This window comes from Phaseolus vulgaris, unplaced genomic scaffold, assembly GCF_000499845.2.
Source record: "Phaseolus vulgaris cultivar G19833 unplaced genomic scaffold, P. vulgaris v2.0 scaffold_17, whole genome shotgun sequence".
NCBI classification, from domain to species: Eukaryota; Viridiplantae; Streptophyta; class Magnoliopsida; order Fabales; family Fabaceae; genus Phaseolus; species Phaseolus vulgaris.
The window spans coordinates 306,198-378,286 of record NW_027174086.1 but is presented as its reverse complement, the minus strand read 5'-3'; the positions used below and the strand labels follow the sequence as shown (position 1 = coordinate 378,286).

The 72,089-nt window shown below is 32.8% G+C and overlaps 5 protein-coding genes across 14 annotated transcripts; 2 read left to right on the top strand and 3 right to left on the bottom strand.

The window, feature by feature from the left end:
• The first annotated feature begins 10,858 nt into the window (after positions 1–10,858).
• Positions 10,859–13,401, top strand: LOC137817149 (uncharacterized). Its single transcript, XM_068620396.1, has 2 exons — positions 10,859–11,642; positions 12,922–13,401. Exons 1-2 carry the CDS (start codon positions 11,300–11,302, stop codon positions 12,936–12,938), a joined length of 360 nt encoding a protein of 119 aa, XP_068476497.1. The 5' UTR covers positions 10,859–11,299; the 3' UTR covers positions 12,939–13,401.
• A 9,088-nt stretch (positions 13,402–22,489) lies between these two features.
• LOC137817129 (uncharacterized) lies at positions 22,490–22,975 on the bottom strand. Its single transcript, XM_068620367.1, has one exon. The coding sequence runs from the start codon at positions 22,854–22,856 to the stop codon at positions 22,644–22,646; it is 213 nt and encodes a 70-aa protein (XP_068476468.1). The 5' UTR covers positions 22,857–22,975; the 3' UTR covers positions 22,490–22,643.
• A 19,599-nt stretch (positions 22,976–42,574) lies between these two features.
• Positions 42,575–43,075, bottom strand: LOC137817130 (uncharacterized). Its single transcript, XM_068620368.1, has one exon. It carries the CDS (start codon positions 42,991–42,993, stop codon positions 42,784–42,786), a length of 210 nt encoding a protein of 69 aa, XP_068476469.1. The 5' UTR covers positions 42,994–43,075; the 3' UTR covers positions 42,575–42,783.
• Positions 43,076–54,249: 11,174 nt separating this feature from the next.
• Positions 54,250–63,451, top strand: LOC137817127 (calmodulin-binding transcription activator 4). Of its 10 annotated transcripts, none has more exons than XM_068620361.1 (13): positions 54,250–54,598; positions 55,199–55,330; positions 55,464–55,579; positions 56,162–56,250; positions 56,519–56,564; positions 57,668–58,127; positions 59,427–59,575; positions 59,694–59,793; positions 59,882–60,105; positions 60,515–61,191; positions 61,748–62,321; positions 62,522–62,815; positions 63,130–63,451. In XM_068620361.1, the coding sequence occupies exons 1-13, from the start codon at positions 54,589–54,591 to the stop codon at positions 63,223–63,225; spliced, it is 2,967 nt and encodes a 988-aa protein (XP_068476462.1). In that variant the 5' UTR covers positions 54,250–54,588; the 3' UTR covers positions 63,226–63,451. The 10 variants fall into 10 exon arrangements, with proteins under 10 accessions (XP_068476462.1, XP_068476464.1, XP_068476463.1 ...); XM_068620363.1 differs by having other exon boundaries at positions 54,268–54,598; positions 59,697–59,793; XM_068620362.1 differs by having other exon boundaries at positions 54,285–54,598; positions 59,697–59,793; positions 59,879–60,105.
• Positions 63,452–64,080: 629 nt separating this feature from the next.
• Positions 64,081–66,224, bottom strand: LOC137817128 (nuclear transport factor 2B-like). The gene is made up of 2 exons (XM_068620366.1): positions 65,867–66,224; positions 64,081–64,444 (listed from the first exon to the last, which is right to left on the bottom strand). Exons 1-2 carry the CDS (start codon positions 66,161–66,163, stop codon positions 64,370–64,372), a joined length of 372 nt encoding a protein of 123 aa, XP_068476467.1. The 5' UTR covers positions 66,164–66,224; the 3' UTR covers positions 64,081–64,369.
• Positions 66,225–72,089: the final 5,865 nt, after the last annotated feature.

Sequence of the window (72,089 nt, the reverse complement as noted above, 5' to 3'; positions counted from 1 at the left end):
AGAAGACTTCAATAGTTCTCTAGGTCCCATCTCCTTAGCAGGAACAATTGGCGCCCACCGTGGGGTCGAGGGAAACTAGCTGAAGGAAAAAAGTAGATGGTCTCAACCAGAAGCATGGAGAGAATGACCGAAGCCGACCAGACGATGCTGCTGTTATCTCTCTAGAGAGAGATGGCCGAGATGAGAAGGAAGACCGAGGAGGCTGCTCAGAAAAACGAGCAAGAGCTGCAAGTTCTCCGTAGGGAGAACAAAGAGATGAAGAAGAAGTTGGGGGAGGGAGGACCCTCCGTCATACCGACGAATGTTGTCGGCAAGTGATACACCTCTCCCCCCGACCCAGATGTGGCCGAGGGGACGAGAGGCCGACCCCCTTCCCGAGACACCAAGATGGGCGACGAGTCGTGCCTAATCAGGTCCACCCGGACGACCTTGACGGCCGACCCAAACCGCCGACACCCCTTTACCAACACCATCATCGAAGTCCCATTGCCTAAGAAGTGGAAGGGTTTCAACCGAGACCGATATGACGGGTCGACCGACCCGGACGAGCATATGGACGCCTACACCACCCATATGAGTCTCTACACCTCGGACGACGTCGTGTTGTGCCGAGTGTTTCCCACATCCTTGAAAGGAGCAGCCCTTAGTTGGTTCACCAAGCTCCCACCCAACTCCATCGATAGCTTTGCCACGCTCGTAGCAAAGTTTGAAACTCAGTTCGCGACCAGCCGGCCGCACCGCCTAACCTCCATCGCCCTGGTAGGCATTTTCCAGGAGAAGGGAGAGTCGCTGAGAACTTTTGTGGACAAGTTCAGTAAAGTGGCAATGAGCATCCAGAATCTGAGCCCGGACGTTGCCATGCACCACATGCTGACGACCCTGCGTCCGGGGCCCTTACAGCCTGGACGAGCTGAGAAAGAGAGCTGCTAAGTACATGCAGCTGGAAGAGCTAAGAGAATTCCGTAACCAGGCCCGTGCCGAGGCCGGTGGGGAGAAAAACAAGGAAGAAAAGGATTGCCAGGGGCGGCCGAGTAAAAGAAATGACCGACGCCGGGACAACCGAGACCGACCGATTTGGTTCTCAAGATACACACCCCTGACGACCGAGAGGGGGAGGATTCTGGACGAGGCCCTCAACGCCGAGTTGATCCCTCCCCCAAGGAAGGTGGCCAGCCTAAATAATGCCGACCGGAGGAAGCAATGTCGGTACCACCAAAACACCGGACACTCAACCGACGAGTGTCAGGCCCTTAAGGATAAGATCGAGGAACTTATCCAGGATGGGCATCTCCGTCGTTTCGTCAGGAATAGCCGAGACCCACTCGGCCGGGTGGATCCACCCAGGCGGACGAGGTTACCTCAAAGCGGCCGAAATGACCAAGATAACAGAGGCAACCGACAACCCGCGAGGGCCGACCCCCCTCGAAGATAGGATCCCCCCAGGGAGGCCGATAGGAGAGATAACCGAGAGGTTATCAACACTATAGTCGGCGGCTTCGCCAGGGGAGGAAGCACGCACAACGCCCGGAAGAAACACCTCCGGGCAGTACACCAGGTAAACGTGGTGGCATTCTGACCGAGGATGCCACCCATCACGTTCACGGACGATGACTTTAAGGGTGTAGACTACCGCCAGCAGGACGACCCGATGGTGATAGCGGTCGACGTAGACCGATTCACCATACGGAAGACACTTGTGGACCAAGGAAGTTCGGTAAACATCCTCTACTGGAAAACTTTCAAGGCTATGAGGATGGCCGAGGCCGAGATGATGCCATACGACGACCACGTGGTAGGATTCTTGGGCGAGAGGGTGGGTACCAAGGGTTACATCGAGTTGTACACCACCTTCGGAGAGGGGAAGAACACCAGGACCATCAAAATCCGATACTTGGTCATTGACGCCAACACCTCCTACAACATCCTCCTTGGCCGACCATCCATCAACCGGCTAATGGCCATAGTGTCAACCCCTCACCTCGCAATGAAATTCCCTTCGAGGACAGGGGACATTCTCATAGTCCACGTAGACCAGAAAGAAGCACGAGAGTGCTACGTCGAGAGCCTCCGGGTGGAGCCTTTAAGGGCCGACACCTCTCCCCTCAGGGTGAGAAATTCCTTCTGAAAAGACCGCACCCCCAGGAAGGACCGGCCGAGGAAGATCCAGCCAATCGTGGCGCTGGTAGACCTCGATCCTAAAATGACTATAAAATTATATAATTATTAAGAAGTGGACTTTAAGTTTTTGCACCCGCTTATACTATGAAATGTCGTAATCTCTAGTCGTTGTGAGATCTCCAACACACACCCCTCCCACCAAGGCTACCAACTTGTGCATGAGACTATATATTATGGGTGGTTTGATAATGAACCGATAGCAGGTGGTCTGATAAGCCCAACAAACAATCACTAGATAGGCTCAAAATGACTTTGATACCATATTAAGAAGTGAACTTTAAGCCTAACTCAACCCTATCAAACCAGCTTATAAGGTGAGGTTTGCACTCACTTATATACTATGAAATGTCCTAATATGTGGGACCTCCAACAATAATTAAACTTAGCGTCACTGTTGGGGACACTACGTGAGAAAGAAAATGTGAGTAAATTGTTGCCATTAGGGATACTACTTGGGAAACAAATATTAGTGTCACCTAGACCTATACTAAATTTAATAAAATATTAACTTGCATCCACTTTCTGTTCCCATTGGGGACACTACCTGGAAAACAAATATTAGTGTCACCTAGACCTACACTAAATTTAATAAAATATTAACTTGCATCCACTTTTTGTCCTTATTCTCGACGTTGTATCATTATGCAACTTATTTTTTTATTGCATCTATATTGTGTCCACATTCTAGACGCTAACTTATTATTATTATTATTTTAATAATTTTTAACTTGCATCCACTTTGTGTCCACATTCTAGACTCAATATTATTCTGTCACTTAATGTTTTTCATTGCATCTACTTTGTGTCCCTATTCTATATGTTAACTTATTATTATTATTTTAATAATTTTTAGTGTGAGTTAGGTCTCCATTGTGGATACAATATTTGACATTTTTTTGTGTCCAACTTTAATAGACTTCACCCTTGTTAGTGAGTTCTTTTTTTATAGTCCCTGCTTTTTGTTTTTTGTTGGTATAGATCTTTCTTGTAGTTAATATACTATATGTACTTGAAAATTAAATACAAACATTAATTTAAAATTAAAATCCATATATTAATTTCAAATTTTTTGATGAAAAAAATAAATCACATTTAAATACATCAATAAATAAAACAAAATAGTTGATTAAGAAAATAAAAAATTCATTAAAAACATGGGTCATTGAGAATAAGAAAATACAAACTAAAAAATGCAAAAAAACGTGACTTAAAAAAACACGTTTAAAAGCACGATCATGTTTTATGTCTAAACCTACCATCACATTTAGTAGAATTATCTAGAAATCAATATAAATCTACTACATTCTAGAATTTACCTCCATCTTTTACATTTATTTTGAAATTTGAGCTGTTCTCCAGAGATAACCTGGGACAAACATCATTAGCTTTTAATTTAGTGATTTTGGTTCAGGCCTCATTCATTTGCGAGAAGAATAAGTTTCGATCTTTTCTTTTCCGATCAACCCAAATTCTACCTCCACTTCCATTACTTTCTTTTTAAATTCAACAATATTTTTTTTTTAGTATAGTAGCAAATATTATGTCTTCTTTTTTATTTTTAAATGGTGGTAGTTATTTGTAATAATTTGTGGTAAAATTGATAATTAAGATAAGTTTTATGATGTTTTTACTAGTGGTGACTACGTTTTTCGTTTGTTTATTATACAATTCGAAAGTTACAAAATCTAGAAAACAGAACTCTAATGACGTGCAAAAATATACAAAATTATAAAAAAAATGCAGAAGAAATTTTTGGTTATGAGGGTTCACAATTTGCTTGAGGTTAATCCACTTTTGTTTTGAATTATCTTCTGTGCTTAAGGTGAATTTCTTGAAGAGTAAAATTGGTGGGATGGAGGTTGATCAAACAACACTTCAGCGTTTTGTGACTATTCTAAATTGTGACGTGATGGTAACTCCTTTTACTTACTTGGGTATGTCGGTAGGAGGTGCCTTAAGAGAGGAGCGTTTTAGGGTGGTGTGGTTGAAAGATTGAAGAGTAGACTGAGCAGGTGGAAAGGTAGGTTTTTGTCAATGGCTGGGAGAATTTGTCTGATTAAGTTAGTGCTTTCTTCTATCCCGTTATTTTATTTGTCATTATTAAAAATGTCGTCTACGGTGGTAAATGAGATAATGAGAATTTCATAGTAACTTTTTATGGGGGTGGGGGTCGGAAGGGTGAAAGATTGCCTGGGAATCTTGGAAAATGGTGTGTGAACCATGAGAGGTTGGTGGTCTTGGAATCCTTGATTTAAGGGTTTTTTATGTCGTTACTAGGAAAATGGATTTGGCGTATGGGACAAATAAGGGAGGGTTGTGGAAGGAGATACTTGATTCTAAATATGGAGGTTGGAGAAGTTTGAAGGACGGTGGGAAAAATAGTAAGGATTCTCTTTGGTGGAAAGATTTGAAGGAGGTTTGACGGAACTTTGATGATGCTTTCAATTGGAAGATTGGTAATGGGAAGGGAATTTGTTTCTAGGAGGATAATTGGGTGGGTAGAGGTGCTTTGAAAAGCGTTTTCCTGAGGTTGTTTTCCTTGAGAACATCCAAAGTCTCTAAGTTGGCTGAGTTTAGGGGTTGGAGTAATGGTGTTTGGGTGTGGCGTTTAGCTTGGAGAAGAAGTCTTTTTGAATGGGAAAAGCCACTAGAGATTCAACTTCTACAAGAACTTCAAGGACTGAGGCTTGACTAGGAAAAGAAGGATAGCTGGGTTTGGAAGGATGAGGAGCTTTTAGTGTATTCAGTCAAATCGGCTTATGTTTCTTTAAGGAGGGATGTAGAAGGAGAAAATAAAATTGTGTTCGATAAGTTTTGGAGGTGCAAAGCTTTACCTTCGGCCCATGTCACTGCTTGGAGGGTGTTGTCAAATAAGATTGCTACTAGGGTCAATTTGGAAAGGCGTGGGGTTGTGGTCGAAAGTCTATTGTGTAGTTCGTGCGGGATGGAAGAGGAGTTTTGTCGTCATCTGTTTTTTGAGTGTAGAATGGCTTGGCTCGTTTGAAGTCAATGTTTTGTTTGGCTTGGTGTAGCATTCATAGTACACAATGATTCATTCTATCATTTTTTTTGCAATTTTTGATGAGTAGTGCATCTGAATATGTGTATGAAGTTTGAGGAGCGATTTGGATTGCTATAGTAAGTGAGAATTGGAAACACAAAAATAATGTCATTTTTAAAGGTGGTGTGGTTGATGTGTTAGAATTGTTCACTCTTGTTCAGTTAAAGGTTTGATCTTGGGTTACTTCCAAGACACCATCAACTATTTTTTCTTATTCTGACTGGTGTCTTGATCCTTTGGTTTGTATGAGAATGGTTAAATGATGGGTTCGTATATCCTCGAGTGAGTATATCAAATAATTGACTTCAATTTTTGACAAAATTGATCGTCTAAATAAACCATTCTTGATTGTGTTAATATGTTCCACAGTTCATTCTTACAATCTAAACAAATAAGCTCATCAAATGCATCAAATGATATACATGCACATTTCCCTGAATGGTTTACGGGTCAAGTTTGATCAGCTCAATGTGATTAAGTTATGTGTTATATAACCTAAAAAAATATAAATAAGTGAGTATATCTTGCCTTTGTAGGTTACAAGTGTGTCTTTAAATGTAAGAAACATACACTTAAGTGAATTGTCATATGGCCCTTTCACATGTGCTAATGAATGGCATACTTACTTCATCAATGGTTACAAATTTCACACTCATACATGGAGTAAGGGGGAAAAAACAATAAATAGTGGTGTTTATGTAAAGGGGCTCACAGAAGGAGGCCATGATGATTTCTATGGAATCATTGAACACATATATGAGCTAGAGTGAAATTCTCTGAGCTCCCCAAAGAAAGTGGTGGTATTTTATTGTCAGTGGTTTGATCCATCACATAGAGGTACAATAGTGGATCCTAAATATGGAATTGTGGACATTCACATGGAAAAAAGGTGTTTACCCTTTGATCCATTTATCATTGCACATAATGTAAGACAAGTATATTATGTCCCTTATCCGACATCAAGAAAGGACAAAAAAAGTTGGTGTGTTGCAATTAAAACAAAGGCTAGAGGTCACATTGAATCTCTTGATATGGAAGATGATGTTCCTTACCAAATAGATAAAATGTCACATGTAAATAAAGTAAATGAAGTTGAAGGTATTTCGTGATTCCAACATTCACAGGTTGATGTTGAAGAAGTGGACGAAGATAATGAATTTCAAGATTTCCAAGAAGAGGACAATGAAGAGGAGTTTGAAGATAGTGAAAATGGGGACACTGAAGATGATTATACTAGAGAGGATAGTGAAGATGGGCAACTTGAACAAAATGATTCAAAAGAAGACAATGAAGAAGATGAATTTGATGATAATTGAATTATGTGTTATGAATACATTATGTGATTGTTAGTGTTGCTATTTTCTTGTTTATGTAATAACATAATGATTCTTTTGTGAAAGAAATTTTTTATTATGTTATGTGTTTTTAATTGCAGTATGTTCCTTTCAATTATAATTGAGAATATAATTTTTTTGTTATAGATGTCTTCAGTAGGATGTGACCAATCAAAACCTTACTTATCTAGTCAAAATAAGGGAAAAAAGGATAATGAAGCGTAAAAGGCCACGATATGTGCTTAAAGTAAATATCCCACCCCCACCAAATGCACCTATTGCACCTGTACCTTCCCCATCCCCAACTCTTGCACATACATCTTCTCCTGCCCCAAATCTCATGCCTATCTCAGAAAATGTTGTACCTACAACTACACTTTCCCATGTCCTAGGATTGCAAACATACCCTCTCAATCAAGAAGAGACATTTCTCCCACCACATCTTCCCCAACCCAGTTGTGGCATCAACGCATTCTCCATCAGGTACATGACCCTCAACATCATCAGCACCATCACCATTTCCAAGGGTTACACCATTATCAACACCCTCACCGCTATTAGGGCCTTCTAGAATCAATGATTGTGCTATTGGGGAAGGTGCACAAATTTATCTTGATAGAGGTGATACAGAATCAAACATTGAGGATGACACTCTCTCAGTTGGTCATGCTCTTCCTATGATTTCACCTTAAGGTCATGGGTAAGTAAAGATCATAAATAAAATCTTTCACATTATTTCTTTTATCAATTTATTATCTAATAATTTCTTCATTACTTGTTTTTTTAAGGTTTCATCCATGTAGGGTTGCATCACAGGCAATAACATTCACCATTAAACAACAATATTGTTAGCCATGGCTTACATGAGGTTCAGTGACTGATGAAGACAGAGAAATCTTCTTCGAACGTTTTAAAGTATTTCTTCTTATATTTAATATCAACAATACTTGTTGCATTTAATTAAAATGTCCATTTGGTAGTGCATTTTTCATAATTGAATTCTCAATTATTTTTTCTTTTAAGTGTTGTAATAAAAAAATCTTCACATTTTTAACCACAAATTTTGTGTTTACATAGAAAAAAGTATGTTGGAAACCTAAAGATGAGGAAAGGATTAAAAAAAACTTCCACTCAAAAGTCGCACATAGGTTATCTGAAATGTTCATGGAAGCTAGAAAAAATGGGAAAAAGCCTATTTGGATGTTTGATGATGTGTGGACTTCTTTACTATCCGAGTGGAATTCACCTGACTTTCGTTCCAAGTGTATTCAAAACCAAAAAAACTGAACATCTAACACGAGTGGTTCTTTACACACAGGTGGCTCCATTAATACACATGAGCATGTCATTCGCATGGTATGTATTAACGAAACATATAAGTTGCATTGAACTTTGTTTGTAATTGGTTTTGAATTATGTTTTATGATTACATATTATTCTATTATACAATGTTTGAAGGTTAGATATTTGATAATACTCTCATATACGAAAAAGTAATGGTGAATTTGTTGATGAAAGATCGAGAGATACACACGTGAGTTACATTTTGTTGTTATTTTTCTTTATTTTAGTTATATATTGTACATATGACATTATTTTTTTGTATCAATAATAGGAAGAATTTCATAGTAGACTTTCCCAAGTCATATCAGAGGTTGCATCTTGTAGATCACAATCTGGATCATCCCCCATAGATTCTGCAGAGGAAGACAAAATTAGAATTGAAAGTTGGGTTCTTGCAGCAGGTGGCAAGAAAAAAGGTTGAATCTACGGGATTGGAGACCTAGCTCATAACTTTAAACGTGGTAATACTCTCACATATAATCAACCTTTGAATTCCTTTAAGGATTCACCAAATGTTTTGTTGCTAAAGGAAGAAGTTCAAATTATAAGAAACAGAATGATAAACTCACCGAGCATCCGAAATCATTGGTTAATATCATTCTTCCTTTCCTTCCTCCCGAAGCACATAGTTCCGTTGAACAACAATCTCAACAAGTATTGTCGCCACAAGAACCACCAAGGAAAAAGGAACCACCCAGGCAACAACAAGTTAACGATAATGATTATGCAGACTATTAGGATTATGTTTGTAGTTTTTTTTAACAACAAATTACATTACAAGTTCACTTGACTTGACTTTTGAATTAAGGAACTTTAGTTATGTTTCAAGTTTGTTTGGATTTTTAGATATTTCTAGTGGACTTGATTTTATATTATGTTATCTTTCATATGACGAGACTTCAATTATGTTATGTTTGAATTTGAAATTAAATGTGTGTTGGATATGTTAAATTATACAGATTTTAAAAAAGGCATTCATTTAAATGCATGAATAGACATTTTGATAGATGTACGATTACCTACGAATTTACCCATGAAATACAGTTAGTGGGTACTGTGTGTGCATATTTTACCTATGAATTGTTGTTCGTGGGTATTACCTACGAAATATTGTCCGTGAGTATTACCTACGAATTGTTGTTCGTGAGTATTACCTACAGACTGTTGTTTGTAGGTATTACCTACGGACTGCTATTACCTACGGATTCATATTTCATAGGTAAATTACTTACGTCAACATTACATAATATTGATTTCGAATCAAGATCCCAATGTTTCATCTAATTACATTATTATAGAAATGATAAAACTATGTAACTATACACATTTTTGTAAAATTCAAAAATAATATTAAATAAGTATTTAAATACCCATGATAATAAATATAGATATTTTAATAAGCTAATTATTTTTTTACCATTAAAAATTTTATGGTTTCTAACTTACATATACTTATTACCTCTGTTAATAATTTTTATTTAAATTTTTTTTTAGAAACAAGTGATAAAAGTGCTATTAATAAAAAATATTAATAATTAAAATATTATTTAAATTTAATTCTGAATTTTATTTTATTTTATAAAAATAAAGTTATTTTAAAGAGATAATTTTATTTAAATTTAATTATGTGGCGTAATTTAATTTTTTTAAATGGATTAATTTTATTAATAATAAGATTTTGTTATGTAGTTTTATTTAGAAATTTTATTTGAGTTCATATTTCAAAAATAATATTAGGATTATGTTTGCAATTTTTTTTTTAACAACAAATTACATTACAAGTTCACTTGACTTGACTTTTGAATTAAGGATCTTTAGTTATGTTTCAAGTTTGTTTGGATTTTTAGATATTTCTAGTGGACTTGATTTTATATTATGTTATCTTTCATATAACGAGACTTCAATTATGTTATGTTTGAATTTGAAATTAAATGTGTGTTGGATATGTTAAATTATACAGATTTAAAAAAAGACATTCATTTAAATGCATGAATAGACATTTTGATAGATATACGATTACCTACGAATTTACCCATGAAATACAGTTAGTGGGTACTGTGTGTGCATATTTTACCTATGAACTGTTGTTCGTGGGTGTTACCTACGAAATATTGTCTGTGAGTATTACCTACGAACTGTTATTCGTGAGTATTACCTACAGACTGTTGTTTGTAGGTATTACCTACGGACTGCTATTACTTATGGATTCATATTTCATAGGTAAATTACTTACGTTAACATTACATAATATTGATTTCGAATCAACATCTCAATGTTTCATCTAATTACATTATTATAGATTATTATAGAAATGATAAAACTACGTAACTATACACTGTAAAATTCAAAAATAATATTAAATAAGTATTCAAATACCGTGATAATAAATATAGATATTTTAATAAGTTAATTATTTTTTTACTATTAAAAATTTTATGGTTTCTAACTTACTTATACTTATTACTTCTGTTAATAATTTTTATTTAAACAATTTTTTTTAAAAACAAGTGATAAAAGTGCTATTAATAAAAAAATATTAATAATTAAAATATTATTTAAATTTAATTCTGAATTTTATTTTATTTTATAAAAATAAAGTTATTTTAAAGAGATAATTTTATTTAAATTTAATTATGTGGCGTAATTTAATTTTTTTTAAATGGATTAATTTTATTAATAATAATATTTTGTTATGTAATTTTATTTAGAAATTTTATTTGAGTTCATATTTCAAAAATAATATTTAATTATTTTATTTAAATTTAATAAATTGCAAATATAATTGACACATATTTTTAATTAATTAAATTTTAAACGGATGACTGTTCCTGAATAGCCCCATTGTGATAGTCGTATAGTTTTTCAAATAAAAATTAAATATTATTATTATATTATACCGCCCTAAAGTCTTCCCTTATCTTCCTAATTTATGATGCATTCATTAGAAGCAACGGAGCTGTACCAAACCTTTATGTAAACTTCTGGATATGCATGCATATTGATGAATAATCAGTTATTTTGCGAAACCAAAACCCAAACTTAACCCAACAACTTTTCCCTTCAATGGAACAACCCCTCTTATCTTCTCTTCTCTCCTTTCTCTCCTGTACTTTCCCTGTCTTCCCCCATAATCATGCCCATTCCATCACTCTCAACAAACAAAACGATAACGTGTAATTAGTTGCAAGATCACCAAATCAAATATCCCACAATTTCTCACTTCTCCTCTCACCAAATTCCAATTTTCCCCATCTTTTCTCGTTTTATTTCTCATCTCCCTCCTTTCTCCAAATCCCATTTTCATTTGAATTAAATCGCTTTCCCAAGATTTCCAATTATTGCATCTTTTTTTTCTTGTACCCTTCATTTTTTTTTATCAAAAATGAACACCATGAGAGGACAGCAAGATCAACAATCTAGGGTTTTCTGCGAGCTGTCGGCTCTGGTCTTCAACCTCCTCCGCTCTCCGCCGCTCATGCCGGACTCTTCGTCCAGGCGATCGCCGGCGTTGGCTCAGATAACGCCGGCAGGGTTCGCGTCGCTGCTTCTGGGGATTTCGGTGGCTCTCATGCTCTGCGGATCGGTGACATTTTTCATTGGGTTTATGCTGATGCCGTGGGTTCTCGGATTGGTGATGGTGTTCTACGTGGCTGCCGTCGTTTCCGCTCTCTCCGTTCTGGGGCGTTCTATTTTCTGTTTCGCCTCGCCGCGTAAGGATCTTCCTGGTAAGAAACATTATTTTTTGTTTCTTATTTATTTGCTACTGAAATTTAGGTTCTGTTTGTTAATCTTTTATCGTTAGAATCAGAGGAAATTGATGATAGATATTTTTCATATATGATGGTGTATTGGATAAGTTAAGTCTTTTTGGCTACCATTAAGACTACGAGTGTTTACTGATCTTTTTAGTTGTCTGATCTCTTTTGTATGTGTTCTATTCTGTGGGGACCAAAGAGGAAGTTTCCCAGTTAGTTTTTGTGTCCTTTTCCCCCTTTTAACCCCTCGAATTTTCAGACTTTTACCGTTGAATTTGGACGAATAAAAATGCGTTTTTTGAGGTATATGAAAAATTGAAATTGGAGTTAGAAATATGAGTGTTGTTTTCCGCAGTGTTGTTTTCCTTCTCACATCTGGCTTGTTTGAGAATTTGTCAGGTTAGACTTAGAAATTGTTACACTTGTGCCTTAATGGCTCATTTTTTTAAAGATTAAGGATACAAGCCATAGGATATTTCAACTTTACCTAATGAGCCCCTTATAACCACAGCTCATGGGGAATTGGCAATAGCCTTATCACAGATAGATAGGCTGCAATTCAGTATCATGAAGAATCTGAATTTGCTATTACCACACAGGAAAAGAATGTAGCAGATCAGCTGTTTGACAATAAAGCTGTGGTGAAGGTTTTTGTTCTTTCATTATTGTAGGTTACTGTAGTTTTTTTTGTGAAACAAATTTTCATACATTAAGAATTCATGCTTCATTGTAAAAAAATTAGGTTCAAATTCTATTGGGAGCTCCAAGAAGAGTGAAAATTATGAGAATAAGATAGTGTCTTGGTATATGGCTTTGAAAAAAGAACCCAATAAAAGAAATGTAAAATTCTTTTTCAATCAAGAGTAGGATCTGCAAGATTGGTTTGTTTTAAAACAGTGAAGAGTATAAGATACAAAAATTACATCCTCTGGTTTTGGACATTCTTGTTAGTAAATGACTGAAGGTATATTAATGTTGCTTGAGGCTGGATAAGTTAGCAAGTTCTTCCTTTTTTCTCTGGCCAGGTAGGCAAATTCTACCGTTGCTTGGCTATGCTACATAATTTATATGTATTAAACTACAATATCTTGCAAATTACTAATTATTAAATTAGCCTGTATGGAATTCACCATTTCTGTTGTTTATATTTGATTTAACAGCACAGCTTATCTCTTTGATCGTATCACACATTTTTGTTGGATCACGACTCACGAGTCTATGGGCTTCATTACAATTTTTGCTGTTTCAGAGTGGAAACTTATGTGAAAAGATAAATAATGGAGTTGACTAGTGCGATCCTGGTATAGACAACGAAGATTACCGAACTTCCCTCACCAGAAGCAGGAGTTTTGGATACTAGGCTTTTGTGAAAAGTACTAAAGTTTGTGGATATGGCTTCTCTTTTTATTACAATTGGCCAAGTTCTGAAGAATCAAGAATCGAGGACTTTCTTCCAGGTGCTGTCTATTACTGTCAATTATTTTATTTCTTTATTTTCACTTTTGTAAATTTTGAAGTAGAGGCTTCTGTTTACTTTTTTTTCCATTTCCAAACATGGTATACGTACTATAAAATTAAAGGGAAAGTGTGATATGATGACTCACGAGACGAAGGTTGTCTTATTTAGCAATTTTTTGTACATGTAAAATTGAGAATGGAGTTATTGAATTGGAGTTAGAAATTTGAGTACGCTTGAATAAATATGATGGAGAAAATAAAGTGTATTCAACTTACTGTGTTTTATCTTTTATATATATATATATAAAAGATATATACATATCTTTTATATATATATATATATATATATATACATACATATATACATATATATATACATACATATAGATAGATAGAGAGAGAGAGAGAGATTTTGTTTGTACGTATATATGGTTACAAAAAAAGACAAGGAATTTATCTTAAATTGCATTCCTGGATCATATATACCAAGTTTGGAACATATAAACAATTATGTATTAAGTTTGGAACATACATACTGAATCTTAGGTATTTTTTAAAGATTTAGTTAGAATGTGTGCGTGTGTTGTTTATTATATAGTTAACAAACTTAGTAAGAAGATCCCTGTACAACAACTTTTCTTTAATAAAGTGAAAATCACTCTATATATTTAGTTATCTCGTGAAACACCATATGGAGGCAATATGAAGAGTTTCTGGTTGTTATAGTATAACTTCATATGTTCACTTTTGCAAAATTTCAACTTGAAATAATTATTTAATTTATACAAGTTCCCATGTAATTATAGTCATAAATCTATATTCAGCCTTTCTATTCAGCTCTTCTATTACATCGGTAAACAACGCTTCATTTTTTACTTTTTCAAGAGTACACAATATTGTGTAATCAATGCGACAATCAATCTGATTTGCTTTTTACTTTTGGAGGATGAAAGATGAAAGAGCCCAACAATCAACTTATTGATATTGGACGATTGAAATGATTCATCCACTCTATCATTTTTGGATTCAATGGAATTCATAATCATAATATTCTAAGACTTCTCTTGTTCTTATACAATAATCTTTGTCTTGGGTTTCATTTTAGGTATCTAAGAATGCTAATTACAACATTTCAATGATCAATGTGAAAATTCGGTATAAATTGACTCATAACTCTCATTAGATAAGAAATATTAAATCTTGTTATAGTGGGATAAATGAATTTTTCCACCAAACTTTCTATATCACTCAAGGTTTTGCGAAATTGTAGCTTCTCATTAACTTCTGATTTGATTTTATAAGACTATTAATGGTCGTATCAAGGAAAAATATAAATTTTTTGACTAAGTGTTAAAAACACCACAGTTTAAACATGATCATACATCGTTTGATAGATGATTAATGTTCAATGAAACAGATAATGTAAGATACAAATGTTTCCTGCGACAGATGAAATAATATTGTGCAACATTTTCTCATGTTTGACATAGTGCTTACATAATCAAAACATACGCTTACAGGATCAGACGATGCATGCAAATAATATTGTAACTTTTTTAATATACATATTTGTGTTTGTGTACTATTTGGATGTAAGAAATGTCTATTTCTTCGTCAAAGAGATCCATTAAAGATGCAAGTTTAAGTTAATACCAAATTATCTCTTGGAAAAAGAGTTAGTATTTGTCACCAAAACCTCTTGACGTAAGAACATTTCAATTTTGACTCCAATTGTCTACCTTGTACAATATTCACTTTAACCATTAATTGGTGCAAAAGGATATGCTAATTAGAGAAATAAACATTTCTAATTATTAAAAATATTGTGTATGGACAAAATACATTAAATACATGAGTATTTTTAAGCTTGATAGACAAAGAAAAATCATCATAAAAACTAAAGTCGCACAACAAATATAAATAATCTTTCACGATTATCTTCATCATAGGAAGAGAGAGTGGAGTAGATACCATGTCAAATTGATGCTAAGATAAAAAGCATTACTTAAAAGTTTCAAAAGAATTAGTTTAGAGGCTAAAACATAAATGCTATTATCATAATGGATTAAAAACAATTATAAGAAAAACACTAAAAGTGTTCATTTAAACATATAGGAGAGATAATGCTTATCCACCATCATAAGACACAATCTCTTCCTAGAGTGAAAGCACATTTGAACTAGAAGAGAATACTTAAACATTGTATATTTGTCATCTATACCTATATATAAAGGGGATTCCCCTCTTAACTGCTCTTATTTTTTTTTATATTTTATCCTTATATTAATATTTAATTTTATTATTGTATTATGGTCATTGTGTCATTTCTTATTCTCCTCTTAACTACTCTTAATTTTTTTTTTCATTTTATCTTTACTTAATAATTTATTGTATTAATTTATTTTGGTTATTTGGACATTTTATAATTTTAAAAATTAATAAAATATTTTTTTAGTTTTAAAATTTATTTTATTTGTTATTATTTAACTGGAGATTGATTAGTTACTTTTCTATTTTAAAGATCTTCTTCTCTATTAAATAAAAAATCAAAGATATTTGTAATATTTTGTGGACCACTTTAGTATGAGAGTGGAGATTTGATACGTTACTTGTCTGATTTAAACTTATATTCTTTTTTTTATTAAAATTTTAGAATTTTAGAATTGATTTAAGAAACAGATTTTATGATTCTCCACTACACATAACCCACGTATCCTACTTCCCACTTTCTCTCTCCACTACACATAACACATTCTTTTTTTACCATACTTCTCACTTTTTTTTTTCTCTTTCCTTTTCACTTTCATGTAAAATCATACTTTCATTTCTTTGATTAATCTTTCTGAAATCCTAATTTGACATTTGTTTCATGAAATTGTAATTGAAGTTTGTGACTAGAGGGAACGGAAAGACTCAAAAGTTGCGCACTTCATCACAACAATAAGTAATTCTCTTTATAAGCATTTCAATTTGTAAAACACTAATTTGTCTTCTGAAATTGTGATTGAAACATGTGACTAGAGTGATAAGAAGGACTCAACAAGAGGAGACAGAGGTACATGATGAAAGTCATCATAAGACCCTTTTTGGTAACAATTTTATGGATTTAAATGAAATCATACAGAGCATTAACTAAATTATATTCTCATTTCCTCATATTTTACGAAAAAGTTACTTCCAATTTGATTTTTAAGTTTTTTGTCATCACCGTTTCTTTATCTTTGCTCTTCCTCTATATTTTCTTCTTTTAGGTTTTGATTTTTGAAATCATCTTAACTTTTCATAAAGTTATGATTTTAGAGGCCACCTTCAAAATAGGTTCTCTCACCAGAGAGCATTATGTTGAGAAAGCATTATGTAGGGAAGGTATGTCATCGTGTTCTTAAATCTATGTTTTACATGTTATACTAATATTTTGTTTGTTTTTTATTTGTTAATTCATAGCAAAGTAGAGGAATCAGAGAATGATTGTCGCGCTCACTCCCCAATCGTAAGGTTCTAACACGAAGGAACATTAGATTTGGGTGCAAAAGATGGGAACAATTTAAACGAGTCTCTATACTCTTTAACTTCTCATTTTAATGTTATTAAGAGAAATTGTTTTTGAAGAATAAAAAAATACTAAAGAAAGAGAAATAAAAAATGCGAATAACACTACTCTTTAACTGTATACTCTTTAACTTATCATTTTAATGTTATTAAGAGAAATTGTTTTTGAAAAAAAAAATACTAAAAAAATATAAATAAATAATGCGGATACATAGACACGTCAGTGTCTGTGTTCTCGCTAGTTAGATATAACCTCCCTGATTATCAGACCCAATGATTTATTAATAGTTGAAATACCCAACTTTCAAATGTTGGTCATGACTAGTTGTTTGACAAATAATATTCAAGGAAATAGCCATGAGTGATTTGGGAAAAAATACTTGTTGAGGTAGGAATGACTTGGGAAAGAATTCTCAAGAAATTAGGTAGGAGTAGCTATTAACCCAAAAAATACTCTAGTGTACTCAACATTAATCTACCTAGTTAAACTTGACTTATTGGTCAAGAACCAGATGTAGTTTGTTGTGAAAAATAAACTAAATTAAATGATAGTGAGTACTTCTCTTACTTATCTCCTTTACTTTGCATGTTATTATTATCTTCACTAACCCAAGAGGGAGACTTATTGTGAAAATATGAATCTAAATATTTTTATCTAACAATGATTAAAACTAAAAGTATTTTATTTGCATTTGAATTAGGTTATTAGACACAAGATTTGTCATTTGCACTTGTACTTATAGGATTTGTTTGGTTGGGGATGAGAGTGGAAAGGGAAGGAGGGAAGGAAGGGAGAGTGATGTGAAATGATTTTAAGATTGCACATTTTATGGTGACAAATTGTTTATGAATTTTTATTTTTACCAATTATGGTGAGAACCCTAAGAAGATTCCTACTGAACACAAACTTAACCAAGTGGTTAAGTAAGTGTGAATGTTCACTTCAAAATGACAAAGAGAAAAAAACAATAATATGGTGTGGATGATGAAAGGGCAGAAATTAAGGCAAGGATAATTAAAGAAGAAGAATAAAACAAAGAAGAAATTAAAGACTAGAAGAAGACATATATGGAATGGAATAGAAGGTGCAAATAAAGATAAAAAGAGGAAAAGTTGAAGAAAGCTTATGGGGGAAAAAAGATACACGTCACTTGGAGAAGAGGAGACTCCAAGATGAGTGGTGCAAAGAGCAGCCACTTGAGATGTTACCCACCCCAGATAAGACCCCAAAATGAAAGCTCACAAGTCCCACAAAGTCACTCCTGCAGAGTTTCTTTACTTCAAATTTATAATGTGTCAATACATGGAGGAAGGCACCCTTTATATAGAAAGGAGTGACTTGGAGGTCAAAATAAGGGAGGGGTAGGAAAGGAAGGGGAGAGGGACTGCCTAGGGTGTTGAGCATGGTCAAAACCATACCTTAGGCATAACTTCTAGAAGCTAGGTTAAAAACTCTAATTCTAGGTGCATGTGTCGTGAAAAGTGGGCTTGGAACAAACCCATTTTGCTAAGTTCACTCCTATTTGTGCTATGTAAACCTACTCTAACTTATTCTTCTATTTGGACCCCTAAAGTAAGCCCAATTTATTTACAAACATTTTGTCTTGTAAGAAGACCAGAAGAAAGAACATCTTATGCTCTGGTTTATGCCCAATTCTTCTTCTACTGAGGTCCTTTCGACATTTGGTGGGGTCTTGTCTTGGATGCTGAGATGACTTATCAAAATATGAAGTGTCTTTTGTGTCCTTGGTCATCTTCTTGGCTATTTGGGTCGTATCATGCCCCCATGTTGGAAAGAATTCGTCATCGAATTTAGAACTTTTGCAAATGATATAGTTAATTTGTTCACAAATAAGATATTGCGAGATGTCGGCTGTGAAGTAGTCTTATGTTCCTGAAACTTTGGGAGTTCATAGGGTTGAGTTCTATATACAGGTCATGTTTGGAAAGAATATTTGGGGATGAAATGACTTTTTGATGAGAATCCTGTTAGAAAGTGAGAACCTTTAGGAGGTGTTTGAATTTCATCCCAAAACTTCTTTGTCCAAGATGTCAAGTATTTAGAATTCTTAAGTAATGAAAAAAAGAATGAGGGAGTATACCTAGGAGGCGCATTTAGTTTTGTATGGGTCAACATTATTGCTTTGATTGCAAGATGAGATGTAGAGACCCGTTTTACTTTCCTCTTTTTTTTCACTTTCTCTTTTGGTTTTTATTTTTATTTGGTCCTCATGAACTTCTTTGGGAGAGAAGGGTTTTAAGATAACCTTATGCCCTTGGAAGTTGAAAGACATTTTATTGGTATGTCCATCATATAAAACTTGTCTATCATATTGCCAAGGCCTTCCCAATAGAATATGTGTTGCTTCCATTCACACAACATCACATAAAACCTCATTTGTATACCTTCCTATGGCAAAAGTTATGAGGACTTGTTTATTAACCATGATTTCACCCTTTTCACTAAGTTTATAGGGCTTTGTAAGAGAGATAATCGATAATCCGAACTTCTCTACTACTCTTGTACTTGCCACATTAGCACAACTACCCCATCTATTATCATGGAACATAACTTGTTGTTGATAAGGCAGCGAGTGTGGAAAATATTTTTTCTTTGGGTTTCATCCAAAGGTTTTGGAATTGTTCCCAACATTCGCCTTTCCACAAATAAGTCATCTTCACAAGGTAGTTCACATTCATATTCACTAGGGGTTTTTGAAGGGGAAGGGGAGTTAGACCTAGAAGATTGATCACTGTAGTCACTTACAACTAGTCCCCCCTTAACCATCATGGTTCTTTTGGTTGGACAATTGGCAGCTATGTGCCCAAAACCTAAACATTTAAAACATTGTGCTTGAGGTTTTTGTTGGCGATTTAGTCCTAGAAGGAGAAGGATTTTTAGAAGTTTGTAGGGGTGGATTCTTTAGAGGAGTTGGAAGGATTATCTTGTTTTGAAAATTTATTTTTACCCTTCCAAGATAAGTTATAAAATCCATCATTATGAGTATATTTGAAAGATTTTTTTCTTTAAAAGTTGTGATTCAACCTTAATGGCTAGGTGAACCAATTTTCCAAATATGTTTACTCATAAAGTTCTATAACATTTTGAATTTATTTTCTTAATCCACTCATAAATTTAGCAATCTTTGACTCTTCAGTTTCATGCATATTAATCTTTCTCAAAGTTACTTCTAAATCTTTGAAGTATTCATCTATACTCCTAGGTCTTTGATGAAGTCGTTGGAGCTTCAATAAGAGTTTCTTCCTATAATGAGGAAGAACAAACCACGTGCGCTAAATCATACCAAGAGACCACGATTGGCCTCTTGTTCAAACCAATGTCCATTACAGTTTGATGCTACCACTGCATGGCATAATCTAAAAACTCTAGAGAAGCTAACTTAACATTTTGGTCTTCTTGGACCTCATACACATTAAAGATTTGTTCTACTTTAGCTTCCCATCCTAAATACACATTGGGATCACTTTCCTCACTAAAGCTGGGCAATTTAATAAAAGGAAAAGAGGGCTTTGGTGGTGGGTGTTGATGGCACCTTTCTTCAAAGTTATGCATTCTCCAATCTTGGTCTTTTTCTTTACTCCCATAATGCGTGTAGCTTCTAGAGGTTTTTATTGGTTATCATCTCTTTTCTCTAGTTTGTCTCTCTTGAGTCGCTTCTAATCTTTGCATTCTTTCAACTAATTTCCTCATCTCCTCTTCTCTTTAGGCCAAAGTCCTTTTTATGTCCGTGGGTAATCCGTAGGTAATGCTAATTTACCAGATCGAATTCATTTTATTGATGTGCTTAGTAATCCTTGTGTTTACCAATTCTCTAATCAGAAACACCTTGTTTGCGGCAGATGGCTTCTCGTACATGTTAGACAATGCTTCCATGATACCTTTCGTTGTCTTCTCCTTTAGAATGTTGAACGCAACATTCTTGATCGACAAGAGTCGCATAACGGACATAACTTTCAAATCCAAACTTATCCACTATGCATCAAATATCTTTTCTAGCTTGTCACCCAAAACCACGTCCAAATCTTTTTGAACTAGCAAATCCTCAATTTGCATTTTCCACCAAATGAAATCTATCGAATTTTTCGATTTGGAACTTTCCGTCTTCTGCCACCTAAAACGACTAGACGAAATACTCAGTGCAACTAATTTCATATCTTGACAATGGCACAGGCGACGACGACGCCGCTGCAGATCCACACGACGGTGACGGTTCCTTAGACAAGTGACAGGTAGTCATGGTTGCGGAGCTAATGTGCGGCGGTACGATGCAGGTTCTGGTGCGCGATGCGGCGGCGCTGGCTGTGCGGGGCACGAAGGTGGCGGCTGTCGCAGGTTCTGGTGTGGCGCACAAGGAGAATTTGGTGCTCGACAGTGCAGGGCTGGCTGTGCGGGGGTTCTGCGTGTCTTTGATTAGTTTTTGCTGATCAGATCTCTAGTGCCTAAACAAACCAAGCTTTGATACCAATTGATGGGAAAAACGCACGCGGAAACAACACACTTAATCATAAAACAACGCCAGAAAATAAATGACACAAGATTTAACGTGGATCGTTCACCAACTACAACCTATATCCACACGGGCAACTATTAGGTTTTATTTATTTACTGTTGCATACCGAATTACAAGTACAATGATATCTTTAAATAAAGATTATAAAGTGAGCACAATGATTAAACCCACTCACTAAAGTATGGTAACTCAGTTCAATTGGTCTTGGCTTCACACTCAACAGTTACAACAAGAAACACAAGAACAATATTAATCTTTAACTATAGGAGAAAAAGTATTACAATAATTGAGATCATAAATTTAAGTGTATTCTTTAATTACGTACTATATGGGTTTTGAAACGATCTACTTAACTAGTAGGATAAATTTAACGACATAGATCCATTTACATTCTACATGTTTCTTATTAGAAGGAAGAAGGACAAACTCTCAAGTACCACTATTAGGAACAATAATAATAGACAAAGAGAAAGAAAAAGAGAAATATGAAAGAAACAAATGATAATTACTTAAAATATTATGAAGAGAATATGAATTACGAGTATTGAATTTCTTTTCTAATTCAGACCAAGCATAATCAAACTTAGGAGAAGGAGAGGGAGATAAAGGGTCCATGATATGGAAATATGGTGCGGGAGGATCTTGGTCACGAGGATTGATTATAAAATCTTAATAAACAAAAAAGCTATATTTCATAATAACAATAAATTAAAATAAATTACTTCACAAAACATTAAAATTTAAATTACTTATACACGTTAAATGCGTAACGTTTAATCCAAATCAAGACCGCAAAAAGAAACACACCCAAATTGGTTAAATTTAGGTTAGAGAATTGATCTGCCTAGGTAAGATTACATCATAAATCTAATCCAATATTGTTCTTAATTCTTTAACTTTTGCATTCCTCAGCATTTCATAGATGATAAATGATTCTTATTTGAACAAGTGTTTCTTTTGAATAAAATTAATTTTGTAAAATTGTTTCGGATATAATTAATGGTGTGGTGAAGTGATTTACTTTTAGATGTTTTTATTTTAAAAATAAAATCAATTTCAAAAATTGTTTCAACTCAAACACAATTTTAGCAGTGACCAAAGATGTAAATATTTACTTAAAATTAAGTTAACATTTCACCATGATTATGAACCATTCAACTAGACAGAAGACACGTGGAAATTAAGATGTTAAGGTGTAGAAAAACCTTTTTGGAAACTATGAAGATTCAAGTATTTGTCCTACATAAATGAGTAAAAAGAACATAGCTGAACATAAAATGAAAGAAGAAATTAAACCATCAATCCTTGATCACATCTGAAGAGTTACAAGAAGACAAAATAATTTAAAGAAGAGAAAAAGAAGAAAGGAAAACAGCAATGATAGAGAAAAATAAAAACAACATATAGTGGGAGATTGATTGGGGATGATTGATTATCCAGAGTAAATGTGCACACCAATGGCAAGTAGAAAAATGGTGATGAGTCCAAAGAAGATGATGGTGTGGAGTAAGATAGATAGGCCACTAGTTTGCATGCTCCCAAAAGCCACCACTTTGCCCTTGGCTGGAAGCTGAAACAATAGCCCTGGACTTAACAGCACAAACAGCACCACTGATATCACCACAGGACCCCAATCCGCTGCCATCACAACAAATGTAGCAACTAGTTTTAGATATAGTGATCACCACTTAACCAATCTCTCACTTTTCAATGAACTGAATGCTCCTATGTAGGTATAGGCTTGTTAAATAGGAAAGTGAAGACTGATTGTGATCTGGGTTTGAGGCAATTTGATTCAGCAAATTGAAGCAAGGAAGCAAGGTATAATTGAAAACAAAAAACATAGCACCAACTTCCTTGTAGGTTGATGCAATCTAGAGCATAACTTGTAAGCGCATCTTCAATCTCGCGTTACTTTTCGTTAAGGACAAGTTTTCTTCACACTCTAATTCTATGTCTTTTTTGCATCTCTTTATTCTTTTACTCCCCTTTTTGCTTTTCAATCGCCTCTCTCTCACATTTCTCCTTTTCCTTTAAATACAGGATCATTTTTTTTGTTTTTTCATCTGATTATATTTTACTAAAACGTTATTTTTTGTTATTGGAAGATTTTTTTCATTGTTAAAAATGACAAAAAGATAATAATTTGACTTCATTCTGGAAATATGTGTTTTCAAGCTTGCAAAAACATCCATATCACGGTTGGAATGGTTGTCGCAGTGAAACTTTTTTACGATTTATATATTCGATGGTACTTTAAGAGAAATAAAATATGAAATTTATATATGCATATTCCATTACCTAAATCAACCACCCTTTTTTCTGTTTAAACATGTGAATTTAAATTTATCGTAGGTGTGGAATAAAAAGTGATTTTATTAATTTTTTACTTAAAAGTAATGTATGTTGGGAAAATCGGATAATTTTTCCACTAAAACAAAACACTAACAGAGCTACCCGACAAATAATATTGAATACTATAACAGAAAAGAAAGTAGCATAATACCAATAAATAGAGTGGAATAATAAAAGAGATAAAGAGGAAAAACACACCAGAAAATTGTTAACAGAGTTCGGTCAGTTTAACCTAATCTCTGAGCACAGCTGAAACAACCCGCTTTTATTATTATGGGAGAAGATATTACAAATTGGGATATATTATAGTGAAGGAGGAGAGGTTAATTTATAACCCTCAGACCTCCTTCCCAAACAATGAACCCACCGATGTGGGAGTTGGGATTAAGCCAAAATCAACAAATCTCCACCTTGGATTAATTTCAAGTCCCACCTAATACAAATCTTCTCAAAACATAACAAAAACAAACTTTGCAGTGCTTCAAATTTGCGCCTCCGGGTGCCAACTTCAAATGTGCAAGATATTAACCAAGTCTAAACAATGTTCAAACTTGGCCCTTGTAACCACCTTGGTGAGCATATCTGCAGGATTCTCCGTAGTGTGAATCTTCTGGAGAACAATCTCCTCTTCTTCAAGAATCTCACGCACAAAGTGATAACGAACATCAATGTGCTTCGTCCGTGCATGAAAGACTTGATTCTTTGCTAAATGAATAGCACTCTGACTGTCATAATATAACTTAAGTTGTTTCTGACCAACTCCCAAGTCTTTAAGCAACCCATGAAGCCAAATTGCTTCCTTCACAGCCTCTGTAATCGCCATATACTCTGCCTCTATCGTAGACAAAGCTACCGTAGACTGTAAGGTAGACTTCCAATTAATTGGCGTTTTTGCTAAAGTTAACAAATAGCCAGTTCTAGACCGTCGCTTATCCAAATCACCTGCATAATCATAATCACAATATCCAACTATGCATTAACCAAGTCATTCATCTTGCTCAAATGACAATCCAACATCTAAGGTATTTTGGAGGTACCGTAGAATCCATCTCACAGCTTGCCAATGACCCTTGCCCGGATCATGCATGTACCTGCTAACAACACTCACAGCCTGTGAAATATCTGGTCTCGCACACACCATTGCATACATCAAGCTTCCAACTGCATTTGCATATGGGACTTTCGCCATGTATTCTCGTTCTTCATCAGTCGTCGGAGATAAACGACTACTCAATTTCAAATGAGGAGCAAGTGGAGTACTTACAGGTTTTCTATCTTCGTGTATACCAAAACGTTGTAGTACCTTTTGCAAATATTGCTTTTGTGACAGCCAAAGTTTCCCCCTCTCTCTGTCCCCGTTTATCTCCATGCCGAGAATCTTCTTGGCTTCCCCCAAATCTTTCATTTCAAACTCTTTACTCAACTGAGCCTTTAACCTGTCAATCTCAACTTGGCTCTTTGCTGTAATCAGCATATCATCAACATATAAGAGTAAGTAAATGTAGGAACCATCTTGAAGTCTGTGCAAATACACACAGTGATCATATTTGCTTCTCTTGTACTTCTGATCCTTCATGAACTTATCAAATCGTTTGTACCACTGTCTCGGAGATTGTTTCAGTCCGTTCAACGATTTGTTAAGTTTACAAACCCAATCTTCTTTACCAGCAACCTTGTATCCTTCTGGTTGAGTCGTATAGATTTCTTCCTTCAAATCACCGTGTAGGAACGTGGTCTTTACATCAAGTTGAGCTAGCTCCAAATTCAACTGTGCTACCAAGGCCAACAAAATTTGAATGGAGGAATGTTTAACAACTGGAGAAAATACCTCATTATAATCAATTCCCTCCCTTTGAGCAAAGCCTTTAGCAACCAACCTTGCCTTGTAGCGAACATCTTCTTTATTAGGAAATCCTTCTTTCTTTGCCAATACCCATTTGCACCCAATTGCATTCTTACCTTTTGGTAATTGTGCCAGCTTCCACGTCTTGTTCTTCTTCAAAGACTGCATCTCTTCTTCCATCACACCTGCCCAATTACCACTCTCTGAACTCAGAATGGCTTCTGGGTAAGTGGATGGAATGTCATCAACAACTGGAAGTTCATAGGCAACCATATCCATGAAACGAGCAGACTTTTGAATATCTCGTCTCTGTCTTCTAACTGCAATTGACGTTGATTGCTATTGAGATTCTTGGGTAGGAACCTCTTCCTCATCTGACTTTTCTTCTGCCATAGGAGAGTCGCTTGTGGTATTTCGTGCTAGGATCACCACTGTCTGCTCAAACTCCACCTGCTTCGGGGCATACTCCACCTGTTGCGGAGTACTATCAGCTCCTTCTGGATTTACCTTCTTTAACATGGCAGATTCATCAAAGGTAACATCCTTGCGGATAATCGTCTTCTTTACCTCTAGACACCACAAATGGTATCCCTTCACTCCAGAACTAAAGCCCATGAAAAGAGCCTTATTTGCCCGTGGATCCAACTTTGATTCAATCACATGATAATATGCAATAGAACCAAAAACATGCAAAGAATCATAATCAGTTGCAGGTTTTCCAGACCATACCTCTAACGGGGTTTTGTCATCTGTAGCAGATGATGGAAAATGATTGACGAGATGTTGAGCGTATGTCACATCCTCAGCCAAAACTTTATGCCTAACTCAGCATTAGACAACATACAACGAACTTTCTCCACAAGTGTCTTGTTCATACGCTCTGACACCCCATTCTGTTGTGGTGTTTTTCTAACAGTGAAGTGTCGGACTATGCCACAATCTTGGCATACCTTCAGGAACGGATCACTCTTGTATTCTCCTCCATTGTCTATTCGGAGAACCTTAATCTTCCTTCCTGTCTAGTTTTCAACTTGAGCTTTCCACTTAAGGAAAATTCCAAGCACATCATTTTTGTTCTTCACAGTAAACACCCAAACTCTCTTGGAAAAATCATCCACAAAAATGACAAAATAATGCCTACCTCCGATTGACGGAGTCTTGGCAGGTCCCCACACATCTAAATGCACATAATCCAGAATACCCTTGGTATTGTGAATTGCAGTGCCAAACTTCACTCTTCGTTGTTTTCCCAGAACACAATGCTCACAAAATTCAAGTTTGCAAGCCTTCGTACCTTTCAATAATCCCTGCTTGGTAAGAATTTAATAGGATTTCTCTCCAGCATGTCCCAACCTCATATGCCACAACTTCGTTGCCTCGACTTCCTTCTTAGTGCTAGAAGTTGATGTTGCTACTGTCCCCACCACTGTACTACCTTGGTAGTAATACAAATTGTTCTTCCTCACGCCTTTCAACATCACCAGTGCTCCTGAAGTTGCTTTAAGAATTCCATCTCGCATTGTCACAACTAGGCCTTTAGATTCTAAAGCCCCCAATGAGATGAGATTTTTCTTCAACTTTGGCACGTACCGCACATCCCGCAAAATTCTAGTGGATCCATCATGATTCCACAACTTGATTGAACCTATCCCGACTGTCTTACATGGATTATCATTACCCATGTAAACAACCCCGCCATCGAGTTCTTGAAATTCAAAGAACCATTCCCAAATGGGACACATATGATAGGTACAACCTGAATCCAATATCCACTCATCTGGATACGATGATGCTCAAAGCGAGACAATTAAAGTGATATCTTATTCCACATCACTTTTGCATTCTGCAACATTTGCATCTTGCGAAGCCTTCTCTTTCTTCTGTAGTTTTGGACAGTCTTTCTTCCAATGTCCTTTCTCATGACAGAAAGCACATTCATCTTTGGCAATGACTCGACCTTTAGACTTAGACCTCCCTCTTCTCCCTTTTGTCTGGCTTTGCTGACGACCTCTTGCCACCAATGCTTCTTCTGATGTCGTTGATTTGGTTTTCATCTTATCCTGCTTTCTCAATTCATGACTATATAAAGCAGAACAAATAACATCTAACGACACATTCTCCTTCCTGTGAAGGAGCGTAGTCTCCAAATGTTCAAATTCATCAGGAAGAGATGATAACAACATCAAAGCCAAATCCTCATCCTCAAACTTCACATCTAAATTCAACAGGTCTGCTACTAATTGATTAAACATAGTGATGTGTGCATTCATAGTAGTACCTTGTTGGTAGTCAAATCAGAACAACCTTTTCTTCATCAGGAGCTTGTTCTGACCATTCTTCTTCAGAAACTTGTCCTCCAATGCCTTACACAGTATGTGTGCAGAAGTCTCATTTTTTACAGCATACTTATGCTCTCTGGATAGGCAGGATCGAATAGTTCTGCATGTCAACCGGTTGATGATGCTCCAGTCTTTCTCCTCTACCTCTTCTTGTTTCTCTCCTTCAATAGCAATATCAAGACCCTGCTGAAAAAGATAGTCCAAGACCTCTCCTTGCCACATGCCGAAATGTCCAGTGCCATCAAATATTTCCACTACCAATTTCAAAGTGGACGCCGGGAACCTCGACCATGATGACGAGGAGCCCGACACTCTGGATACATTCTTCACTTCTTCTTCTTGATTTTCCATTACAAACTCAAAATATAGTATTCAATATTACAAACCATTTCAAACAACCCAAGGGCGAACCTTTGGCTCTTGATACCACTTGTTGGGAAAATCGGGTAATTTCCCCACTAAAACAGAAAACTAACCGAGCTACCCGACAAATAATATTGAATACTATAACAGAAAAGAAAGTAGCATAATACCAATAAATAGAGCGGAATAATAAAAGAGATAAAGAGGAAAAACACACCAGAAAATTGTTAACAGAGTTCGTCCAGTTTAGCCTAATCTCCGAGCACAGCTAAAACAACCCAATTTTATTATTATGGGAGAAGATATTACAAATTAGGATATATTACAGTGAAGGAGAAGAGGTTAATTTATAACCCTCAGACCTCCTTCCCAAACAATGAACCCACCAATGTGGGACTTGGGATTAAGCCAAAATCAACAATGTAACCTCTTAGTTTTTTACGTTTAAGTCTTTATTTAATAATTTAAGGATAGATTACATTTTCTTAAATAAAAAATAACTATTTGGGATATTGGTGACATTAAGAAGGGAATTGTCACGTTAACTGAAATAATATTTGTTCTTCCAAATTGGAAGAGAGGTTATAACTCACTAATTTTCACATTAAGAATAAAGTTTATCTTTTAAAACTTGTTTGAAACTTTGTTTAAAGTCAAAAGTCTTGGACTCTTTCTTTAACGGGCAAGGTTCTTAAGATCTAAATACTAGAAAATTCTTATATTTCGTTTTTCTTCTATTTGGTCAGGTATCACAAATTTGTATGATGTGATTCTGAGAATACTTATGGGACAGTGGGATCTGGTATATATATAAATCTCTGGAAGGGCATGTGTTTTAGATGTATTTCTATTATTGTTGGTGTTCCTTATAATGAAAGAATTAAACTTTCTTCTAAGGTATCACAAGCTTGGACTGATTCTTCTAAGGCTATACCTTTTCTTTGTATGTTATGCCTGATATTCAAAGTATGAAAAATGTTGTTATTTATGGTGAAAGAGATGTTCATAATTGAATGCTTGAGGACTCTAAGATTTTGAATCATAAATCTGCTTGGTGGTTTTTCTTCTCTTCTGATGTCTCTAGTGACTAAGGTGCTCTTATATAATCACCTGCTATATCGCCGGCTAAGACTCTTATTCTTTGGAAAATTTTACATAATAGGTTGTCTACAGGTTGTGAGGTGCAACATCCAGAGGTGTGTATCTTTGTTATATTTTTTCATTATGTAATAATCATTAGGAAGGTTCTCCTAGTCTGGCTGTGTACCGTCCTGTACCCGGGCGTTGACTAAGTCAAGGTCAAAGTCAACACCAGGGGTCAAAGTCAACACAAGGCGTTGCCTAGGTGAAGAGACGCCAAGTGCCGGCGTCGCCAAGGCAAGGCGTCGCCTAGGTGAAGGCGTCGCCAAGGCAAGGCGTCGCCAGATCGAACAGTACTAAAGCAAGGCAATCACAGTGTGGTTCCCCGATGCCCATGGGTAGGAAAGACCATGGAGGGAGCGACGCCGTGGGAAGCCCTCAGGTCCCGATAACCCGGGGCAATGATAAAGAGAAGGAAAAGGTGGCTTCAAGGCCATAATGATAGCACCAATGTAGGGCAGCCTGACTCGTGAAGTACCCCTGCCTCCCCAGAGACGCCTTTGGGACAGATACGACCCAAGAGGAAGGTCACGCCCAGGGTAGCCGGGCGCAGGGTACGAGAGGAAGGCAGATACGCTCTCAAAGTAAGTGACTAGATGATTGGGGGCATGAGTTGGCACCCAAAGAGTCACCCCTAGCGCAGTAGCACTCCCGAGCAGGAGGACTCACACGCAGAAACGTCCCCAGATGGGCAGAAACGCCCCCAGATGGGGTCACGGCGTCGTGAGGCCCTCCACATGTACGACAGCCATGTCAGAATAGAAACACCCTTTAGTCAAGTGCCAGGTAATTAAAGTCATTCAACACAGTTTCCGTTTCGAGCGTTCAGATACTATAATGGCTCCCAAGCGTTTCAACGTCTTAAATGCGCTACGTTTTCTAATTAGATACGCTGATTGAGTGCGTTACATTTGTAATTAAAGGCGCTTTAAGGCGCTTTAAATGCTTGGGTAGTTTAAATAGCGCTGAGAATGTTGGAAAGGGGGTTCGAACTTTTGGCAAATTTACCAGAACTCTCTAGTTGCTTGCTCGTGCTTTGAGGTTACGTACAAGGGACTGGGGAAAGATCTTTGCCTGAGGGAGAGAACACACACACAATACACAGTTCTTTTTACCACCTTCAGAGTGTCATACGCGGTGCTCAGAGACGGAGGTGCACAGTTTTGGTGTTTCTTGTTGGCTGACTTGAGCGTCGGAGTGCAAACGTCCGCTAGGGCGCCTCTTTGTCCTCTTTTTTGCAGGAATCCACAGGTAACCAGTGGGAAGGAGACCCTAGCTGACGGTTGAGGTCGCGCACGAAGACATCCCAGTCAACCGGACGAAACAGGCTGCTTGTGCGGGGATTTTTAGAAGGAGTATGGAAGAATTTGTTTGAGGTTTTTCTTCCTTTCTTGAGATCTAATTGTTCCTCTTTGTTGAGCTGATAGGAGCTATTATCGTTATTGAGAAGGCTCAAGAAGCTTATTATGAGTTTTATAAATTAAAAATAGAAAATAACTAGCTCTAAGAGCTCATGACCTACCAACTAGAACACAAATAATTAAAGTAGATGAATTTCAAAACAAAATTGAATGGGATAGTTAAAATTGATAAGTATAAAACATAATTATAATAACAAATGGTACTTCTAAAAACTTAAAATTGATTATTCTAAAGTTTGTCTCTCTTACACAAAAATACAATAAGTTGTACGAGACATCTTTCACTTTGAATGACAAATTACACAAAATTAAGTAAGGTTGTATATATTGAGAACCCATAAAGATATATAAAGAAATGATAAGGTATAGAAGTTAGATAAAGCTTTATACAATTTAAAGCAAGCATCAAGAGCATAATTTAGTCATAAAAAGGCATAATTTAGTCATAAAAAGTCTTGCTTAAGGAAGAAAAAATTTAAATAATATCCAAATGAGAAAATATTGTTCATCAGAAAAAACCTCAAAAGAAACCTCAGTGGTAACATATTAAATGAGCAAATATTGTTTGTCAAATATTATGAACATCCATTTGATGGAGTGCCTAATACTTAGTAGCTGCAAGAGACACTACAAAAAAAATCCGTATTATCTACGGATTTTTATTCACGGATCTGAGTCCGTAGGTAAATTCAGCATTATCTACGGACATTACCTACAAACAACATTATCTACGGACATTACCCACAAATTCTGAATTCGTAAGTAAATTCAGCATTACCTACCAACTATTACCCACAGATCTTATTACCTACCAACTTTTACCTACGAATCTCTATTACCTACCAACTATTATCCACGAATCTTATTACCTACCAATTTTTACCTATGGATCTCTATTACCTACCAACTATTACCTACGAATCTCTATTACCTACAAACTATCACCTACGAATCTCTATTACCTACTACCTATTATCATAATAATTATATACATAATATTAAAAATATTAATATAATATGAATAATTATAAAATCGTAATTCATAATATTAATTATATTTAATAATATTAATAATATTTAATAATATTAATAATATTAATAATATTTAATAAAATTAATAATATTAATAATATTTAATAATATTAATAATATTTAATAATATTAATAATATTAATAATATTTAATAATATTTAATAATATTAATAATATTTAATAATATTAATAATATTTAATAATATTTAATAATATTAATAATATTTAATAATATTAATAATATTTAATAATATTAATAATATTTAATAATATTAATAATATTAATAATATTTAATAATATTAATAATATTAATAATATTTAATAATATTAATAATATTTAATAATATTAATAATATTTAATAATATTAATAATATTAATAATATTTAATAATATTAATAATATTAATAATATTAATAATATTAATAATATTAATAATATTAATAATATTTAATAATATTAATAATATTTAATAATATTAATAATATTTAATAATATTAACAATATTTAATAATATTAATAATATTAATAATATTTAATAATTTTAAGAATATTTATTAATATTAAGATTATTTAATAATATTAAGAATATTTAATAATATTAAGAATATTAAGAATATTTAACAATATTAAGAATAATAATGATATTAAACATATGAATAATGTTATTAATTTTTATTTTATTAATTATATGAATATTGATAATTATACTCATAAGTATAATAATAATCATAACATGACAACAAAACTTGACTGGTGTAATGGTTAAAGCTTCTATGGATATTCCTCAATGGACTTGGTTTCGAGTTTCACCTGCGGCTACTGTTTTCATTATCCACGGACACATTATCCGTAGGTAAATTACTAACGCCCACATTACATATGGATATTGTTCCACTAAACATATTTGAAAAACTCTTTAATATAGAAAATATTCATGCTCAATTTTTCGAAGACGTTACAATGAAATACTATTCATACAAAAAAGTTCTAAATACAACCTTAAATTTATTTTTATTTGCATAGTTGTATTCGAAAACATTTAAAACCAATAGGGAAAACTTTTTCCTTCACAACATTTAAGCATAAGGTATTTAAGATTTTCAAGTTCTTTGTTCTAAATACTCAAATGCGAAAACTTTCCAAAATCATTTAATCAATAATCTTATTTGAAAATATTGTTTTCTTTGATTTAGAAATATCAAATAAGATTTGGAAACATTAAAAATCCTAAGAATGTAAAGATTATGTATGGACACTTTCCTGACACAATAGTTCGTTTAACGAGTTGAAGATATTTGTATTGTCTAGTTCAATCTTCATTGTGCGTCTGATGACTTGTAAGTAATTGTTTCGATATCGTTTGTCTTGTGTTAGACAAGGATTTCATCTGACAATATCTTCAAATAAATTCTTGAGCACTAGGATCATCTGATAAGATTTTCTCAACTACTTTGTTTGATCTATATATTGGTATCGTCTAACTTAGTTTCTTGATATCGCCTAGTCAGTTTCACGATATCGTCTTACATGAGCTTTTCTTTAGATGTTATCTTTATAAGGTCTTAGCCATATATTCATAACTAATATGTCTTATTGGTTAAGTTCGTCCATCTATTTGGGGGATGACAAGTTGTTGAAAAAAACAATTTAGTTCCAATCTTACCTCCACAAAGTCCTCCAAAAAGTGACTAAGAAATTTTGAATCTCAAACACACACAATACTTTTAGGAAACCTATAAAATCTTACCACTTCTTTGTAAAATTAGTCAACAACATGGCATACATCATCTACTTTCTTGCAAGGTATAAAATAGGTCATCTTAGAAAATTGGTCAACCACCACAAAATTGAATCCTTTCCTCCATTGGATCAAGGAAAACCTAAAATAAAATCCATTGAAATATCAATCAAGGATGTTCTGAAATAGGTAATGGAGTGTACAAACCATGTGGCATGATTTTCGATTTAGCTTTCTTGCAAACAATACATGTATCATAAAAATGTATGCACATCATGTTTCATATGAGGCCAGTAAAAACTCTCATGCAAGATTGATGACTATTTTACGGGAAGTCTATCAAGTCAGAAGTAATAAATTATCCCTAAGGATGGATATCGAACCCAGAAGGAACATTTCTAAAATCCCAAGTATAATATTCACTAAATAGATGTGTCAAAGTTTGTTTGAAAGATTGTTTGTACCATGAATTTGTAAGAAATTAAATAAAAGCAAGGTAAATGATTTGGACGAGTCAATTGGAAAATTTGGGATTGGGGTTCATCATTCTCACTCATTTGTATTTTCAATGAATAACAACATATAACATTTCATCTTGATTGACATTGATGCACATATAAAAATCGTTCATATCGATTTCTCGCACACAAAATTATTAAGATAGTCTCCTAAATATCGATTTCTTACATATTTATAAAAACTCTTTATCATTACAAACAGATGTTATAAAACAATTAACATTTCAAATCCATTCCTATCATTAAAATATGTTAAGCACTATCATTTAAGTCAGATGCTTAGAAGTGCTTTCCAGTCAAATCTAAGGATCAAAATCATGAATAAAGATTCAAACTTTAATAATAAAATGACAATACCAATCATCAAATAAAAAACAAAATATTACAAATAAATATCACCTCAATACATAAGAGTTTGAAAAGATTACTCTCAATCCCAAAGGGAAGAAAGCAAGAAAAGAAGATCCAAAGTGTTTCTTCTTGACGACTGTCTCCTATAGGATTTTCTATCTCTCTCTATTCTCCCAATGATGTTTAGGGTTATGTCTCACACCTTTTATTTAACCTATTTGGGTTTGCGCTAAGTGATATCTCGCTCAAGCGAGATATTGCTTGCTTAAGCGATTTTGACGAGAAAAAACTCAACTTCACTAGAATGAACTCGCTTAAGCGAGCCTTAGGTGAGTTTGGGCTTCCAATGTTCCAACTTTTTCTTTTCATCTTGTCTTTAACTTCTCAATTCTCCTTTAACCCTTTTATCTCTATTTTCTCCTAGAATCCTGAAATTAACACAAATTTGGGAATAAATCCATAAGTTCCTATCTTTTACCAAACTACGTCACATTTCAGTTCAAAAGGATCTAGTAAAGTTAAGCAAAAGAAGAATGGATGCATGTCAATTTTTCTTTCAAGGCAGCAAAGTCTTTATCTCTTGTTTCTCCTCCCAATTAAATTGTGCATGCTTTTTGACTAGTTCATTTAAAATTGTTACAATGGTACTAAAGTCCTTAACAAACCTCCTACAAAAACCAACAAGTCCATGGAAGCTTCTTAATTATTAGAGCAAAAATCAAAACATGCTATGATTTTCACTGAGTACTAAAAGTAATAAAGCATAAAACAAGATCATTCATAGTTTGTAAAACAAATGTTTTCAACAACATATCATATAAGATGTAGGTGTTTCGTCTGTTAGATGAAACAACATTGTACATTCATCCTTCACGTCTAATAAAACATTTATATACTCAAACAATATGTGCATAGAGTTAAAGATCATTTCTTCAACAACAACTTGACACAAGCGCTTCTCAGCTCTTGGCTTGACTTGACCAAATGAAAAGTGATATAGTGGTTAGGAGATCTTTCCTAGGATGATCCAGTATGATGATTATACATATAATCATTGGACTATAAAAGACATATTTTGTTACCGAATTTTCCAGAACTAACAAAACGAAAGGAAATTTATTCTCCTATACTTCACCCCTTTCATTTCAACTAATGTTGTTGCTTTCTAGTACCTCATAACCCCTTCTAAAAGGTTTAAAGAGAATTTCCCTATAAATACAACATGAGTCTAACTTAGAGGAAACACTTAAGCTTTTTGACTTACAACCACTTTAAACCTTGAGTCAAAATAATATGTATCAATTTTTATTTTTTGATCTCAATACGAAAAAAAACATTTTATATTTAAATATTAAAAATAATTCATAAATTAATAGTTAAGGGTTATGGTTTGTCTCAAGATTATTTTTTAATAGAAAAATGAGGAGTATTTATTGTGAATTTTGAGTATTACAAAAGACATATAGTCTTACATTTCCTAGATTACACACTCTCAATGGGTTTATATACCAAAACACTCTTTACACTTAGAAAATGGATAGCAAAAGGGTGGGTCTCGCACACATGTAATTGTGGGTCCAATTGGACTTTTTATGCATGGTTTAGTTCAAATCTTGTCAATTTCCTCCCTACAGGTGCAATAAGGAGATTCACATTATCCTTAGCTTCCATGTTCCATGAAATCATGAGAGTTTGTGATTGTGTAGGTCAAGTCTCCAATTCCTATAATTAGGTGCCTCTCCTCTCTTTCAAAACCCACATTCATTTACTCTTCTCCTCTCCTATATTCTTCACTCTTACAAGCTTGCTTGAGTATTCTCATATATGTTGCATGTGACATCAATTATCCCATGGCGAATACCAAGTGCGCCAAGTCACAATCGAATCGTAGTTCTTGTATTATTACACTTTTAAGTAGAAAGATTCACTATGAATATAAGCTATCACTTTTGACTTAGTTGTAAGCGTTTGATCTAATAATTAGAATCAAAGCCAATGTCACAAGATTAATTCCCAATTGATTAATAATTTAGGAGAAATTGTTACAACTTGCATAAGTGTCATGTAGTGAGTCGCAATCAAAATATTCAATTCTTAGTAGGACAAGTGTTGAGAGGAGATTATCGAATAGGAGATCAATTGTTATGTAATGGAAACCAAGTCGATAAAATTACAATCAAAATGTACTTTTAATTCAATTTAAAAAAAAATCACCAACTTCTTTTGGAATTTGCCAACCGAATAACAGAATTCCAGTGTACTTTTAGTATCCAAAATTGAAAAATGGAGATTAGAATTTGGCGCCCATTACCAAGTTCTTCTAGTTTTCCACTTTTTGGAAAAGCACAAAAAAATCAAAACAGCCACTAGTGCAAAAAAGACTTTTTATGATGGTTCTGATGGCGACATAGAATCGGGAGTTATAAAAACTCTGCACTTTCTATGTCGGTTGAAAAACTTACATAGTAAGTTGACTTAACTGTTGTCTATGAACCTGCATATCAATGTTATCCAGATAATTGCATACAATTTACAGAAAAATTCATTCATTGATTAATAAACTAACACGAAATTTACATCTTATCATAAACACTTAAAAAGAATGAAGCTCAGTGCATTCTAATGTCTTTTATATCTTTATCTTTGAATAGAGATGGATCGTTGAATAACTACAAAAAAATTGACTTAATCAATAAAAAGTAAAATTCACAACTAAATAATTAAGGTATTTGAGTAAAATTTTTATTACGTCTCTCCATGAGTCAGTAATGTTTGCAGATATGATTGTGTGCATGTACTTCATTGCATAATATCCACACTCATAGCTTCCCGATTGATGTGAACACTGCAAATTAAAACACAAATATAATATATTTTATATCATAATTAAATAGTGGTGGGACAAATAAGTTATATTAGGTGCAATTAATTATATCTTCTTCCTAGCTAGATGTGAAAGACCTTGCAATCTCGAATGAATCTCCAAAGCCCTATAAAGAGGTAGATATTCGTTAATTCATATTAATCATTAAGGTAGGAAATATAACAATAGAAAACTTACACGTCTAGTAAATATTTGATGACCAAAGTGTTAGTTTTCTTATGCAATGAACACAAGATAACCACGAGAAAATAACGAGAAATAATAATCAATAATTGTCAATGACCTCTACAAGGTATAATAATATTAATAATAAATAAATTTCAAATTAATTAACTGTAACTTAAAATTATATACTTACACAAAGTAAAATGCTAAATACACTTCTACACTTGGAGCAATAATTAAGAATGTTTGTCAAACTTAAAATACAACTCCTTAGCTCAAATTCATTTAAGCAACCGTGAAGACACCTTTTCCACAAATAATGGAAAACTAAAAAGGCGTCTATTGTGGAAAAGGTGTTTAAAGAGATATCACACACAAAAATTATGTGAAAAGTGATTGACTATAAATAAGAGAAATTACTAGAATTGTGAATAATTAATTTGGATTTGTACCAATAAGGTTTTTATTGACTTGAAAGAGAAAAAAAAAAAAAAAAAAAAGCACATCATGAGTGCAAAGAAGCAAAGTGTTGACATGTACGGTAACTAATAGTGTAGAAAATAATAACAAATAAGGACTTCTCTGTATTGGCGGCACATTGCAATTTTAAAAGAATTGGATCTAGCAATTTCAAAGGAGGCCCTGAAAGTAAGTAAAGAAATATTTTAAAAGAAATTTCATAGTGAATAATATCTTTGAGAATTTGATTTTTTTATTAAATCTAATGGCATCATATGATTCATGAAGCGAATTTCACAAATATGACAAGGCTAATATTGTCATAGTGGTGATGATATAGACTTTTATTTTTTATTCATTTAATTTTTTAAATAAAACTCATGTCATACCATTTATATAATTTAAAGAGATAAAATAGGTTGTGACTTTCGTATTATGCGTTAGAGTACCAATATTTGTGGTTAAGGTTATTAATACAGACCAATTCTTTTATTTTGCCTAGGAGTTTGAATTAATCAAAAGTTAATGCAAATTCAATGCAAGATATTCCTATATGGGAGAAAGTGGTTCTTGTTAAGTCACTTGTCCAATCCATGATCCATAATGACCTTAAATTACCCTATTATCGTTATCACGTTCAATCAATTCAATTCTAATATTTTCATATATTGTTGAATGATTTGATAGCTTTATGTTGAGGAAAGAAAAAATATAGTTTATTAAATGAAAATTCATTAAGCATTAATTCACTAACTAAATTTAATAAAGAAATAAATTTTTATTTTCTTTCTGATATTATCATATCACATTACATTATTTAATAATTTAAGAGGATTTACATCCAAATTCAAATAAATTAGTTTGATGTAGTACTGGATTCCTTTAAATTTAATCTCAGATTTCTAATGTGGGTGTTAATCTAATTTGTTCTTTTTATATTTATCTGCAATTTGCAAATTTATTCAAATCCTACTACTTATGCAACAACTTTGTCCTCAACTAAGAACCTTAATTCCTCATTAAAAATGAATAAGCCTAAATAAATTTAGGAAGAAATACAAATTTAACATATCCAAGAATGAGAAAGGTGAAAAAGACACCTGCAACATGGAGTAGGTTTGCTTGCCAAACTCACCAACCAATGACCTCCTCCACTCAAGAACCAAATACTTGTTAGTCTAAAGCAAAAATCACAGTTTATGTCTGATTGTTCTTCTCATCCTCATACCCAGATGTTTACCCATATGAGGTATGGGTCTGGGAGGCTTTATCACTAGGCATATTCAGCCCCTGATAAGATCGATTGGCTAAAAACTCTACTCCTGATCTAGCATTTCCTTTCATTAGAATATTAGAGTGCGTTGACAATAAAACTTCGTGAAATGGAATAAAATATGTACTAATTAATGTCTCAATATAAAGAGAAAATAGTGTTTAAAGATTTACTGAATTGGATTGTTTAACTATAAACTGAATACTATTGACATGTCTTCAATAATCAGCTACTAACTGATACTTCTCTCTTGTATTTAAACAATAAATCTTTTTTTACTATCAAAACAATAGATCCAAATCAAAAGATTTAACTAGTCTCAAGATGTATCTTTCAATACTTGTTTCTGTCCCTGACTCCCCATGTCAATAGAGCATTTCAGTGCTAATATACTTACAAAGTTGCTTTTCCCCATTTTAGAAAATGCATGTAGTAGTTTCCTCTGCCCCCTGAGAGATTCATTATGCATGAATTAATGACCTAGCACATTCTAAAAGTGTACTCAATTAGCAAGATCATGATAGTGGAAGTAACTTGTTATCATGTGAGTAGTACAGCACCGTTCCAAACAACAAGGAAATTATGACTATACAGAAAATATTCAATGAAGACTACAAGGAGAAACGAAAGTATTGATAGCTACCCATCATGTACCCCGCCAATGTCAACAAATGCCCCTTGATAGAGATGCAACATTGTCACCTTCCCAACACAAATCTGCACAGAAAAATGTCCCAAGTAATTAAACACAACATATGAAATCTACTTTAGGTGCCTTCTCTGTTGCATTTACCAAAGCAAGGACTTCTCTTTTTTCCCCAACATTTTCTGATAAAATTACAGACTTTCATTAGAAAATAAATTATTATTTATGATCTTATTTGGTAACTCAGAATAAATAACTGAATCACTACCAGCATTAAGTTTCAAGGTTGGTGGTAAAATGGGTTTGAACATTATAAGTAGTAGTAACTGTGTCAATTTATGGGTTATGTTAGCCGGAAATTTTGTATTCCATGAAACAACAACAATCTCATGATGATTAAGTGTTCTAATATAACTGTATTTCTTCAAGGGAATTTTTCTTTTATATGATACAACGTGATTAACAACAACACAGCTTCACTAATTATTATTACTGAATTATGAAGTAATCATTCAGTTGCAAGCATAGAAGCAAGGAATAAAAACTATCTTGGTTTTCAAAATTTTCAATGTATCCACCCTTCAAGAATGAAAACCGCGCTTCTTCCTCTTGATCTCCAACTTCCCTTTGAAGCAAATTAATTAGATCTTGAAATTCCATTACATATGCTCCTGTCCACTGGCTTCTCCTGGAAACAGATTAATATGGTCAAATCATAAATCAAGTAAGTCAAGGATTTAGAATAAACAAAACATAGAGAGGCTACACAAAACTATTAGGAATCCATACGAACACTATCAGAGAGACATTTTTAAAATAAAAAGTAAGTTTAACCATGATACTGTACCTATTGAAAGCTATCATTGTTTCAAAGGGAGTAATAACTGGAGCTAGATACTCTTTGCTATCCAGTAGAGCAGTTTGGGCACAAGAAACGTATAGAAAAACATCACACTGATGAAATCAAACTGTTAGAAAGGTTTTACATGAAGGCAGACTGAAATATATACTAAGGATGTAATAAATTTCACCTCAGGAAAGTTAGCAAGTTTAGCTGGGTTCGGTCTTCCCATAACCAAACTATAGGCCTTCTTGCCTGCTGCAGTTATGAGCTCCTTCATTTGATTGATTATGGCACAAAAAGCAGGGGAGACTACCTAACATTAATGACCCTTAACCTTGTCATCTGCAATAACATTAAGAATGGGCATGCCATGCAAAGGCTTCTCCACCTCATTGGTGAACTCTACATTCAAATCCAACATCCCCAAGTTCCACTCATTCCTCCTCCTCAAACCACTCAATGCCACCTTCTTACTAGAATCTCGCACCATCGTCAACCTCATCGTTCTCCACATTCCCATTAACATTCACAGAACCACTAATAAGATTATGAACCTCTCTCGCATGGTTTAGAACATCACAAAATTCATCAACTAATTCCATTAATGAGATCTATTGTTAGAAAAAAAAAATTAAATGTAATCTTGAAAGACTTATGACTTATTATATGTAAAATATTAAAAAAAAGGTACTTGTGACACAATGATCAGAGTTCTTTGACATGGGAAGTTATAAGATAAGCCGCAATAAAACATCACGTTTTATTATGTCCGATAACGATATTTTCTTATTAACTTGTTAGACTTTTGATACATAGAACATGTTTATATTAAATACAACATGTTTATTCCATATTGATGGTCTCATGGAATTCAAGCAGAGTGATCTTGTAATGATTCATTCCATATGATGTTTGATTATACACCTTTTTATATTGAGGTCATGTGTCTAGAACAAATGAAAAAAAAAAGGAAAAAACAATTAACGTATATACTCATTCCAAATTGTATTTTGGTTGAATTTCTGCCTACCTGAAAATGTTGCTTGATTCGAACCCTATGCACTTTCATGATAAGAACAGAGAATACAATAAAAATATATTCCAACAGCAAACAAGAGAGGTGCTCCGAGATATTCAACAATTGAAATTTAGATTGTCATCATTTACTAGTGTCGGTCTCCAATTTTGTGGACACCTGGTGTTCATATCAAAGCATGCAATGTATTTAAACATCTTAATCTCTCTCCCTCACACAACCACGAAGGAGAAGAAGTATTTAAAGATTAAAAAAAGAGAAGCTACGCGCGCAGAAGCTATAGGATTCAGTGCCAAAGAAACTTCAGAGTCTGGGAGGAGAAGTTGCCGCGAAAGCCATAAGTATTACTGCACCACTTTTTATGATAGGTAAATTACACCATCATAATAAGTTCATAATAAGTTGTTATTGTTTTTTTTAGTAGTGTACCCCTAAAATTTTACCCGCCAAGAACCGAATTTCTGAAGGATTTTCATCACCAATAGTGAAAAACAAGCTGTTAAAACTTTCTAGGCACAGGTCTCTCTTATCATCATACTTGCGGGAGTCTAATACCTGGATATAGTATGATTCTTGCCTAAATTTTACCTCCTTCAATACTGCTGATATAGTAGGAACTGTTTTTGTGCCTAGTTAGTGAGTTGTTTTTGTTTGTATGTTTTTTAGAGTTTAATGTGATAATATATCCTAACTATTGCAAAGAACGGATCTATTTGATTATTTTTAGGATAAGAATTTGTTGATATTTTTTTTTTGGAGTTTGAGATAGATTATAAGGATTAAATCACTCCTTAAATTATTTGTATTTATTTATTATTTTTTATATATAAAAAATAGTATAAATTGTTTTTGTTAGAGAACACTAGTTTGCTGCTCTTTTTCTTCATTTATTAATTTGGTTTGTATTTCTTTTCCAATTATAAAAACAAAGTTTGAACGTACTCGGCCACCCAATTGAATAAGAATAAAATCAAGTACTAACATTCATTAAGAGGAAAACTGAATACAGGCACAACAACCGATCAAATTAGGTATCAAGAACAAAAGAAAGTAAAAATAGACCCACGCGAAATAATGAACAGAAACATGTCTGAATTGAACTATACGAATACCCCAACAAAAATGATAAACGTATATGTGGCTGTGATTAAGGTGCAAATGAACTAGCCAAGGTACAAGTGGATCTTAATAGCCAGCAAAAACACACATATGAAGCCAAAGTAGAGGAGGGAGTGAATGAGTACGGAAGCACCACTTGTTTGAAAGTTCCCAAACTCCACGCACCTTCCCCTCCCAGGCACCTGAAACAGCAGCCCTGGAGTTAAGAGCACGAAGAGCACCAACGACACAAACACTGGACCCCAATCCGACATGTTTTCCAACTAGTACTGTTTGCAAATGTTTGAGTGGAACACAAATGGTGAATAACGTTGTGAGGGGTTTATGGAAGGAGATTGTATATATATAAATGCAACGTTGGAAGTGAGTGAGATGTTGTTGTGGGGGACAAAGATGGTTGGAGGATACGTTAGTTTGGATTCACCGCCACCTTGCATGTGATGTATATGCTTTGATACTGGAGATGGATTAAGAATAACTTGCTTCCCATGCATGCTAATTATCATTGGGGATTCAACTTCCACCGATTATGTGGTTCAGAAGCAAGGAATTAGAGCCTCTAATGGATTCACCTATTCACTCTGTAAAACAATATAATTTTCCAATTATTTAATTATACCTCTTTCAATTTTAATAACAAAACTGATTTGGATTGGAGGAGGGTGGAACTTCCTCGCTATTTATTTGTATACTTTAAGTAAAATTAATCAGTTTTATGTTAATTAAAATTTGATAAGTATTATTTAGTTTTATTTATTATGTTTACAAACATTTTCCTTGAAAGGTCATTAAATTTTGTAAAATAATATCATTAATCATAATTTTAAATAGAAAAATAATAATACTTCATTGGATACTAGTTATTAATTAATAATAAAGTGAAAAAATATAAGCATCCTATACGGATTGAATAATATATCAGATGAACGTGAAAGGTACTTTTAAAAGTTTTCCACGTAAAGTGACTCCAAAGGAAAAATGTTGTGAAAAGATTCTTACAAAAATACTAACAATTAATATTGGATTATGTCCAAATCCCCTTTACAATATGCAAAGGGTTCATTAATACTGTACCATTTTTTTTAACTTGAACATCAATTAAAAACATAATTTAAAGTAAAATAAATATAATTTTAAATTTAGACAACGGTTTTCTTTTTTTAATTAAGATTACACTTCTTTCTTTAAAACCATAAATTTAAATTATTATAATAAGCCATGCCATTTGCACAAAATTAAGGTAACACTATTCATAATTTTAAGAAATACGTTTTAGTTGTTATCATTGTATTTAGAGTATTTTAAATTTAAACATTTAAGCTCTCTAAATTAAACCGTAAATAACATCTTAAAATAAGTTGAGATATACTTTATTGTTTTAAAACTACAGATTAGACAACACTTATAATAATTGAAAAAGTGGTCTATTTCTTCATACTACAAATTAATATTTCTAAAAATATTATTAGTGCATTTAGTTTCAATATTTATTATTATAATATTATAATATAGTAAGTTATAAACAATTAAAAAAAATGTATTCCATTTTTAAGAAAAAAAAATTATTAATAAAAATAATATTATAAATTTTTGTAATTAGAGATAACATAAATAAAAATAATGTAAAATTTACAATGGTAATTAAATTTTCAACTACCTAATATATATAATTTAAACATAGTTATGCAACTAAAAACTATAGTTTAATGTTACACTTTTATAACTAAACGTAATTAATTATTATGATTAACATTTAATTTTAATTTGTTTATACATTTTATCAATGTGAATCATCATTTTCTTCTCGAATGTAATCTTGAGTTTCAGCTTCCAATAAAGTAAAAATATAAAACATCAAATAATGGTGGTTCAAGGATAAACTCCTAATAATACATACACAATTTAGATACTTTTGATTATAATAGATCAACTCCATATTTCTATAATTATATCATATTCTAAATATAAACAACAAAAGACAATTTCATAATCAGTTATTCATGTTAGTTCTGCATTGTTGTATATGGGTTTAGTGTCAATAATGTCTAACTTGCTACACTTTTTTTTGCCCTATGCTAATTATAATAAATGAAACAACATTTATGAAACTTTTGCATTTTCATATCTAAACTTTCTTCTGAATTGATCGGGTTTGTACGACAACTGGAGATCTAACATCCGGTCAAGGCTGATCGACACGATCAAAACCATTACACCTAAACATGGGATTAACAAGATTAATCAATGGTCAAGCATTAGGTAATACACTCCTAATCATGATCCAAATTCCTATTCTGGTCCAATAAAAAAAAAAGTTCATGATAATCATATAAATAGGCACAGATTCCAAGAATCAGGTATGTCATCATCCAGTACTAATAGCATCGAGTGCCGAACACCGAATTCTCACTTGAGCATCAGAGTTCCTTTGCAGGTATCATCCGAGCGTGGAGTTCATGAAGATGAGGAGTGGAGAAGTGCAAGGAGGACAAGGTGACAATTTCTAGAGGAAAGGTAGATCGACCAACCAGGAAAGAAGACAATAGTTCTCTTGGTTTCAACCCTGTTTGAGAACATCTTCTCTTCAATGCATTCCTTTTAAAAAAAACACGATTCATTACTTAATTCCTTTCAATTTTAATTTATCTCAATTGCAATTTTAATTTCAGTTATGTTTTGTTTTCTAAATTGTACTTAGGGAAATTTTCGCAAATAATGACAGGAAAAAAAACATATTGATTTAAAGAAAAACATATTGATTTTCTTGTTCGAGTACCAATTTTAGAAATACAACAGATTAGTTTTAGGATTAATAGATTTTATTTCTGACTTAAGAATTCTATCTAATGCAATTCTTATTTTTATACAGTGGGAATGTTGATGACAGTATCAAAGGATAAAAGCTTTGAATACAATGAGTTATCAAAGATTCAATTTAGTTTTAAAACCAAGATCGTTTTTATGAGACTAATTTTAAGAATAAATATGTCAAAGATTAAGAAATCCTTGAGTTTTAAGTTTGATTAAAGTTTTATCAAAATCTTGAAAACAGAATGAGATTTTGGCCAATGCAGGAGAAAAAAAGATTGATTCAATTCTGAAACAACAAGTTTATTTCATCACAAATTTTCAGATTTTGGTTTTAGAGACAGTAATTAAGGAATAAGAATGACACACATAGATTTATCAATAAGAACTACATCTAGTCTCACCTTACACCAAGATGGATTCCACTAAAACAAAGCAATCTTTACAAACAACTCAGTTCTTGAACCCTTTAAGAACCAAGAACACAAGCTGAAACACACTATTTCAGCAATACACTTACTTCTAGAAACACTATCAATAAATACATACAAAAACACTTTTACAAGAAAAAAGAATTAGGAAAGAGAACACCTTATTTGCAGACTAAGGAACTCAAACCCGGATCCTCACTGCTGCAGAACTTTCACAAAACCTCAACTCCCAAGCCAAAAGAAAACAACACAAGAACTCTTAAAAGTTTTTAAGAAAACTTTCAAAAACTAAGCTCACATGAAAAACCTCAATGAAAATCACTTGAAATCTGTAAACACTTTGTAATTGCTAGGGATGATTTGAAATCAGATAAAGCTCCCTTTTTATAGGATTCAAATCAAAACAGTTTTCTCAAAACAGTTTTGAAAACTGTTATAAAACAATAGGTTAAAATTTGAAAGAAAAAATTGTATTTTGAAGAAGCACTTGGCGGTAACATAACCAACCTATGATCAGTTGAAAAGTGAACATGTGAGCAAAATTGATTTTGGAGACAAAACAAAATTTTGAAAATATCAAAACAGTTTTGATGCAATGCAAATGAATCCATTGTTTTATCAAACAACAGATTAATTTTATGTGTAGTAAAATAGTTTTGAAAAACTTGAGCAGAATTTTAAAACCCTTGTGCTTAAGCTCATCACCATGGCTATGAAGTATGAGGTTGAATCAAAATGCAAAAGGCTACTTAAACAACTCTAACCTAACTAAGACCATAATATACACTTTTTATACACCTTCAAACATATTGTCTTCATCAAACACTTCTTCATGAAAGTTGAGCGGAATTGTCACTTATCCTCAACCTAGTCTAGTTTTCTATTTTAGTTTTACTTGAATCGTCTAATACATGCTCTATTTTAGTTTTATTACTACAATTTTATTCTCTATGCATTTTAAGTCTAATTTTTTGAATTACAGTTTTTTCAATTTCATTTTTATAATTTCATTCAATTCTGTTACTCAATTCCAATTAATTTCAGTTCTATTTTTACAATTTGAGTGTTGATATACAATCTAGTAGACGATTGTCATTACACAATCTATTTCATTACTCTATTTTTTATTATCACTATGTTGTTTTTTAACTTGTAAAAGAAAGATTATCAAATAATGGACTTGATGAGAATGTCTTCTTATGATTCAACTTAGGTTGACTTTTATATTATATTTTAAAAGGTAACTTAGTTTTGTTTAAAAAACTTCATACGAATAGGGTTTATCACCTATTAATTTTGCTCCTGGTTGTAATATTTGCTTTATAATGGGTATATTTTCTTTCAATCAATGGTAAATTTATGACTTCCTATAATATAAAAAAAAGTGTTAAGTTAGTTTAATTCTCTCATGTTTACTCCATGTTGTGATTATCCTTTTCTTTCCTTTGGTTTTCTTATAAATTTGAAATCCTCAACCATACAACCAAATTACATTGTTAGCATAACCTCTTATCTTTACTAATACCTCCCAAAGTTGTTTCCTTTCATTTTACGTACATGGTGAGTATACATAAACTAATGAAATTTGTGTTTTTCTCTCCCCATTTTCCTTTTTACCCATAAGAAGCCTTTTCTACACACAGATCTCTCACATCAAGACTCCCTCTGCTCCATTTATTGTTGGGTTTTGTATCCATCTATATCTCTATTTCCCCCCATTTAACAACACATTTATTTAGTAATTGTTTTCTCTCTTAGTTTCTTGAATACACATCATATTAATGTCATTCTTTTTAATAATTTCCTTAATATATCTACCTTTTACTAAGTCTTATATCCCCTTAATAGTTATACTCGGGATTTTCATTGATGATCTATTTTATCCCCTTCTTCCACCACTTTATAATCCCTTTTCTCCGTCTCCTCAAATTTTCTAAGGATTATCTCTTCGTGCCCATTAAAAGTGTTATTCCTAGTAATTTACCTATTTGCCATACCTTATTTACTTCTATATTGCAATTTCTTATACCATCATAAAAAATCAAGTTACTTAAAGATGGTAGCTAACCTCATTTGACATTTTTGTTGTGCTCTAAATCAATTAGGATAAACTACTCCATTTTTGAACTGATCCAATCTAAATTTAATTCTATATTTCTTTTATTAACTCAGCAATCACCTACGACATTCCTCTGCACCAATATAACCTTTGTTAACAAGCAAGGTGTTTCAGGAATATCACACACTAACTCCTAAGCTTCTCACTTCTTTTCTCCTTCATATACTTCTCCATTCTTTTTTTCTTCATTTATACTTTATTTTCCTCTTTTTTAATTCTTAGAATAATTTATTTCTATTATTGTTATTTTCTTTTTTTAAAACTAAAACTCGTTCAATAAAAAAAAAACTTAACTCTCACAAAATCATATATTAAAATTTTAAAAATTTTGTTTGAGTTTTCTTCAATTATATACACTTGAGTTGTCTTCAATTATATACACGTGGGAGGGACCATGTTATACAAACAATAATATCACCAAATTTTTTTATCAAAAAATATATTTATATTTAGAGAATATTCTATACAATAAGATATAAATCCAATAATTGATTTTTTCATTCTGATTACTTTAGCAATAATATTAGGAAAATCACCAATTTTATTTGTAGTTGTAATTGTATACAATTACTTTTTCTGTATCATGATTATTTGTAATGTTAACTTTTAGCATTATTAAATTATAATTTTATTAGATTTTCTTAATATTTATATAATATTAAGCTTTTTTTTACATATTATTATATTAATACTATGTTATTTTTTTAGAAAATATAAATTTAATTTTAAATTCAATTTAATTTATTTTTTATAAAAATATAGATTTAGATTTAAAATTCAACCTAAATATTTAAATTTGGATTTATAAAAATCCAAATTATTTTTATAAAAATATGCAATTTATATTTAAAATCTAATTCAAATATTTGGATTTGGATTAGATTTTATAAAATCCAGTATGTGGCTAGTCTTTGTGGGCCTATTTGGTTTGTAGAAAACACTCTTTGAGTCACCACTATTTTTTATGTTTGATGCACCATGTCTAACATGAATTGAGCTTCATGATCAACCCACCCTGGTTGGATTAGTCGACCCACTATTTTATGCATTTCGTTTTATGTCTCTAAGACACGTGTGATCAAGTCCACCGTTGCCTCCCCTTCGGACACCTCTTCATTTTGCCCTATGTTGTCTTATCATTTTTGTGTTCTTTCTTTGACAATTTTCTTGATTATCACCTTCCAATAATCTTCTTTCTATTTTTGTAGTTCATTTTTTGTCTGACCTTTCTGAATTTAAAATGTTGTCTGGCTCTTTTGCAGATTCAACATGATCCCATGTTTGTAATTTTGTCCCTCCATTCACATTAACATTTTATAGTGGAAAAATTAGCTCCTTCTTCTTCCCTTATCACTTATAGATTTCATCATTAATTTTGATCATCTTCTTCATGGTTAATTCATTTAGTAATCTCACACGCATAGTTTTAAAGCAAATCCTAACATTCCTTGATTGATTTTAATTATATTATAGTAAATCGTTTCAATTTTTTTAATTTCATTAAAAATTATAATGAAAGGTGTAACAATTTCAATCATTATTTTCTTTTCTTGTTTTACATTATTTTAAAAATTATGTATGTGTTAATTTAAAAAGGAAACAAATGCCCACTATGACTTCAAAAATTTATTGTAAAAGAAATTAGAATTGAAATAGATAAAGATACTTAAACTATGTTTCACTTGTATATTTTTATATTATAATTAAAGTATTTTTTTTCATTTTATACTTTTTTACTTCATTATCATTATAAAATGTAAATATCTATTTTATACGTGACATTGCTTGATTATATAGTATTACATTAAATTATAATAAAAAATAAAATTAATAATATATTTTAAAACATGGACAAAGTCAATATGAGTATAGAAACTCAAATGACTACCACGTCAACTAAAAATAATTAACTCTTCAGCTACCAGGACGGTATATTCTAGCCAGGTTCACACACAAAACTTGTCTTTTGTGTTTAATAAGGACTAGGTCTTTCTTTATGATCACATCATTGCTCTCTCCATATGTTGCCAAAACACATTCAACCCATTCATTCACACTACATTTTATATTTTCCATTTTGTTTTCATTCATTAATTCACCTAAATACATGCACATGCATACTACTGAAAATATCAGAACATTTTGAATTTCACATTCAAAAATTATGATTTATGAAAGTCTAGAATAGTAAATATTATGATTGTTAAAAGTAACTATAAAGTACATTTACCTGGTAAAAAATATTGTTGAAATATTCATATAAATTTTATTAAAATTAAGGAGTAATATGTTATTTTTACTGAAATTCTAAATTCGTTGCCATATTAATGACTTAATTAGAATATATTATTTTTAATAATTTTTTATTTTAACTTTAGATGGCTATTCTCGCCTTCATGTTTTTGAAAGACCTAATTAAAAAATATTTTAAGAAATCATTGTCCGATGGAAATATTATTTTTGTAAAAAGATAAATTAAAGTAAAAAAGAATACTTTCTCGATTTCAGGTATTTATAACAGTGAAAAAATTCATTCTACCAAATACTTCCTCTAATAAATAGGGATCCTGTAAGAAAAGTCTTAAATATATATGTGGATAATTTTTTTTATTAAAATAAAAATGTTATTAAAGACGAATAATCATATTCTTAGAGAGAAATTATTAAAATCAAAGAATGCTTCCAAGTTCCAATAGTTATTAATTGAAATGATAATAATAAATCCAAACTTCATTTTAACTTTGGAGAAATAGTTTTTCACACTTAGAAAAAACTTTTTCAGTACTAAGCTTTAGAATTCAATCGTAAGTTTATAATTAAATTTATATATATATATATATATATATATATCATTTTCTAAATTTAAATGAAATCATAATTTAGGTTCGAACATCCTCAAATTCTCTTTTTAATTCATTTATTTTTTCAGATAAAAATCATAGTTTAAAATCTAATTTCTTAATATAACATAAAATTTAAAATCTTCAATTTTAAATGATTTTCTAAATCATAAGGATAAATAAATATTTGTATATCTTAAAAATATATATATTTTTTCCTACTAATAATCAAATAAAAGATTAATTAAAATGTGATACAAATATTTCGTATAAGTAAAAAAACACTAAAAGTGATATAACACGGTCAAACTTACAAAAGCAAATTAAACTCTCATAAATAGTTTTCACAATAAAAATGGCCTAATAAAAAATTAATTCTAATTTATTATTCAGGTCAGAATTTTTTATCTTAATTAATTTTTTATCATCAGATGTTATATTATTATAATATTTTATACTATTATATAAAGGTATAATATATTTTTTAACTAAAAAAATTTATTTTTAACAAAAAATAATAATTTATAGTGATATAACACTAATATAATTAACCAATTTAATTTTATAACACTGATATCATTCTTTAATGATATAAGAATCTTAATATGACCATTTAATCATTAATGAATTTATAAATTATTACTATAAATTACATTTTAGGTTGTGTTTGGATTGGGAAGAGGATTTGAGGAAGTGAATTTGAAGTGATTTATTTAAGAAGAAAGTGTAAAGAAAGTGAGGTTGTTTGGATTAAGGTATGTTACAATAGTTTTGTGAGGAAAGTTTATTGAAGTTTATGAGTGACGTGATGATTGTAAGAATATTTTAAATTATTTTTAATAGTGTGAATTATAAAATTATAAATTTATCCTTGTGTATAAAAAAGAAAAAAAATAATTAATTTTGTGTATATCTTAGTTATTAAAAATAATATAAAATTACAATTATAAATAAAAATAAAATAATGTAAAATTAAAATAAAGAAATAAAATTAAAAATTTAAATATAATTATATTATTTTTATTTTACTAATCTAAATTACATTAAGTTATATATATATATATATTAATCTAAATAATTATAGTTATTTAATTTATATTACATTATGTTATATATATATATATATATTAAGTATATATTTTTTATATAAGAAAAGTAATATTAATGATGATTTTTATTATTATTAATATTAGAAAAATATTTTTGAGAATGTTTTCTTTTCAAATATTACACTGGAATGCACAAAAGCACATTTATTTTGGGGCAGAAATGAAAACTAAAAAAATCTTATGTGGCTTACTCTGTTGTGTTTCACTTTCTCTTCAACCATGACAAGATACCTTATACCCTCCTCATTCATCTTTCTTGTCTAAATGACTAGAAACAAATAAAAAATTTCCGTCTTTTTCCATCCGCATGTATAATGTATACATAGATACAAACAAAACATTAGAGATATTACATTGATTATTAAATAAATTTTAGATTATTAAATAAATTTTAGATTATGATGTTTTATTTGAGAAAAAAATAAAAATATTAGGAGGAGATTTTCGTATTACGATAAATTGTTTAAAAAGAATAAAGATACAAATAATTTTTACATGTATCATTAAATCAATGATAATTTATTTATAGTATAAATCATATTATTATTATAAAATCACACTCTAATATAGTGCATCGAAAATAGTAGTGAACCTACAATTAATGATCGATAAAAATACTCATGAAGGAAAAAGTTAATACATTCATAATTGACTTTTAATAATTGATTTTTTTAGTAGATTGAATTTGGAAAACAATATAACATTTTAAAAAATAATTAATTACTCACATCAACTAGACTAACTAACAATCCAAGTAATTGAACTATACCAACTAACAATCCAAGTAATTAAAGTCCAATAGTATATCTTATGATTATATATACAGTAATGAAAACATTTTTTTCTTATATGAATCATATTGTCCATTATAGGTTCATCATGTGAAATTTTATTATATTAGATAGGATTGTACAATAATAATATATAAAACTCAACTTTTAAATATAATAAAAAAATAATTATTATCTCATGAAATGAGATGAACATAATATATATATATATATATATATATATATATATTCTAAAATGTTTTAACTATTCAAATTTATGCATATAGTTTAATTTATTTTTTTCTCAATAATAAAATATAAGATAATTGTTATATTAACTTTGCAGAAAAGAAAATATGTCATAAATACATTATATTAAATGATTTTTAAATAGTTTTTTGAAATTCAAAAAAATATGGGTAACATATTTTAAAAAAATAGTAAATTATTTATCAAATTAAAAAGTTAAATTTGCTTAATTATTCTTATAACTAATGAATTAATAGAAATCACCTTCTTATAAATAAGGAAGTCGAAGCATGAAATACCAATTTTTTTGGTTTGGTCTCTCAATTGAAAAATGAAAATATTGTTGTAAAATCAAAAGAAATTAATTCTTTGCTTTCTTTCAACGTATTTTAAAATTTATAATAGAATAATACTTTTATTTTGTTTTTTTTAATATTTGCTTCTATACACAATCAATCGTATACCTAATTATACTTATTCTATATAATTGAAAGTATTTTTACTGTATATTAATAAAAATTAAATTGTTTTAAAACATTTTTTATCTTTTATTTTGATGATAAATTATAAATATTCTATTATATAATTATAATATCATAAATAAAATAAAAAAGTATTTTTATAACTGAAATTTATACACAATTTTTATAATTGCAACATAAATTTCAGTAACATTTTTTATTTTAATAATTATTATAAAATTATTATTTTTATTTAATTTTTATTCTGTATATGTATTTCTACTAGTTTTACTATAATAAAAATACGAATATATATACACACACAAGCTTGTGTTTCCGTACTACTTCATAAAACTTTTTATTTTATAGATCATCCATTCAAATGGGTTGGGCTCATTAAATATATTTGATTGAAATAAAAATAAAATATTTAAGACAAAAATAACTGAAGAGTTAGAATATTCTTTATCTTTAGTTGCACTTTTATAACCACCTAATAAATATTCATTTTGTCTTTTATATTTCTTTAAATATTTAGAAAGGTAGTTGAACATGTTGAGAAAAGGTAAACTCTGACTATAAAGAACTAGTTGTGTTTAATGGTCAGAAAAATCAAACTTGCTCCAACTTTGAAGTCTTTTTATAAAAATTGCAAAGTATTTCTCATGTAGATCTTTAAATAACTAAAAATATGTTAAAGAGGTGGGAAAAACAAGACATAGCAATCTTAAATAAAGTTTCGGATATACGTTGGTCTTGGTCTTGGTCTCCTACTTGTTTAATACACTTGTTACAATAAATAAGTTGTGTAATAAAAGCACGTTTGGTTAACCTTAACCTTAATCACAACCTCAAATCCATAGTAAGTTTCGACCAACACCAACTCTGTGTGTCTCCACTTTCTGCTTCTTCAACTTCCTTTCTCGATCCATCTTTTGGAACCAACTCGCGCGTGCGTTGTAGACCGCACCGCACCGAACCAAATCTAGAAGTCTCTCCAGTTCAAAAAAATGCTCGGTGTCCCGTTCCACTTCTAGCTTTTCATTCCTCTGGTTCAATACCATGACACCTGGTAAAAGTGTCTTGTTGTTTTCTTAATCGTGTTTTCTTTAGGAAAAGAAAAAGAAACTGGGAAATTGGGATATCTAATGTTTTGGGGTTTTGGGTAGTTGAAATGTAATATTGGAGTAATTGATTGGATTTGACTTGGTTTGATTGGGTTGTGGAAATGAACCACATCACTTATGACTTTGTGTGTATGCATTTTGTTTAGTTTTCTGTCATTGTTGCTTTTAATTGGGACCATGTGAGCTTCGGAATCTATTGTTATTGTTTGGAATCCGTGAAAAATAAACACTCGCAGTTACACTAAAGCATTTTAGTATATTCTATGTAACATGCTTTTAGCATTTTGATTTAATTTAATAGATTATTTTGCTGTCCCTAACCCATTTTGCTTCCGAATGAAATGTGATATTGGAGTAATTGATTGGTGCTGTGCAGGGAAGAAAAATTTAAGTTGTTAGTTGAATTTGAAGTTTTTATTAATGGATAAAAATGTCGCCGTCTTATCTAATTCATCTGCTTTAAGGTAGAAAAGAAAACGATGGTGATGATGATGCTGATAGAAAGGTTTCTAACTTGTTTGATTTATTTGTTGTTGTTGTTTCAGGTTACGAATACGATATTAATGATCTGCATCACGAAGCTCAAGCCAGATGGCTGAAGCCTGCAGAAGTGATGTACATTTTACAGAATCATGAAAAGTTCCTGCTCACCCAAGAGCCCCCGCAACAGCCAACCAGTAACAGCCGTGTTCCCTTTTCAGATTGATTGTAGAAATAAGAAAAAATGACAACCTTTGTTATTCTTGTCTGTTTATTTAGAATGACTATAAAGTGCTGAATGTCAGCATTATTATTTGATCTACTTAACAGGTGGATCCTTGTTTCTGTTTAACAAAAGAGTCCTGCGTTTCTTCCGGAAAGATGGTCATAACTGGCGCAAGAAAAGAGATGGAAGAACTGTGGGAGAAGCACACGAACGACTGAAGGTGGGTAGCTACTTACTAGTGTATGTGCTGTTGTGATTATTAGGTTTCCATGAAAAAGGAACACTTATTAGCAAGTGTCTAGAGGGGGTCTCAGTTGTAGAAATGCAGCCATAAATCTGTATGTAAGAGGGAGGAAAGATTTCTTGAATTGTTTGAAAAAGTATATTCAAAACTTTGAATAGATGTCTCAAACAGGTGACTAGTGACAGATGGTATTATTTAAAAATATTTTAAAAATCCTTATTAGAAGTTTCATTTTCAATTGCATTAGACAAGTTTCTTCATAAATACTTTTAGAAAAAATAAAATAAAATAAAATAAAAATGAAATGAGCTTCTCCATAAATTAAAATTAGCTTCTCAAGTTAAAAATAAGAATTTAGAGAAGCCATGTTAAAAATAAGTTATCCTTTATATATATTACATATAAATAACATTTGTTCAAGGGTACTTTTTAGTATGTTTTCTGAACATTGTTCACTTACTGTTGCTATATTTAGAGTTTAGGTCACCATTTGTTTTTGCATGGTATTCCATATACTGATTTCTTCACTGGAAATATTTTAATAATCTGCATAAATAGGTTGGAAATGTTGAAGCCTTAAATTGTTATTATGCACACGGAGAGCAGAACCCTAGTTTCCAGAGGCGGAGCTATTGGATGCTGGATCCGTGAGTAAATTTAACTATTATCTAACTACATATCCCTCATACATTACTATTATACTTATCACAAAATGCTGTAACCTTTAAAACAAACATGCAGCATTCAGGAAAAAAATCCTCCTATTAACTAAACATTAAATGATTTGCAAAGATTGAATTAGCCTATATACTTTGAAACAGAATCAACTTTGATGTTCATACTATTTGAGATATGCTTGTATATTTGTAATTGTAGTAGTTCTTCATAATCACCGTTGATATTGTTTCATGGCAGGGAATATGAGCATATTGTTCTTGTGCATTATAGAAACACAAGTGAGGTGAGTCTCCAATATGTAATATCAGATAAACATGACAATAATACTTGTACCCTTGTGCATATTGTCCCTCCAGAAAATTTTGGGAACCCTTTTATGCAAGATTGCTCACTGTCTTACCCGTTTCTGATTAGTTATTTTTCTTACACTTGTCCTCCCTTTTTACCTTTCTCTTGTGAAACACAAATAATTTAGTTCACTTTTCTGTTTTGAGAAATTTCAAACATTTATCTTGTATTCTTAAATATTTACTTTCTGTAGATGGTTCATGCATATGTCAATGTGCTGTTTGTATTTCTTGTTTCAGTGGTATGTTGATTGTTTTGTTCATTAATATTACTTCCGTGTTGTAAGTTGTAACTCCCTCTCGCATTTTCTATTTTCAAACTTCCTTTTTAAGTGTACACTTATGCTTCCAAAGAGGCATATGATCATTTAATAGTGAATTTAATTTGTATGAACGATAGTGTAAAAGTTTTTTTACGTTATCATCTAATCATAGATTGTCATGTACGATGAAAATTGTTGATTTTTGTATTAATTACTTTATAGGTAATATCTTCTAATTGATTGGCGGTGTAAAATTCTTTATATTGATAGTTCATGAAAATTAGACTCTTTAATGATTACTGTGCAAAACAATTCAACTATGAATTAAAGCCATTCCCCGTGCATTCTCTCACCTTCCTGAAACTTTTTCTATTCCCTAAGTTTATGAGCATGCCTTTATGCTCCTTTACTTACCTGAACTAACCAACATGGATGCCTACATCTCATCTCACCTCCCATATCCTAATTTTAAGACCAAATGCACTTTGGATAACTGTTTTCCTACTTATGAATCTTTGGAATTTAATTCTTTCCAAGATAAGGACAATTGATATAAGAAAAGTCAGTGATTATTCCTAAGATTTGCATCATCGTATTGCTTTTCTGCACTAATTCTTTCCTTTTCTCAAATGAAGATATTCTTAAATCTTAAGAATCATATTTGGTATCTTGGATGGGAATTAGTTGATCATATTCTTTTATTCAGCATGTGCATAGCGACATTGTTGTGCAGCCCATGTTCAAGTTTTGGTTTAACATATGCACTCATGTTATAGGGAAGACTAAGTTCTGGAGCCGGTGCACAATTGTCACCAAGTTCCTCTTCTGCATTTTGTCAGAGTCCTAGCCCATATTCTAATCAGAATCCAGGGTCAACATCCACACTTGTTGATTCATATGAACCTAATCAGAGTTTCTCCAGTTCTGGAACTACAGAAGTTACGTCTGATATATTCATTCTGAGCAATAAAATGGATCACATGGATGGAACTGATGCAGAATCAGGAACCTCATCTGAGCTTGTAGTTACTCAAGCTTTGCGCCGACTAGAGGTACAATTAAGTTTGAATGAGGACAGCTTTGAAGATATTGCTCCCTTCTGCAATAAGCACGAAGCTGCCCACGATCCAAACCTTCTACACAATCAAACGGTGATCAGCAATCAAGATCAATCTGCAGCTTTCTCTGGATCTGATGATCAAGGGCTATTTTATGATGAATATAAGGGAGGACAAGGTAAAACAAACTTCATCTGTTGAGAGCATATAGTTTAAATTAGTAAAATGTCTGAGTGCATAATCTATATTGTAATTTAACCTGTCGCATACATTGTCTTCTACTTATGTAACACTTCTTGCTTCAGCATCTTACACTGCCCCACTAATTTTCTGTAATTTGTTGGTGGAAATTTATAGCATGCATGTTTTGATTAAATCGTTCACTATTATCATAACCATCTTGTTTGGTGTCTCTGTTTAGCTGGTTTAATTTTCTCATCAAAACCTAATTCCCAAATTATTATATGCAATGTGGGAACTATATGAGTTTTGGGTTTGGGACTAACTCAACCCGAAAGCTAGCTTGTAGGAGGAGGTTGCCCCGTAGTTTATATACATTATTTTGGCACTATCTCCAGTTATTGTGGGACTTGGTTCTTTCCCAACATGAATGTTAAGAGAAAGTGATTCTTATTATGAGCCATGTAACCATAAAAAATGGTTTTTAAAAGCTTACTCACAGCTAGGGATTTTTGAAATTGACATTACTCCAGTAGACTTTATAAAAACATATAAAAATGTGGAACAAGCTGTAAAGGTTTGATTGGAAATTACATACCTTACATAAGATATTGTGTGTTTTTCTTCTTTTATGGTTGATAAAGAAAATAAAACAATGGTACTAGTCTTGATAAATTGCATGTGGTTTTAGTAAACCTCTAATAATAGCAAGCAAATTTAAAGTCTGAGAGAAAAGGTTGTGGTCTTATTTTAAAAGAGGCCACGGAGATCATAACACAGCATAAACAAGGAAAATACTAAGTTTAATGAAAAGCTTAAGGAACAACACTAAAACAGCTTCAAAATGTACTTATGCAGTAGATTGAGGGTTCAAAATTAGTCTCAAAAAGGGTAATCCGGGTTGCAAATGTGCAACAAGAGGCTCAAAATGAGCTTTCTGTTGACACCATATGGGCCTTGTTAACTACATGTATATCAAAAGTTATGGTTGTTTAAAGCTCACTTGCCCATTCAGAATCTACAGGTTGTATGTGTGGGTTTTTGACACTGCTAACTCAATATTTTGTTATTTTAGTGGCCAAAAGTTTTTGTACGTTGTTATTATGGTTTTCGTTCTGCTTGAAGTTTTTCCTTCTAAATTAGTAATTCATCCGTTCAATTCCTTCATTTATAACTTTAATATTTTGAATTTCAACTGAAATTCAGCTCCTTGTAGTTTGCTTTGTCTTCTTCATTGTGGAAACATCACCTCGTAAGAGAGGAAGAAAAAAGATGCTAAAAGTGTTTACTTTTATAGGTGATGGTGGTGAATGTTATCATGAACTAATAGACCATGGATACCCTGACGGAAATGAAAAGGCTTTATGGACAGGGGTGCTTGGATCATGCGAGTCCTCAACTTCTGTCAAGTTACCACCAAAAAATGTATACTTGACGGCTGGAAATGTAAGTGTTTCTATGATTTAGTTCATAGAATTTATATGATTTTGCAATTTATGTTTGTTCAGATGTTGAAATGATTCTCTTGTGTTTATGCAATTCTTAAAATGTTTGATTCTTAAAGCAGGAAAATTCAGTATCTTTTCTGGGAAGGGTACTAGTACCAGTTTCCAACCAGGAAGAGAGTCACTGGCTCAATTTCAACAGTGATAATTCTCAAAGCTGTATGATATAATTTCATCTGTTTAACTTAACTTTTTTTGGCATATTTTGGATTTTCTTCAACTTCTGATTCCCCACTCATGTTAGCAGCTGTTTTCTCACCGCCTCAAGGGGTGGGTGAAGTCAAATTTCCTGCATATTCTTCTATGGTGGAAACACGAGTAACTAATTCTGACTACTATGGAACATTCTTTGACCAAAGCCAAATAGTAGCTCCTCTGGATGCAGATTCAAGCTTGACCATTGCACACAAACAGAAATTTACTATTAAGACACTCTCCCCAGAATGGGGTTATGCCACTGAGACCACTAAGGTTTGTGCCCTCAAAGCCAAACTACTTGCATCCCCTGTGCAATGATTTATTACTCTTTGCATTAGTGGCATCTTCTAGACAATGAAGTGAAAGTGCTCATTGATTAATAACTGTTGGTGCTTATACCTTACATCGGTTCCTGAAGTGTTTTAAATTATATTATTGACTTTGCTAAAATCTATAAAAAAATTCTTGTTGTAGTGATGGTGTAAAGCAATTATATATAAATCTCAGTCTATTTATAAATAATTAGGTTAGGGAAATGTTAATCTAGCTTGTGTCTTTGGACATTTAAGACTGAATAAGAGGAGTATCACTTTTTTTCTCTGTCAACTTTGTTATCTTGAAGCTTTATTTTGTGTTGATTTTGTCAAAATTTGATTCCTAAAGCTCCATTCTCTCTGCGTAGGTCATCATTGTTGGGTCTTTTCTCTGTCACCCCTCAGATTCTACCTGGGCATGCATGCTTGGTGATGTTGAAGTTCCTGTTCAGATAATTCATGATGGTGTAATCTGTTGTGAAGCTCCACCTTACCTTCCCGGAAAGGTTACTCTGTGCATTACTTCTGGAAACCGGGAGTCCTGCAGTGAAGTCAGAGAGTTTGAATATCGCGACAAGACCTATAGTTGCACCCAATGTACTCAATTGAAAACAGAAGCCACTAGAAGTCCTGAAGAGCTGTTATTACTTGTTAGATTAGGGCAGATGCTTCTTTCTACATCAACAATAAAGAATGACAACATAGAATCGGGAATTCCTCTCATAAAACAGAAAGCTGATGATGACTCATGGAGCCATATTATAGAGACTCTTCTAGTTGGTGGTGGTACGTCGACTAGTACTACTGATTGGCTTCTCGAAGAACTTCTAAAGGATAAGCTTCAACAGTGGCTTTCTTACAGATCTCAGGAAAGAGATGAAGAGACAGACTGCTCTCTGTCCAAGAAAGAGCAAGGCATTATTCACATGGTTGCTGGGTTGGGTTTTGAGTGGGCCTTGAACCCTATTCTTAGTTGTGGAGTGAATATAAATTTCCGTGACATCAGTGGGTGGACTGCCCTTCATTGGGCTGCCCGTTTCGGAAGGTAATAGAAATCTAGAGGGCTTGCTTATGTTAACTGATTATTTAACTTTGGTGAAATATGTTAATATTGCTATACAAGGCTTGTTAACGAAGTTAGGGAAAACATGCATTCTTATAGTTTTGAGGAAACAACACGTGCTTGGTAAAATATGTGAATAAATTTCTTTCCTTGGAAGAATAGAAAACAGATGGAAGGAAAGATAACAAGGACAAGAAATGTATTAAAGCCCTAAGTGCTAGACAAAATATATGATAAGCATTTCAGATATTCAAGTCTGAAAATTGAATTTCTAGAGATGCAGACTGTGTTAGGTTGGTTGGCTGTTGGCAACATTGAGGGTTTAACAAACCCGCATGTAGCATGCTTGCTTCTCATCAGAAATTAGTTGATCATGTATATAATCAATAAAGGCAAATGTGGACTTTAATTTCTAATTAATAACGATAATTGGTTCATCCAGTCTTTTGCTGGAACTGATGATCATGAAGTAAAATTACCTGTTCCATTTTAAAGTATTTTGGATGTTATTTTCCTGAAGTTTTGTTATTCTATGTAGGGAAAAAATGGTCGCTTCACTTGTAGCTTCTGGAGCATCTGCTGGAGCTGTGACAGATCCAACTGCACAAGACCCAATCGGTAAAACTGCTGCATCTATTGCAGCCAGCAATGGGAACAAGGGACTAGCAGGATATCTTTCAGAGGTAGCTGTGACAAGCCACCTATCATCACTTGTACTGGAAGAGAGTGAATTATCTAAAAGTTCTGCCCAGCTTCAGGCAGATATGACTGTTACCAGTGTCTCCAAGGAAAATCTTGCTGCCAATGAGGATCAGGCGTCACTCAAACATACCTTGGCTGCTGTCAGAAATGTAACTCAGGCAGCTGCGCGGATACAATCGGCTTTTCGGTCACATTCTTTTAGAAAACGGAGAGCAAGAGAAGGTATAAATAGTTGTGGTACGAGTGTAGGTGGCATTGGTAGCATTCAAGAAATTTCTGCTATGTCAAAACTTGCCTTTCGAAGCTCACGTGAACATAATTCAGCTGCTTTATCAATTCAGAAGAAATATCGTGGTTGGAAAGGTCGCAAAGATTTCTTATCATTGCGCCAAAAAGTAGTGAAGATACAGGTAATAAATGTCAACTTTAGTGTTTGCCTGGAAAAAATGAATACCAAGAACTACGTGTATATTTTTCATAAGTTATACAGAAATAGTACTTAATGATTCTTTGTAAGGTGAATAATTTTGATTTTAATACCAAACATTGGCGTGCATACTTTGATCTTTAACATCATTGATGTCAACCAAATTCTATTTTATTTGGGCAGGCTCATGTGAGGGGTTACCAGGTTAGGAAGCATTACAAGGTATTATGGGCAGTTGGAATCTTGGACAAGGTCGTGCTACGATGGAGAAGAAAAGGAGCTGGTTTACGAGGTTTCCGACCAGAGATGGACATTAATGAAAATGATGATGAAGATGAAGATATTCTCAAGGTGTTCCGAAAACAGAAGGTGGATGTAGAAATTGAAAAGGCTGTTTCACGGGTGATGTCCATGGTCGACTCACCAGATGCTCGTGACCAATATCGTCGCATGCTTGAGAAATATCGTCAATCTAAGGTAAATTATTTTAAAAACGACAGTGTCAAGTGTATGCCTTTTATCAGAGTGGTCATAGTCATTGTCTCTTAGTTTGCCACTACTTGAAAATTTAAGACATTGTATTGCATGAGGCTTCCGTTGAGCATTCCGTACTCAATCTGTTTGGACACAAAACTTGAAGAACTTGAGTGTTTTAGTACTCTATATTCTGAAACTCCTTACATCCTAAAAGATCCAAAGTAGTAAACATATACTATAAAGCTATCAACCATTTTGACTATAGAGTGCAGTTGCTTTGTGCTGTCAATGCATAACTTGTCAATATTTGGCAGGCTGAACTTGTGGCGGGTACGAGTGACGAAGTATCATCAACCACTTCTGTGGGGAATGCCTTATTTATGGAAGATGACTTATATCCATTTCCCTAGGAGCAACGCTACCCTTGCTAATTCTCATTCTTTTGAATGATTAATTTCTGAATAACCATTTCGACGGTCTTTGTATTTTAGATGCTTACTAGCTGACTTATTAGTTTGAGACAGTCTTGATTGTATAGTGATAATGACGTGAACATTGTTGGATTGTAAAATATAGAATTGTGTTGAATGCATGTAGAGTGGGGTTTCAAATTGAATGGATTAAGTTTCTATCGCATTTCCCTGAGTTGTAGATGGCATCTGAAAATATAGCATCGTTGGATGATATGTTAGTACTACCGTCAACATTGCTCTCATTGTTACAGTGACAAACCCATAAGCAACACTCTCGCTCTGGGGTGTTACCACGTAAAGAGGTCCCAACCACTACAATGTTAAATAGAGGTTTTCTTTCTCGTTTATCTTATTTTATTACCGAATTTGGCAAGTCTGTATGGAAGCTATAGCCGATACAGATTTGATTTAATCAGCCGTCATTGACATAACCGCAAATGCAAGTCAAATTCACATTGCTGGGTAAAGGGATTAATCTTATTTATATCACTCACCTGTATGTGTAACACTACTGATCAGCATCATCTGATCATCTCTCCAATGAAAATAATTTTTTATTAACACTAAACAAGTGTCCAGAAAATAATCACCATTCAGGTTTGAAACCAGCTACTCAACATTGTGCCATAGAAGTCTATATTTACAAACCAACAACCCCATTTTAACCACAATAATTACACAACAATAACATCTAAATTGATTATCTTTTCTGGGAAAAAGAGAAAAGATAAACATCCCGCTTCTTACCTTAGGTGAACAAAACATTATGTTATGACTGCAAGCATAAACTAATTTATAGAGGTAAAATGGGTCAAGATGCTTGGACCCAATATCTCAGATCACAAATATATTAAAGTTTTCAATCTCCAATACCCAGTAATCTTTCAACAATTTACCCTTGAAGGTTTTTTTTCAAATCAGTCACAACAGAAAATTCTAAACACAACAGACACAATTAAGGATTCAACACAACCAACCAAAAATAACCCTTTTTAAATTTCAAATGTCAAATCTGAAACAGCTAGCTATAGGGCAAACTTCTTCTATGGCCTTTCAGCCCATGTATTTGCTGGGTCTATCTTCATGCATAGTTCAAACGGAATATGTCATTCAATACATAATAGCTTCCCTGCGGAGTTGGCATCAAATGGAACATCTGGAAAGAGAATGACAAATTTAGTGATTGACTGAAATTAGATAAACAGTAGAGCAAGAAAAAGCGAGGATACGCGCACCAAAATACAAAGTATTTCTACGTGCACAGGAAAAATATAATACAGAATTACAAGTGTAAGAGCACATGTATAGAAAGGGATAACAAAAAGTTGATATGGATATAAAAAAATTCGGCAAAATTTCACTTTCGACACTTAAGACAACATTTCAGTGAAAAAAAACAGGATTTTGACAACCCATCATTTTCCCCTTCAGAATAAGGAATTCAGCTCCTCTAACAAGAGACAAACAATTTTGGTGGAGAGACTGAGTGTTGGTGCGCCACCTTGACAATACCCAACTCATAATCCCACCTGCTTACAAAGAGGTCAGAATTGAATGACTTCTACTTGAAGACATTGAAATTTCATTAAATTTGAAGCCTCTAGCATAATTCTTGTGGAATTCCATTAGAACCTAGTGAGAATGATAGGAAGAAATCATTCTGACAGCAATTGATGAAACAAAACAGTTGGATGTCCCCCACAAGCTTCTAAATTGACCCCAAATTCAATCTAAGTTGAAATTTGGAAGAAAGGATTTTCAGATAACCTACCCAGGCACTGATAAAGAAAAGTGCAATAATTTTGCTTGCAAATTGATATCAACGAAAAAGACAAGAACAACACATGTGGAAGAATGTTAGGCTCGTGAAACATTTCCAAAGCATCTGAAAATTGAGACCGCCTTGAAGAACTTTTCACTTGTGAACAATAATGATCCATCAGATGTTCTGTAGTCCAATCCATAACCATCCAAAAAAAAAACAACTTTGATCCAATGAATACAGTCCATTAAAATTAAAATACTAAAGGATGAATAACTATGTTGCCACTTTCAATTCTAAACACACCTTGACCAACATTGGTTGGCTCAAGTATCCACATTAAGAGGGAAGTATCCACATTCTGTACGCTACAACACCCAATGAATAATAGGTACCAATACTATGATTACCAAAAAAGAAAACCTTGACTCTACAGTTACCCTAGATTTCCAATCACAAACTGGCCATTCTCACCAATGATTATAATTCATCAAACACCATCATTCAATAACCTTCCTACTTCCTCCTTTACCCACTCTCTTCTGTCCCTCACACATTCCGAAGTAAATAGCATTAATAACAACCTAAACCTCTACACACGTAACAATTTAGGTTTCACAGAGTAAGAAGGCAACATTTTCAAAGAAATACACACAGGTAAAGGCGATCACCAAAGCCGGCCCAAGCAATTGAACACGGAAAGAGAAACAGAGAACTAAAGGAAAGGAAAGCAGATCGAAAGGGAAATGGATGGATCGGAGTGTGAAGAAAACCCTAACAAAGAGAGATAGAGAGAGGGAGAGGGGGAGGGAGTACCTGACTGAATTTAAGAGTGTGCTGTTCGCCGGCGAGCTGAAGGTTGCCGCTGACGAAGACGAGCATGCCGCCGTTGACACCGGAAGGTTGGCAGTCGACGGTGGAGATGGTGTGGTGGCACTGCTGGAAAGGGAGGGAAGTGAGCTTGGCGACGATGTTGGAAGCGCCTTGGATCTTCTGGCCTTCAAAGGTGAGCATGGAAGCATCCTGGTAGAGATTGGCCAAGCTTGGGCGGTTGGTGTCGAAGGTTGAGTAGTAGTGCTCTACGAATGCCTTTGCCAACGTGTCTGGATCCATCTCTCCCACTCCCACACTCTCTTTCTCTTTCTTCTTTCCCCTCCTTTTATATTCTTTTCTAAATCACCCTTTACTTTAGCGTATCTTTTACGTACCAACTATAAACAAACTTTATTATAAACAATTATCACCATTTCTAATCAAATCATAAAACTTTATACCTACAAATAATCTTCAAAATACTTTTTCATTCATTTTTATAATATTACAATTATATAACAAACCACCTCTAATTTTTTACCAAATTAAAACAATTTTTTTATAAAATATAATAATTTTTTATTTAATTTTTAATTATACAATAAAATGTTTTTAACGTTTCTGAGTAGGTCTGTAAATAATAGAAACTAAGAAATTAGTTAATAAATATAGGGATACAAGAGTACAAAAATGTTTATGTAAATATATTGATAACTTTATTTATTGCAAAAAAACATTATTATGCAAGATTGATTATGCAATTCTTAATTTAAGGTTAATTATTTATTATTGCTTAATTTTATATTGAAGAAACGTTTTTGAATTTTGACATGGGTTTAAAATTTGTTTCCAAAATCTCAATTTAATATTTTATATAAAAATATATTTATTTATAAGTAAATTTATTTATTTAAAATTTATTTTTTAAGTACATTTAGAAGAAGTTAATTATTTTAAATTGTTTTTTAAAAATTTAGTTCATCAAAATTTTAAATTTAATTCTAATTATTATTTATTATTAAAATATTAATATAAATTAATATTACACATTGTTGTTAAATTTCCTTTTGAATAAAAATTATTGTTAATAATAATGATTTATATAAAATTAAATGTGAAGTAAAATAAATTAATTTATTCACTTAAAATATTAATGTTAATTTTATTTAATTATAAAAATATTTGTACATTTAAAATTAATTTTTATTTAATGATTTTTTCATATTATATATTTTAATTAGACAATCATAATAAATTCTAATTTCAACAAAGGTGCTGACAGTCATCTGGATAAAACTGGTTTGTAGGATCACGTAATTAAGATTTTCAAGTTTGTGATTTCTCATTTGATGAAACATTCCTTTAGACTTTGCATAGTCTGAACTTGTTGTTAAGGAATGTGAAAGCTTTAGAAAAAGATAATTGCTGGAAAAGATGATAACTTGATCAGCCAACAAAGGGTGAAAAATCCCTTCACAACCTCAAAGTTAGATTATCATTCAAAAGGTATAATTTATAATGGTGTTATTTATAAATATCAACATTCAAGTGATGCATCTTGGCTTTGAAATTAGAGTTTTAAATAAGAGAAGAACTTGGAAAAAATAGCTCAAGAAAAGTTAAACAATATAAAAAAATATAAAAATGTAACTTGACACTTGACCATGCTAGTAGAGAAAGGAAACTTCAGTTACATGAGCTTTGTCTTGGTTGAACATGAGAAAACATGAAAAATGCCTCTCTCATGCTTTCATTTCCTTCCTATAGCACATGTTTCTGTGATTCCTTTTTGCAACTAATAATCTCTATTTATACTCCTTCTCTTGACCATACCATCTAAACATATTTGGATTTGGAAAAATCTAAATAAAGTCTATTCTAATTATTACTAATTGCACATAAAATATATGACAAATTTTAAATGAGAGAAAATATAATGACATCAGGTGGTTCTCAACAGTTTAGGAGTGAAGGTAGTAGACCTCAAGCAACAGGGAGAGTGTTTGCTATGTCAGGAGCTAAGACATCTCAGTCAGGTAATTTGGTACAAGATGTTTGTTATAAAGTTGGTAGATGTGTGAAAGCTTTGTTTGATTATGGAGTGACACACTCTTTAGTTTCAAGTTTATGTGTAGCTGAGTTAGGTCTTCTAGTAAAACAATTATCGTTTGAACTAGTGGTCTCTACACCTACAACGGGAAAAGTATTAACCTCTACAATTTGCTCTGAATGTCCAGTAATAGTAGAGGGACGCAAGTTCAAAAAAATTTGATTTGTCTACCTCTTCGGGACTTGGATGTTATCCTAAGGATGGATTGGCTATCTGCTAGTCACATTCTCATAGATTCTGGTAAACAGAAAATAGTGTTTTTAGATTCCAAGGAGTCAGATATGATGTCTGCTTAGCATGTGTGGTCATAATTTAAAGAATGATCAAGGTTCTTTGTAATCTTAACTTAGATGGAAGTTAAGAATGAAGAAGAAATATGTAGTATACATGTGGTGAAGGATTTCATGGATGTATTTCCAGAAGAAATACTTGGATTACCTCCTAAGAGAGAAGTGGAATTCTCCCTTGATCTAGTACCTGAAGCTGAACCAATATGGGACCTTACAGAATGGCTCCAGCTGAGTTGATCGGACTAAAGAAGTAAGTTGAAGATGGAGGGTCTCGGTTGTGTGTAGATTACAAGCAGTTGAATAAGTTGACCATCAAGAACAAGTATCCTCTATCCAAAATTGATGATTTGATGGATTAGTTACATGGAGCCTCAATGTTCTCAAAGATTGATCTGAGATCTAGATATCACCAGATTTTGGTAAAGGCTGAAGATGTTCAGAAGACAACATTTAGGTATCGTTATGGACACTATGAGTATGTGGTGATGTTGTTTGGAGTAACAAATTTTCTAGCTCTCTTCATGGATTACATGAATAGAATTTTTCGTCCTTTCTTGGATAAGTTTGTTATAATCTTTATAGACGACATACTTATTTATTCAAGGACCGAGGAAGAACATTTGAAGACAGTGTTGGAAATTTTGATGGAGAAGTAATTATATGCTAAGTTCTCTAAGTGTGAGTTCTGGCTGAAGGAAGTCAACTTCTTAGGGCATGTAATATCAGCTCAGGGGATCTCAGTGGATCCAGCCAAGGTGGAGGCAATGCTTCAATGGGAACGCCCTAAGACAATCACTCAGATAAGGAGTTTTGTGGGTTTAGATGACTACTATTGGAGGTTCATTGAATTTTTTTCCAGGGTAGTAGCTCCTTTGACACGGTTAACTCGCAAAGATAAACCTTTTGCTTGGACTAGCAAATGTGATCAGAGTTTCATAAAGCTGAAGAAAAGGTTAACTAGTGCTCAAGTGTTAGTGATTCCTGATACAGGAAAACCTTTTGAGGTTTACTGTGAAGCTTCACATTAGGGATTGGGTTGTGTCTTGATGCAAGAGAAAAGAGCAGTTTCATATGCTTTAAGGCAACTCAAAGTTCATAAGAGAAACTATCCTACTCATGACTTAGAGTTGGCAGCTGCGGTGTTTTCTTTGAAGACTTTGATGCATTATTTGTATGGAGCTCAATTTCAGGTGTTCAGTGACCATAAAAGTCTATTTGTTTGATTATAAAGAGTTGAATATGAGACAAAGAAGATGGATGGAGTTTTTGAAGGATTATGATTTCCAGCTGATGTATCATCCAGGGAAGGCTAATGTAATTGCACATGCTTTGAGTAGGAAGTCAATACAAGTGTTAGCCATGATGATTGAAGAATGGAAGTTGGTTGAGTTGTTCAGAGATCTAAATTTGGGAGTGAAATTCCTTGTTGATCATTTTAGTTGTAGTAAGTTAAATATAACCATTGTTTTCCTTCGAATGATAAAGGAAAAGCAGTTAGAGGATCCTAGTCTGAAGAGTATTGTGGAGTTACTAGGTACAAATCAAGCTAAGGACTTTGTGATTGGTGAAGATAGGATATTGAGATTTAATGGCAGAATTTGCATACCTACAAATGAAGAGCTGAAGAGAATGATCCTAAAAGAGGGTCATAAGAGTCATCTTACTCTACATCCCGATATGAATAAGATGTACCATGATTTGAAGGAGTCCTTTTGGTGGTAAGGAATGAAGAAAGAAATAGCAAGGTATGTTGTTGTTTGCTTGACATGTCAGAAGGAAAAGGTAGAGCATCAAAGACCTAGTGGTTTGTTGCAGCAGTTGGATATTCCTGAGTGGAAATGGGATAACATTGCTATGGATTTTGTTGCTCATTTACCAAGATCAGTAAGGGGTCATGATGCAGTCTGGGTAATAGTTGATCGACTGACAAAGAGTGCTCACTTTCTTCCAGTTAATTTAATGATATCTATGGCCAAGCTAGCACAATTGTATATTAGAGAGATTCTGAGATTGCATGGAGTGCCTTCTAGTATTGTTTCAGATAGAGATCCCAAGTTTACTTAATGGTTTTGGCAGAGTCTACAAGATTCTTTGAGAAAAAGATTGAGAATGAGCTCTGCATATCATCCTCAAACAAATGGATAGTCTGAGAACGATTCAGTCCTTAGAAGATCTGTTGAGGACATGTATTTTGTGTCATCTGGAAAGTTGGGATGAGATGTTGCCTCTGGTGGAGTTCACTTATAATAATAGTTATCATGTCAGTATTGGGATGGCACCATATGAAGCTTTGTATAGGAGGAAGTGCAGAACTCCTTTATGTTGGTATCAGGATGGTGAAACAGTTTTGGTTGGGCCAGAGTTAATTCGACATACCATTGAGAAGGTGAAGCAAATACAAGACAAAATGAAAGCTTCTCAAAGTAGGCAGAAAATCCTATGCAGATAAGAGGAGAAAACCTTTGGAGTTCGCAACTGGAGACCATGTGTTCATGAGAGTGACACTAACCAAGAGTGTAGGACGAGCTATCAGACCGAGGAAGTTATCTCCTAAGTTTGTTGGACCATATAAGATCCTAAGGAAGATAGGTCCAGTGGCTTATGAGATTGCTCTACCTCCTCAATTAGCAATCCTACATAATGTCTTTCATGTATCACAACCAAGAAAGTAATTCCAAACCCTAGTCACGTGTTGGAAGTGGATAATGTGCAAACCAAGGATAACTTGTCTTTTAAAGCAAAACCAGCTAGGATTGAAAATCATCAGAGTAAAAAGCTCAAAGGTCAGACCATCAATATGGTGAAGGTGGTGTGATATGATAGATCTGGTGATTCAACTTGGGAATTAGAAGAAACTATTAGAAAAACCTATCCCTATCTCTTTTTCTGGTAAGTCAATTTTCGAGGACGAAAACCTTTATTGTTGGGGAGAATGTAAGGATCTAGAAATTAACCTAGAGTAGAAGTGGTATATTTTAAATGATACCTGAATATTTTATTATTAAAATGAAAAAAACATATAAACAGAAAATCTAGTTATTCAGGTTTCATTTCAAGAGAACCACCATCTCTCTAGAAGTTTCCTTTTTCCTTTCCTCTCCCTTCTCTCTAAGATTCTGACCTCCTCACTCATCAGTTTGACGATCGGAGTCTGCCATTAAAATCCTAGCAGCGAAGACTACAAGACTAGCCGATCAGAATCTTTGATAAAGTAAGTTCAATTTTACTCTTTTCTTTTAGTCAAATTTTGAATTTGTAGGTTTGTCTCGATCTAAATTTATGTATGTGACTCTTTTAGCTTTAGGATTAGTCTTTGTTAGCTCAAAGTCCTAATGATATAGTTAGATTTTTTATCAAGACTCTGTGGTGCAGGTTAAGCTACTTTGAACCTTTTGGTAGGTTTGGAGCTCTTAGCATTTGCTCAAGTAAAGGTAAGGGAAGCTAGTTTAAATTGTTAATAGAACCCTAGGTTAGAAGATCTGGATGTGGGGGTGATGTGGCCACCAGTTTCAAATTTTCTTGTAGGATTTCTTGTTTTTGTGTAGATTGGAATTTGTTTGAGATTGAAATGTGAAATTTTAGATATAGTAGATGTTGTAGAATGTATATGAGTTTGGAATTGAATGAGTTAATGAATGTATTTGAATAGATTGTTGTATCATTTTAAATGAAATGTGTGATGAGAATTGGTTGTTTGATTTTAAATGATTTGGATTTAGAAATCATATATATGTTTATAGATTGATATAACAACTTAATGACTCAATGAGGGTGCTTATATAATTCTGAGCATGAACTATCAATGTAATGTGTAGACTTATAAATT

Coding starts and splice junctions, on each gene's coding strand:
- LOC137817149 (XM_068620396.1), top strand. CDS start 11,300: ATGAACACCATGAGAGGACAGCAAGATCAACAATCTAGGGTTTTCTGC.
- LOC137817129 (XM_068620367.1), bottom strand. CDS start 22,856: ATGGCAGCGGATTGGGGTCCTGTGGTGATATCAGTGGTGCTGTTTGTG.
- LOC137817130 (XM_068620368.1), bottom strand. CDS start 42,993: ATGTCGGATTGGGGTCCAGTGTTTGTGTCGTTGGTGCTCTTCGTGCTC.
- LOC137817127 (XM_068620355.1), top strand. CDS start 54,755: ATGAACCACATCACTTATGACTTTGTGT. Junction 55,331..55,463: donor GCCCCCGCAACAGCCAACCA/GTAACAGCCGTG, acceptor TCTACTTAACAG/GTGGATCCTTGTTTCTGTTT. Junction 60,106..60,514: donor ATGCCACTGAGACCACTAAG/GTTTGTGCCCTC, acceptor CTCTCTGCGTAG/GTCATCATTGTTGGGTCTTT.
- LOC137817128 (XM_068620366.1), bottom strand. CDS start 66,163: ATGGATCCAGACACGTTGGCAAAGGCATTCGTAGAGCACTACTACTCA. Junction 64,445..65,866: donor ACACTCTTAAATTCAGTCAG/GTACTCCCTCCC, acceptor TTCTCTTTCCAG/ATGTTCCATTTGATGCCAAC.